The 71087-nt window shown below is 48.8% G+C and overlaps 3 protein-coding genes across 4 annotated transcripts; 2 read left to right on the top strand and 1 right to left on the bottom strand.

The window, feature by feature from the left end:
• Window positions 1–277: 277 nt before the first annotated feature.
• Window positions 278–3641, top strand: LOC133362694 (lysophosphatidic acid receptor 1-A-like). The gene is made up of 3 exons (XM_061581615.1): window positions 278–473; window positions 2050–2830; window positions 3262–3641. The coding sequence occupies exons 2-3, from the start codon at window positions 2087–2089 to the stop codon at window positions 3574–3576; spliced, it is 1059 nt and encodes a 352-aa protein (XP_061437599.1). The 5' UTR covers window positions 278–473; window positions 2050–2086; the 3' UTR covers window positions 3577–3641.
• Window positions 3642–24859: 21218 nt separating this feature from the next.
• Window positions 24860–29240, bottom strand: LOC133362696 (proline-rich protein 36-like). Of its 2 annotated transcripts, XR_009757524.1 has the most exons (4): window positions 27347–29240; window positions 27006–27124; window positions 25543–25803; window positions 24860–25451 (listed from the first exon to the last, which is right to left on the bottom strand). XR_009757524.1 is itself a non-coding variant. In XM_061581617.1 (3 exons), exons 1-3 carry the CDS (start codon window positions 28836–28838, stop codon window positions 25657–25659), a joined length of 1758 nt encoding a protein of 585 aa, XP_061437601.1. In that variant the 5' UTR covers window positions 28839–29240; the 3' UTR covers window positions 24860–25656. The 2 variants fall into 2 exon arrangements, 1 of the variants encoding a protein (XP_061437601.1); XM_061581617.1 differs by having other exon boundaries at window positions 24860–25803.
• A 13115-nt stretch (window positions 29241–42355) lies between these two features.
• On the top strand, window positions 42356–61014 carry LOC133362695 (uncharacterized). Its single transcript, XM_061581616.1, has 9 exons — window positions 42356–42433; window positions 45952–46250; window positions 47014–47105; window positions 47559–47671; window positions 56741–56859; window positions 57323–57455; window positions 58877–58970; window positions 60598–60842; window positions 60921–61014. Exons 2-9 carry the CDS (start codon window positions 45983–45985, stop codon window positions 61012–61014), a joined length of 1158 nt encoding a protein of 385 aa, XP_061437600.1. The 5' UTR covers window positions 42356–42433; window positions 45952–45982.
• Window positions 61015–71087: the final 10073 nt, after the last annotated feature.

The raw sequence follows: 71087 nt of genomic DNA, 5'->3' as shown, positions 1-71087 counted from the left end.
GGTGCTACATTCGTGAACGAATGCAATGAAAACAGGTTGATTCACGAGAACAGCATGTTCTTTTTCTGCCATAACAGAGAAAGAATGTATATATAACGTGACTTTTGGCAGACTGGCCCAACTTTATTTATGCCCATAGGATAATGAAAGATAATGCATAAGAATAGGGTAAATCTATTCTTATATTTTCACACACACTCACACAGACCCACAGACTCACAGAGACCCACAGACTCACAGAGACCCAGGTCACGTGACTGACCCCTTCGCCCCGCCCCCTTTCATCTTCTCTCCCCCGAGCCCCGCCCCCTGGCCACGCCTCCTGCGTCACGTGTCCACGGGCCCTGACATCCGGGGCCCTGACATCCGGGGCCCTGACATCCACATCCGGGCCTCGCCTGAGCCAACACGTGCGCAGCCTGGGCCCTTCTTCCCGCCACTTCTCCGTCGACTGCCTGCAGAGGGGTCAAAGGGTAAAGGTGTCTGTGTGCCGAGGGGTGAGGTCAAAGGTCGGGTAAAGGTCAGCTTGTTTTGACCTTGCCTTGCCTACTGGCCATGTGCTAATCCTAAGAGACGCTGCTCAACAATGACAGGATTCTGTGAGGTTTGCGTTGCGTTTGTTATCGTGTAGAGGGTGAACGCCACAGGTAGCCAGGGCTCGCCTTGTTCAAACCCCCTTTTAGTCTGTCCCCAACTCTCACGTGAAGAGAATCTGTGCTAGAAACCATGACATTGTTACGTGTAATGCGGCATTTCTTCCTAAATTGCAAGCCGCGTTAATTACACTGGTCAACAACAACAAAAACATGTTTTCTGGCCTGGACTGTTGCAGCTGTTCTAGGCTAATTTCAGGGTGCCGATTCTAAATCTGATCTCAGATTTGCTCTATCACGTCTATTTTTTATGCTATCGGCATACCCCATTTTCATTGATTTTACCCGATTAACTCTGTCACTTATGATTGCAAGTTGTTGCGAGTCAGTGACTGCTTTAGTGTTAAAATACGGTGCTGTATTTTTAGGAGAGTGTGCATATAATATCATTTTATGTAGATATCCACATTTATTTAATATTTTTATTCTGCCGTTTTTATTGAAAATGCAATATTTGATAATATCTCAAAAACTGATGTGATGGACAAAAACTGATGCCAGATTTGGAATCATCAGCACCCCAAAATGACCTTAACACCGTTGGAATACCTTATGCCACAAAAAGTGTGTTGACCAGTGTTATGTATGCAATGTTAGTGTGCTGATGTCACACGTAGCCTTTGACCAGATCACTCACAATGCACGCAGCCTTTTCCGATTTTGTAAGCTAAGCAGGGTTTGTGTCAGAAGTGCTTTGGATGGGTTGACCACCACCACCACGTGCAGTATAAAGGTGCTGTGGGCGTTGTAGACAGCAGTTGGCAGTGCAGAAACCCCTATTGGTGTACTGCACTCCCCACCACCACTCCACCACAAACCCCACTGACCAGCGTGGTGAAGTATAGTCAAATATCGCTCTTGACCCGACCCACAAGACGTGTGCGGAGGTCATCATCCAGCAGTGGAATTATTCAAGCGGACTGTACATGTATGATGCGAGAGTTCCTATACATGTACACGCGTGTGCGTACACATGTATCGGCAGTGTGACAAGATGACATCACCTCTTTTCACGACCCTGAGTCACATTCCCCTGGGGGTCATTAAATAGGGCAATCAGTCACGGACGCCAGTGCAGATAATAAGATGGTGCCATTGTCTATGATCATGACGCTCAGAGGAGGAACGCTATCGAGATGTAATTGTATAACAACAGCTCTTTAGTAGTAGGTTTTTACCCTTTAAACTGGTACAAAAACTTGACACCTTTATACAAGGCATCATGTTTGCAATAACCACAACACAAGCAGTCAAAATGCAAACAAAAAGAAACAACTCTGATGATGATAATGATATGCACTGTCCTTGATGTTGATTGGTCCACACCCCAGACAGCTTTTCTTAGAGCCTAGTCTCGATTGGTGTTGGTTTCCTTTAAATAATCTTTGCTTTGCAGGTGTGCTTGGACGTGGGAAACACAACGCGAGAACGAGATGGACGTCAGCTGCCACCACAACGAGACGATCGCATTCTTCTACCGCAACAGCAACAAGCCGCTCTACGACGAGTGGTCCTTCACCAGCACGCTGGTCATGGTGCTCGGCCTGACCTTGTGCCTCGGCATCATTCTGGCCAACGCCCTCGTCATGTTCGCCGTGTACATCAACAAGACACTCCACCACCCCGTCTACTTTCTCATGGCCAACCTGGCCGCGGCGGATTTATTTGCCGGAGTGGCGTACATCTACCTGGTTGTCAACACGGGGCCCAACACTCGCAAGCTGTCGCTGGAGACCTGGATGCTGCGCCAGGGGCTGATCAACACGAGCCTCACCGCCTCCGTCGCCAGCCTCCTGGTCATCGCCATCGAGCGCCACGTCGCGCTGTTCCGGATGCAGCGGATGAGCGAGCGGCGCGTCGTGACGGTCGTCGCGATCATCTGGCTCGTGGCCATCATCGCCGGCGCCATGCCCACCATGGGCTGGAACTGCGTCTGCGACGTCGGCACGTGCTCCACCATGGCGCCGCTGTACAGCGCCAGCTACGTCGCCTTCTGGGCCGGCTACAACCTCTCCATGTTCCTCATCATGGCGGGGCTCTACGGCCACATCTTCGTGAACATGTGGAGGGACAGGATACCCGTGCTGCAGAATAGCTCCAGGTGCTCCCGGAGGCAAGACGCCCCCGTGAGCTTGCTCGTAACGGTCACCATCATGTTGGGTAAGCGTTGTGGGTCTGTCTGGGCAGAACATTCGACAACACGATTCACGATAATTGTTTTTTTACCCTTCTATCTGGCAACAAAACTGACACCTTTTTTACAAGGAGTCACGTTTGCATAGACCACAATACCTGCAGTCATAATGCAAACAAAAAACATAACTCTGATAATGTACGCACTGTCCTTGAAGTTGATTGGTCCACACCCGAGACACCTTTCCTTAGAGCCTAGTCTCACATGGTGTTGGACCAGAGCGCCAAAAGGCGCACAACTGTTTTTTTGTTTGCATTACGACTGCAGGTATTGTGGTCTATGCAAACATGACTCCTCGTAAAAAAAGGTGTCAGTTTTGTTGCCAGATAAAAGGGTAAAAAAAAAGCAATTATCAAGGCTGGTCTTGTTCCACGCGTCGCTGCCAAAAATGGCTCGTGCCGTCTCTCCCAGGAGCCTTTATTGTGCTGGACGCCGGGCCTGGTGATTCTGCTGCTGGATTCCTTCTGCTCGGACTGCAACGTCCTGGCCTTCGAGAAGTACTTCTTGCTCATAGCGGAGCTCAACTCCGCCATGAACCCCATCATCTACTCGTTTCGGGACACGGAGATGATCGCCACTTTCAAGCGCATCCTGAGCTGCCGAAAGGCGGGATGCGTCGCAGCGAGCGGCTCCGAAAAATCAATTTCCACGTCGAATCCCAACCTGGTTACGGAGATCGGTCACGTGACCACCGCGAGTGCGATGAAGATGAATCAGATTGTCATCTAATATCTAATTGGGCTAACCATGCATGTTTTGATAATTGTTCTTTTACCCTTCTATCTGGCAACAAAACTGACACCTTTTTTTTACAAGGAGTCATGTTTGCATAGACCACAATACCTGCAGTCATAATACAAACAAAAGAGTACACGAGCTTGGAGCATGTATATAAGCTGGGTGCCTTGACAAAGGAATTTGCATATCAAGAGGAATTTAGCATATTTATGGGAAATGCAGGAATGTGATTAGTACTACTTATGCCTGTGCATTATGCAGGATTAGCAGCATCAAAGGGAGAGAATATGGGAAATGCAGGTATGTGATTAGTACTACTTATGCCTGTGCATTATGCAGGATTAGCAGCATCAAAGGGAGAGGATATGGGAAATGCAGGTATGTGAATAGTACTAATTCAGCATCAAAGGGACAGACCTGGTTTTCACCTGAGGACGGCTGCTTGCGTTGTGGCCGAAACGTCGTGAGAATTATTTTATTATGTTTTATTTTTATTATTTTATTATTTCCCTTCTACGTGATTTTACCGAAAGAACCAAGAAGATGAATCCCTGCAGTCACGAAAGCTTTAAATCGAAAAATAAAACAAACAAAAACATAACTCTGATAATGTATGCACTGTCCTTGAAGTAGATTGGTCCACATCTGAGACAGCTTTCCTTAGAGCCTAGTCTCACATGGGTGTGGACCAATCAACTTCAAGGACTGCACACATTATCAGAGTTGTGTTTTTTGTTTGCATTATGACTGCAGGTATTGCGGTCTATGCAAACATGACTCCTTGTAAAAAAGGTGTCAGTTTTGTTGCCAGATAGAAGGGTAAAAAACCAATTATATTTTTTACTGGCAAATGAGGTTCCAGTGGTGATGCATGTTTTACTCGGAAGCTTGTTGTTTCAAAGATATGTTTTACACAAGTCACATTTAACTTGGTGTTTCTTCTTCTTGTTTCTTTCGGTAAAGTCACGTAGAAGGGAAGTAATAAAATAATAAAAAAAAACATAAAAACAATTCTCACGACGTTTCGGCTACAACGCAAGCGAAACGTCGTGAGAATTGTTTTATATGTTTTATTTTATTTTATTATTTTATTACTTCCCTTCTACGTGACTTTACCGAAAGAAACAAGAAGATGAATCCCTGCAGTCACGAAAGCTTTAAATCGAAATTGGTGTTTCTTGAATAGGGTTTTACTGGAGGATGCGTTGTTTTTCGTTGGTTCTCTTCCTGTTCAAATGACGGCTGCCCCCCAGCACACACGAACTCGTGTTCACGTGGCCCCCCTTGCGAGCGTCCGTGTTAACGTGGCTGTGTGTGTGTGTCCTTCAGGGACATTGTAAACAAAAATCTCGTATTTTGAAAAGCGTCGCTCAATATTTCTGTATTTATTTTTCTTTTTTATTTATTTTGGGGGCCTTTAAACGCTTGTTCAGAATTTTGTTCCGAGCCCATTTTGCGTTGCGTTTTCTTTTGAGCAAGGCAATCGTCTTGTGTGAGAATACTGCCTCCGTTGTGAGAGAAGTCGGTTGTTTTGTGGTGATTATTGTGTAATTATTGCGGCAGTTGCTTTTAGAAAACCGGTGGTTTATTTTTGTCTACAAACAAGATGCTGGACCAGCAGGCAGGGTTGATTGGAAATGACCGCTCGTTTTTCCATCTTTGTTCTCACTTCACATTGGCAGCAATCACAAAGGCTCCGTGAACGTTGTTAAGCTACGAGCATTGTGTAACCTTCACGTGGTTCTCGTGACGAAATGGCAAAATGTAACTTTCTTGCACTGTACAAATGTTGGGAGATGTGGGTTTCGTCGTAAAGAGAGTTACAGCACCGTTATTTTGCCGTTAACATTCACTTTTAAATCTTTAACGACGGCCACATTTCCACAGTGCAGTGATCGTACTGAGATGTGGGCGCGGTCCCGCCAGTCCATCGATGTATCCCACAGCGCAGATTCTACTGGCTGCAGGAAGGCCACAATGACATTACAATGTGATACTGGTAGGAACCACCTGGTTTCACCAGCCCACAGGGGATTATTGTGTCTGTCCGTCCGTCGTGCATCCAAAATGGGAGGGGTGGGGCTGGGTTGAGAGGGGAGGTGGGGGGAGGGGCTAGGTGGGGTGGGGCTGGTGGGAGGGGTGGGGCTGGGGTGGGGAGGGGCTGGGTGGTTAGGGGCTGGATGGGGGGGTGGGAGGGGTGGGGCTGGGTGGAGAGGGGAGGGTGGGTAGGGGCTGGGTGGGGAGGGGCTGGGTGGGTAGGGGCTTGATGGGGGGGTGGGTGGAGAGGGGTGGGAGGGGTGGGGGAGGGGCTGGTCACCCCGTGGTGCCCTTATAAAACTCAACGTTTAACCTACTCACGCCGGCTTGTGCCCGCCCTCACAGTCGGGCATATTTGCGGAATACACCACGCCGCCGTTGACCCTGCAGGCCATTGAGCGAGCAACCCAACGTTCCTACCAGCTCCCTCCGCAGCAGGATGTGTTTGAGAGCAAGTCATAGTACTCGCCCACATCGAATTGTTCATGCTGTTGAGAGCTGGGCTGCTGTGCGCTTTGGTATCGCAAGTTATAAGATTACAAGACCCCGCGATGAAAACTTTGCGGTTGGGAAATGGCAAAGGAGAGAACGGCACTCCCCACCATTACCTTGAGGGAAGTTTTAGCTGTGTTGAAATCTCGGCAAAAAAAAATGTTTTAACATTATCATCAGTCTGGTTCCCAGATAATTGAGTTGGTGTTTCTGTGCGGTATGAGCGCCAACTGTTTAAAGGACTGAGTTGCAAAAAAAGTCTTCATGAATTAGTTTTTGGCAGAGCGACGTTTCTCTCTGCGATGAGATATTAAACCTGGTTACAATGTGTATGTGTGTGTCTTCAAGAATTAGTTTTGGCAGAGCGACGTTTCTCTCTGCAATGAGATCTCATTAAACCTGGGTACAATGTGTGTGTGTGTGTGTCTTCAAGAATTCGTTTTTGGCAGAGCGGCGTTTCTCTCTGCGATAAGATATCATTAAACCTGGGTACAATGTGTGTGTGTGTCTTCAAGAATTAGTTTTTGGCAGAGCGGCGTTTCTCTCTGCGATGAGATATTATTAAACCTGGGTACAATGTGTGTGTGTGTGTCTTCAAGAATTAGTTTTTGGCAGAGCGACGTTTCTCTCTGCAATGGGATATCATTAAACCTGGTTACAATGTGTGTGTGTGTCTTCAAGAATTAGTTTTTGGCAGAGCGACGTTTCTCTCTGCGATGAAATATCATTAAACCTGGGTACAATGTGTGTGTGTGTCTTCAAGAATTCGTTTTTGGCAGAGCGGCGTTTCTCTCTGCGATGAGATCTCATTAAACCTGGGTACAATGTGTGTGTGTGTGTCTTCAAGAATGAGTTTTTGGGAGAGCGGCGTTTCTCTCTGCCATGAGATATCATTAAACCTGGGTACAATGTGTTTGTGTGTGTCTTCCAGAATTAGTTTTTGCAGAGCGACGTTTCTCTCTGCGATGAGATCTCATTAAACCTGGGTACAATGTGTGTGTGTGTGTGCACGCTTGTGGAGGTAATGCATACTAGAATAATAAAAAAACTAGTGGCATTCATGGATAAAGTTGGTGGCAAAAGCTTCCTACTGCTACCACGTGTTCAAGTGTTTATACATTTCGTATATTTTGATGGTAAAGTTTATTTGACGTCTGTTGCGGTTGTGCAGATGCCGAACATTAAAACATTAATAACGGATATGAATTACCGAGTCTGTGGTTTTTTCGAATGTGAGCACCTGCTGTCCAGTGTCCCGTGAATTGCACGCATGGTCATGAACCTTTGTCAGTGTAGAGATGTGTAGATAATTACCAAAATGTTGACCGATGAAGTGTTACTATAGAAATCTTGGTGAACCACAACTAAGAGTGGATGATGAAGTTCAGTAAAACCTTGGATTGCGAGTCACTTGGTCTGCGAGTGTTTTGCAAGACGAGCAATTTTTTAAAAACAAATATTAATTTGATAAACGAGTGAGGTCTTGCTATACGAGTAGTACGTTCTGTCTGCCGAGCGTCACGTGATCACAACTGATATACGAGTGCTTTGATATACGAGTGCTTTGGATTACAAACACGTTTCCGGAACGAATTATGCTCGCAATCCAAGGTTTTACTGTAACTCAATATGATTGACCGTGACGAAACCCACCAATGATCAAATGATGTCCACTTCGATGAGATTGTCTGATTAAAGGTAATACGATCATTGAGTAAGTTGCAATGCAGATAAATAAACATGATCAATGGTACTATTGTGGAGCTAGATTTGAAGCTTTCGTGACTGCAATGATTCATATTCTTAGGTTATTTCGGTAAAGTCACCGTGTAGGTAAAAACATTAAAAAATAAAATAAAAATCACGACGTTTCGGAGGCAACACAAGCTTCCGTCTTCAGGTGGAACCGTCACAGCCACGACAGCTGTATCAAGTAAATGAGAGATTGCAGGAGCTACCACTCCGTTTATATAATGGTGGTAGCTCCTGCAATCTCTCATGTACTTGATACAGCTGTCGTGGCTGTGACGGTACCACCTGAAGACGGAAGCTTGTGTTGCCTCCGAAACGTCGTGATTTTATTTTATTTTACTTTTTAATGTTTTTACCTACACAGTGACTTTACCGAAAAAACCTAAGAATATTGTGGAGCTATTTAAATATATATTTACTCTGCTTGACTGCCCTGATAATATTTGTGGGGGGAGGGGGGCTGGGGAGTTGCATTGCCCAACTTTTAAGTAGCCCAGTGCCAAAGAGTGTAGTGCTCGAATCGCCTCCACCCAGAGAATGACTCCAGAGAGAATCCAGGAAGAATAAGTATAACCCGTAAAAACAAAGTTTTTCACTATAAATCCTTTATATACGTGGCGGCTAGAGTCCTCTCGTCCTCTGGCTTGAGATGGCTGCCACCTATGGGTCAGATGATTGTCTGCCAGTATTAAGCAATTGGTAATTAAATATTTAATTTGTTTTCCCTAAACAGTGTAAAATTTTGGAAAAAAATGTTCACGAACATTAATTGTCTCGCACAACGAGTCTGTGTGCAAAATGTCAGCTCGATTGGATCACGGGAAATGGGTTAAAAAACGACCGAAAGATTTGCACGGTCGTAAGCACGCAAGCAAGCGAACTTAATATAAAGGATTTAAAAAGGAGCGGGGAAGTTGCCGAGGCACTTCTGAATCGGTCCTGGTTGTCCTCTTGCATCAACCCACACTGACCAGTCTGGTGAAGTATGGTGAAACAACCCCTATGATGACCAACGCAGTATGGGAATGTCTTCACCCAATGGTGGCTTGGCGAAGAGATATATCGTCATTATTATTGAGACATCTTAGTGTGGGTTCGATAACAAAAAATGTCATTATTTATCCGTAGAAGTCATTCTCAGTCCCAAGGACCTTTTTAAGACGACAGGTTTCATATTGGCTCACAGGGGGATGCCGTGCTCACCATCTAAGATTCTTCAAGTTCCACCCTGCCATCCTCCGTCCCTCAGTCTCTCAGGCGAGTCGTGACACAATGCACCCGGCCCTAACAACACACCTCGCCCATCTTACGCACGCCGGGTTACTTTTGCGGTTTTTTGTTGCTCGCAGAGCTGGACTACTGGTTTTTCTGCCTGTGCGAGTGTAGAATGAACGCGGCGTCCGTGCTCACGGGGTGCTGTGCCATTTTTAAATCCTTTATATTAAGTTCGCTTGCTTGCTTGCGTGCTTGCTTACGACCGTGAAAATCTTTCGGTCGTTTTTTAACCCACTTCCCGTGATCCAATCGAGCTGACATTTTCCACACAGACTCGTTGAAAAAAAAAATTCCAAAAATTTTACACTTTTTAGGCAAAAAAAAATTATTTTACATATATTCAAATAGAACTCATTCTTGGCTTTGGTTGAACGTCACAGTATAAGAGCCCAGAGCGTAACCCCTCCACAGGCCGTGGCGGAGTAGCGCAGTTGGTAGCGCCCTCGCTTCCCATGCCAAAGGTCGCGGGATCGATCCCCGCGTCCTCCACAGGCGAATGTTTTTAAATCCTTTATATTAAGTTCACTGCCACGCATATAAAGGATTTATAGTGAAAAACTTTGTTTTTACGGGTTATACTTATTGTGTGTGTGTGTAATAAACCTTCTCGAGACGACTTCTGGAATCAGTCCTTTATTTTCCACTTCCACAGTTTACACACACTCCCCGTTGCTGGCAGGCAACGGGAAGCGGGCAGACAGCCAGCAAAGTCGCACCGCTCACGTGGCACCCAGAGCCCCGTACGCGCGTGGCTCCTGCTCCCTTCGTTCCCAGGTCTGCTCCCGACTCCTCCGTCTCTCCCCCTCTTAACCCCTCGGTCACGTGGTACCCCTAAGCCAATCTCCAGTAGTCAGCGTCGAACACTCCAGATCACTCCCCGTCAACTCCCGGGACCACGCCTCTGATCCGGCTTCCCATTAGCTGAGGCCAAGATCGGCCAAGCCAATCACCTTAGCTAACATGCCGTGATCACGCCGAGATCATGCTCCCGGGCTCTCCCCTCATTGGCTACAAAGCGGGACCGGCAAGCCGATCGTCACGTGAGTCATACATGGCTCTCATTACGTGTACGGTTATGGCATCGGGATCGTTATCTTGAGGGGGCAGTTAATGATTAATTCGGTTGTGTCGAGTGTCCCGAGGCCCTTTAATGTCCCGTGGGTTGCCGTGTTATTAGCTCGCAGTGTGACGTCGGTTTATTTTGTTGATCAGATCTAGTTTTTGTTTTTGTTGTTGTTGTGATTGCGATGTGCCACATTTCGTAACGATGTGTTTATTGTATGGGGCTTTTCTCGCGATCGCGATGTGTGGACTGTACGTACTGCATAGACTGTCTCTCTGCACGGATACGGGTTGTGAGGTGCATTGTTGTCTTCCTTGGTACGGATCGTTAATATGTGAGCCACGAACCAGGGCAGGCACTCTGATTGGTCGGGAGCTTAGCGGCAGTCCCTTTGATGTGGAAGCCTGGGTGCGGACGTCGCTGAAAGCACCGATACGGCCCACCAATGGCCGTGAAGGATCGCGGGTTAACCAAGGGATTCTTTGATGTAGAGGGGGATAAAAGGGAGGGCACTCTTATCAGTTCGCGTTCTCAAGTCAGCGATCGGAGCAGTCAGCTTGCCAGGCACTGGATCGTACGTGTGACGAGTATCAGCGCAGCCAGGCCCCGCTCCCAGTGAGAGCTTCGTGCACATCCGAGCCGAACAACGAGTACGCGAGAGAGAGAGAGCTGCGAGTTAGCATAAAAGCCTAGGGAGATTAATTCGAAATAGACGCGGTAGGTCGGGTTTAGACCGTCGGGAGATAGGCTAGCCTTACCCTGCTGATTCAGACTCTGATTCAGGTAATAGTGACTCGCAGATGCGCCGGTCTCTGTGGTATTGAGGAGCAGAACCGGCCCTAGACCTTAGGGGGCCCTAAGCAAAATTTGGTTGGAGGCTCCTTTGATGTATGATTTTTTTCACCCACTAGCTAGCAGTGACTCTAGGGGGCCCTCTGCTGGCCACGGGGCCCTTTGCAATTGCAAGGGTCGCTTAGTGGCTGGGCCGGCTCTGTTGAGGAGTGCTGGGAGTGGTGTGGGCATAGGTGTGAACGACGGGTTAACGCATGAATCTTACCCTCGATTCGGTTATCGTTACGCTTGCGCTGTGCTGTTAGTGGGTGCACATGGTGAGCGACGGTAGGATTGCACGAGTACACGTGGGATTCTAGATTTGAAGCTTTCGTGACTGCAATGATTCATATTCTTAGGTTTTTTCGGTAAAGTCACGTAGGTAAAAACATTAAAAAGTAAAATAAAATAAAAATCACGTTTCAGAGGAAGACGGAAGCTTGTGTTGCCTCCGAAACGTCGTGATTTTTTATTTTATTTTACTTTTTAATGTTTTTACCTACGTGACTTTACCGAAAAAACCTAAGAATACACGTGGGATTATTCATACGACCATTGTTTAGATTGTGCCCGAGCATGATGCGTGAATCCTGTCGCCAGTTACTCATCACTGCGCAGAGGGGCCGGAGGACGATTAAAGCATTTCTTTAATTCCCCAGTACACAGCAACACTTGTTCTAAAACCAATCCCGAACACCCGCCCCACAGCCCTTTAAATCATCTCAAATACAACCCCCCAATCGGCAACACGTGTGTGCGAGTGACGTCATTGCCCCTTTGACCCCTGACCCCCATTCCGCACGTGATTGGTGCGTGTGGTTGTGAGTTTGAGTGGCTGCGCGTATACGAGTGTGGGCCGTGGCGTGCAGAGAGTCTTCTACCAACGTTGGGAGGAGTGCGAGTGAGGAGCAAAGAATTAATTGCAGGCAGCCGAGCGCCAGCCCCGAATCGTGCCCCACAGACAGGACTCGCGGACTCGAGGAGCCGGAGAGTGGCAGCAGCGGCTCTCACACGAGTGAGCGAGGAGTCAGGAGGCAGCAGCCCCCCCCCCTTCCCCCGAGATCAACCCTCCGCCGGGGGAGGACCCGGGGGCCAGCAGCCTCAACAAGACGCATATATTAAACACAAACTCCACTTTATTTATTGTACCAGGTAAAGCGTAATAAGCTATTAGCTTCTTTTTCGATTTAAAGCTTTCGTGACTGCAGGGATTCATCTTCTTGGTTCTTTCGGTAAAGTCACGTAGAATTGAAATAATAAAATTATATAAATAAAACATAATAACCTTCTTGGTTCTTTCAGTAAAGTCACGTAGAAGGGAAATAATAAAATAATAAAAATAAAACATAATAAAATACGACGTTTCGGCCACAACGCAAGCAGCCGTCCTCAGGTGAAGAATGAAACACCACCAAGCTTGGAGCGTCGTGATAATTATTTTATTATGTTTTATTTTTATTATTTTATTACTTCCCTTCTACGTGACTTTACCGAAAGAACCAAGAAGATGAATCCCTGCAGTCACGAAAGCTTTAAATCGAAAAATAAAACACGATAAAACGACGTTTCGGCCACAACGCAAGTAGCCGTCCTCAGGCGGAGAACAGGTCTGTCGAGGAGAAAATTCTACGTGACTTTACAGAAAGAACCAAGAAGACTATTAGCTTCTTTTCATAAGCAACCTGGCTATCTCAAATGACACCAGCTTAACAAAGTGGCTGATATCATCATCATCATCGCTGATTCACGTGGAAATTTCTAGCGGCAAAATAACGTAAACAAACTAAAACACACGATCGGTGAGGTTTGCACTCACTTTGTGAGGCAAAAGGGGGGCTAATTTCCCTCAAGAAATGCAATAAAATGTACTTTAAACCTTTTTCTTAATATCTAAAAATTATCGTGCTGTACAAACCGCCGGCGGGAAAAGGCCGGCGTTGGCGAAATCAAGCGGGCTTTGGTCGCCAAGGGCATCCTGTGCGTAGTGTGGTTGAGTGGTCTAAGTTGTTAGATTCAGCCTCCAGTCTCTTTGCAGGCGTATATATTTTATTTTAAATTATTTTACATTTTATTCCTAAATCACATACTCTTTGGTTCTTTCGGTAATGTCACGTAGGTAGAAAAAAAATAATAGATCACAAAGTTTCGATCGTAAGACAAGCGGTCGTTCTCGCTTCTGATCAGGGATCTACCCAGCCAACAGGTCCACAAAGACTGGCCCGTCGCTCTTACTCTGCAGGTTGAACCTAGGAACTGAGTTTTCAACTCTTCACTTCTTCGCTCTTCACCATCACCTCTTCACATTTCACCTCGATTCCTTTAAGTGTCAAATCTGGGATTTTCCTTCAGTTCTTGTTTCACGAGGGATGGGCTCACAAGCCAATTTCAGACTCCACTCCTTGCAGATCTTCTGATGCTTATGCGTTTTCTGGTGTAGATGAAGATTTTATGAATGTGCAAACGCCTTCCCGCAAAGTGCACCTGAAGGGTTTCTCTCCCGTGTGTGTTCTCTGGTGTCTTTCAAGAGCAGATGACTGTGAAAATGCCTTCCCACACCCACTGCACTTGAAGGGTTTCTCTCCCGTGTGTGTTCTCTGGTGTCTTACAAGAGAAGATGAATGTGCAAACGCTTTACCACACACACTGCACTTGAAGGGTTTCTCTCCTGTGTGTGTTCTCTCGTGTCTTTGAAGATGTTGTGACCGTGCAAATGCCTTCCCGCACAGAATGCACTTGAAGGGTTTCTCTCCTGTGTGTGTTCTCTGGTGTCTTACAAGAGTAGATGAATGTGCAAACGCTTTACCACACACACTGCACTTGAAGGGTTTCTCTCCTGTGTGTGTTCTCTCGTGTCTTTGAAGATGTTGTGACCGTGCAAACGCCTTCCCGCACAGAATGCACCTGCAGGGTTTCTCTCCCGTGTGTGTTCTCTGGTGTTTTATAAGAGAAGATGACTGTGAAAATGCCTTCCCACACACAGTGCTCTTGAAGGGTTTCTCTCCTGTGTGTGTTCTCTGGTGTTTTTTAAGAACATGTGACTGTGAAAATGCCTTCCCACACACAGTGCACCTGCAGGGTTTCTCTCCTGTGTGTGTTCTCTGATGTTCTTTAAGATAAGATGACTGTGAAAATGCCTTCCCACACGCAGTGCACTTGAAGGGTTTCTCTCCTGTGTGTGTTCTCTTGTGTTTTTTAAGAACAGATGACAGTGAAAATGCCTTCCCACACACAGTGCACTTGAAGGGTTTCTCCCCTGTGTGTGTTCTCTGGTGGGTCTGAACAACGGATGAATGTGCAAATGCCTTCCCGCAAATTGTGCACCTGAAGGGTTTCACTCCCGTGTGCGTTCTCTGGTGTGTTACAAGAATATATGACTGTGAAAATCCCTTCCCACACACACTGCACTTGAAGGGTTTCTCTCCCGTGTGTGTTCTCTGGTGTCTTTGAAGATGTTGTGACTTTGCAAATGCCTTCCCGCACAGAATGCACCTGCAGGGTTTCTCTCCTGTGTGTGTTCTCTGATGTTCTTTAAGATAAGATGACCGTGAAAATGCCTTCCCACACGCAGTGCACTTGAAGAGTTTCTCTCCCGTGTGTGTTCTCTGATGTCTTACTAGAGCAGATGGATGTGCAAACGCTTTCCCACACACACTGCACTTGAAGGGTTTCTCTCCTGTGCGAGTTCTCTGGTGCTGTGTCAAATTTCCAGTGCAATCCGTGCTGTATGCACTCTGGTCGCATTGTTGTCTTGCCGTACCGAGCTGTGCTGACTGCCTTTGCTCCATTAGACCAATTCTGCAGAGGAAGCGTCAGAGGAAGCGGCAGCTGCAGACAGATAATAGGAACATCCACACCATCATCAAGTCAGTATCGTGGCACGGAGGAATGCATATATACAGTCACATGTGACTTACACGTCTATACTTATTCATATATTCATTATGTAGTGAAACAGTTTCCCAATATTCATCACACGGGCTGTTATTGCACACAAAGAGAGATCAAATGGTCATACATATGCCTAGAAGCCTTCGTATCTTAAAAATGAATGTGAACCCAAAACTCTGAGCACACAATTTCGGCTGTCTGGCTACAAAAGGAATATTTATAAAGCTAAATTCAGCTGACATAGCAAAAGGTGTTAAAACAATTCTATTTGTGTTATGCAGAAATGCATAAATTCATGTTCAATCGCAACTCAGGTGTGAATCCAGGCTCAGATGTCCTTGAAGGCTGGGATGAACAGATCCGACTTTGTGCTGTGGTAACTTCCTGTTTCCATTCTTACAAAGAGTTCCAGAGGAAAACAAAAATAAACTATTGTTTTGATATAACCTCCGTGTTCAACAGAGTTAATAGACTTTACTGCAAACACAAACTTTACACTGTCACACACTGCCATGGTAAACAGGTGGTGTTTTGACCAGAACCATGCCTGGCCACCTTCATCTGCTCAGCATTAATGATTCCTCACTCCACCAAGTAATTAATTGAGGATCAATCAACATAGCCGAGGCTAACTGGAGTTTGTGTGTCTCTCTCCGTGGTGAGATGTTAACTACCTCACCTGGTATGCAGGAAGTCGTGGGTTCAAACCCGGCCCTGACGCCAGCTGCTGTATATTTGGAGTTTGCGTGTCTCTCTCTCCGTGGTCGCGTGGATTTTCCTCCGGATTCCCCGGGTTTGCCCTCCACATTTAGAGTGAACATCAGCACGAGTTTAGCGTCTTTGACCGATACACATTTCCACACGTATTCTTGGTTCTTTCGGTAAAGTTACGTAGATAGAAAATATCAATAGATAATATAATAAAATAAAGACCACTTGTGTTGCGATCGAAATGTCGTGGGTTTTTTTTCTTTATTTACAATTTTCTAATTTTTATTTTATTATCTGTTATTTTTATTTAATTTTCTATCTAAGTGACTTCACTGAAAGAACCAAGAATATGAATTCCTGCAGTCACGAAAGTTTTAAGTCAAAACATTCACACACAAGTTCACAAAGCCTCACCTTGCGTTGTGGGCAGGTCGCTTCTGAAAACAAGAGCGGTATAGCAGCTCAAGCGGGCTTGGCCTGGTAAAAAAAATGAAAAACTGCATAAATATTTACAGTGAGGGAAAGAAAGAAAGACAAAGAAATGATCAGTCTATAATTTTAATGGTAAGTTTATTTGAACAGTGAGAGACAGAATAACAACAAAAAATCCAGAAAAACGCGTCAAAAATGTTATAAATTGATTTGCATTTTAATGACGGAAATAAGTATTTGACCCCCTCTCAATCAGAAAGATTTCTGGCTCCCAGGTGTCTTTTATACAGGTAACGAGTTAAGATTAGGAGCACACTCTTAAAGGGAGTGCTCCTAATCTTAGCTTGTTACCTGTATAAAAGACACCTGTTCACAGAAGCAATCAATCAGATTCCAAACTCTCCACCATGGCCAAGACCAAAGAGCTCTCCAAGGATGTCAGGGACAAGATTGTAGACCCACACAAGGCTGGAATGGGCTACAAGACCATCGCCAAGCAGCTCGGTGAGAAGGTGACAACAGTTGGTGAGATTATTCGTAAATGGAAGAAACACACAAGAACTGCCAATGTCCCTCGGCCTAGGGCTCCATGCAAGATCTCACCACAGGGAGTTGCAATGATCATGAGAACGGTGAGGAATCAGCCCAGAACTACACAAGGTAGCAGGGACCATAGTCACCAAGAAAACAGTTGGTAACACACTACGCCGTGAAGGACTGAAATCCTGTAGCGCCCGCAAGGGGCCCCTGCTCAAGAAAGCACATATACATGCCCGTCTGAAGTTTGCCAATGAACATCTGAATGATTCAAAGGACAACTGGGTGAAAGTGTTGTGGTCAGATGAGACCAAAATGGAGCTCTTTGGCATCAACTCAACTCGCCGTGTTTGGAGGAGGAGGAATGCTGCCTATGACCCCTAGAACACCATCCCCACCATCAAATATGGAGGTGGAAACATTATATTTTTGGGGTGTTTTTCTGCTAAGGGGACAGGACAACTTCACCGCATCAAAGGGACGATGGACGGGGCCATGTACCGTCAAATCTTGGGTGAGAACCTCCTTCCCTTAGCCAGGGCATTGAAAATGGGTCGTGGATGGGTATTCCAGCATGAAAATGACCCAAAACACACGGCCAAGGCAACAAAGGAGTGGCTCAAGAAGAAGCACATTAAGGTCCTGGAGTGGCCTAGCCAGTCTCCAGACCTTAATCCCATAGAAAATCTGTGGAGGGAGCTGAAGGTTCGAGTTTCCAAACGTCAGCCTCGAAACCTTAATGACTTGGAGAAGATCTGCAAAGAGGAGTGGTGGGACAAAATCCCTCCTGAGATGTGTGCAAACCTGGTGGTGGGCAACTACAAGAAACGTCTGACCTCTGTGATTGCCAACAAGGGTTTTGCCACCAAGTACTAAGTCATGTTTTGCAGAGGGGGTCAAATACTTATTTCCCTCATTAAAATGCAAATCAATTTATAACATTTTTGACGCGTTTTTCTGGATTTTGTTGTTGTTATTCTGTCTCTCACTGTTCAAATAAACCTACCATTACAATTACAGACTGATCATTTCTTCGTCAGTGGGCAAACGTACAAAATCATCAGGGGATCAAATACTTTATCCCCTCACTGTACAATAAAACAGAGTTACAAAGTGAAGACAAATAAAACTTCATCAGGCGAGGGCAGGAGGCAAGGCCCGCGTTGTAAAGTTCCAACCTGGACATCGATTCCAAAGCTCGCAGCTGCTCTATTGACATCCCTACGAGATTTGAAGCTTTCGTGACTGCAAGGATTCATATTCTTAGGTTTTTTCGGTAAAGTCACGTAGGTAAAACATGAAAATTAATAAAAAATAAAATAAAGATTTTATTTTTTATTAAATTTTATTTTTTATTAATTTTGATGTTTTACCTACGTGACTTTACAAAAAAAACCTAAGAATATGAATCCCTACGAGAGAGAGGCTCTACCTTGGTAAACAACCACAACAACAACAATCACAACAACAACAATCACAACAACAACAACCACGAGAATGCATCACCTCAGATTTCAGAAAAAGCGTGGAGCGGGCAGCTTCCTGTTACCTCGTGACGTCACGCGGCAGTAGAAAGTGACATGACGTCACTTCCGGGATACAAGCCACTCCCACAGATTCAGCAGTGACCATCGCGGATGTGACGTCACGCACAAGAGCGCGGTGGAGGGTGACGTCATGCAAGCCACGCCCACAGATTCAGCAGTGACCATCGCGGAGGTGACGTCACGCACAAGAGCGCGGTGGAGGGGAAAACATTGGTGACATGACGTCACTAGCGAGGTTCACCTCCCCTTGGCGTTTCACGTCGATGAGGTCATGCTGATTGGAGTTTTAAGTTAATTTAGATTAAATTTCCATTGCTCCATCTCTTGAACAGAGACCCCTTGGGTGCGTGAGCTCAGCAACTACAACGTGGACATTATTGTGTGTGTACACAGTGAGTGTGTGTGTACATTGTGTGTGTGTACATTGTGTGTGTACACTGTGTGTGTGTACACTGTGTGTGTGTACACAGTGAGTGTGTGTGTACATTGAGTGTGTACACTGTTTGTAGACACTGTGTGTAGACTGTTTGTAGACACTGTGTATACATTGTGTGTACACAGTGAGTGTGTGTGTACACTGTGTGTGTGTGTACATTGTGTGTGTATACTGTGTGTACACTGTGTGTGTGTGTACACTGTGTGTGTGTACACTGTGTGTGTGTGTACATTGTGTGTGTACACTGTGTGTGTATACTGTGTGTGTACACAGTGAGTGTGTACACTGTGTGTGTGTGCACACAATATGGTAGCGCATTCTCTATTCATTGTAGAGGTTCAAGGTTCAAATGGGACAGGCACAGCTGGCTACCCCAGTGACATTCACCAAAATATGCGCAGTCTGCTTCACGGCGGATGTAAGACAAGCCACGTGTCACTCACAACGCACAGGTCCTTGCATGTTGGTGTCACGGTCAAAATCGTGCTAAGTCCAGACATTGTCCAGACATTATCTAGGTTATTTAATTTAGTGTGTTCTTTCTCCCTCTCTCCTAATGTTCAAACTTGCTTACTTCACTACGCGTTTTCCGCACTCATTGACATGTTAATGTTTTACGTGTTTTCCGCACTCATTGACATGTTAATTTTTGTCTCTAACCCCTCCCTATCTCTGCCTCCCCTCTGCCTATTTAAGGCCTCACCACAGAGACGATCTCCCTCTCTGTACCTGTGTTACTCTCTCTCTATGTATCTTGGTGATATCTGTCTGCTCATATGTCTGTCTATAGTTTTTGTGGTTAGAATTTTTTGTTTGCTATTTCATTTATACCTGATGACGATTGCTTGTGTTGCAATCGAAACGTCGTGATTTTTATTTTATTTTACTTTAATTAATTTAAATTTTTTTACCTACGTGACTTTACCGAAAAAACCTAAGAATATTATCCAGAAAACCCACAAGGGAGATGACGCGTCAATCATCGCCCCCGAACGACAGACTCTTACGTGCAGGCCGGTGCAGGGCCACCACCTTGTGCCACACAGGGGCAGCTGCCACTTGGGGGCGCCCTTCGATTGTTTGAGACGAGATTCGATACGAAACACCGAGTTGCTGAGGCAATTAAGCAAGCAACTTATGAATGCAAATGTGATGTTCATAACGTGGTGAATCCATGAGAGGTGTTTTGGGTTTGATCGCAAAAATATATAAATGTGTCGTTAAAATCTGCCACCACCAACTAGTGAGGGTTGTCACGTAAACAGAACGTGACAATTCGTCACTAGCACAGCACTAGTGTATAGTGTAGTGTATAGTGTAGTGTAGTGTGTAGTGTGTAGTGTATAGTGTAGTGTAGTGTGTAGTGTATAGTGTAGTGTATAGTGTAGTGTGTAGTGTATAGTGTAGTGTATAGTGTAGTGTACAGTGTAGTGTAGTGTAGTGTAGTGTGTAGTGTATAGTGTAGTGTATAGTGTAGTGTAGTGTATAGTGTAGTGTATAGTGTAGTGTATAGTGTAGTGTATAGTGTAGTGTACAGTGTAGTGTGTAGTGTAGTGTATAGTAGTGTATAATGTAGTGTAGTGTATAGTGTAGTGTATAGTGTAGTGTGTAGTGTAGTGTATAGTGTAGTGTATAGTGTATAGTGTGTATAGTGTAGTGTATAGTGTAGTGTATAGTGTAGTGTATAGTGTAGTGTATAGTGTATAGTAGTGTAGTGTATAGTGTAGTGTATAGTGTAGTGTAGTGTATAGTGTAGTGTGTAGTGTATAGTGTAGTGTATAGTATAGTGTAGTGTATAGTGTAGTGTATAGTGTAGTGTAGTGTGTAGTGTATAGTGTAGTGTATAGTGTAGTGTATAGTAGTGTATAATGTAGTGTAGTGTGTAGTATATAAATAAGTCTTGCCGTTACAGAAGATGCCTTCCCGTTACAGAAGATGTCTTCCCGTTACAGAAGATGTCTTCCCGTTACAGATGTACAGAGGCACAGACACGGAGACAGTTTCAGTTTAAAGTTTAATTTATTTTGAGGTATAACCACGTGACCCATGGGGCAACAAACAAAAAACACGAAAAAATAAAATCTTAAAATGACGACGCGCAACAGAAACATCCAGGAGAAAAAACCTTCCCCAAAAAATCAGCGCATATCAAACAATGACAACCATAATACAATTTACATTAAAGTTATGAGACACAAAGACAGACAGACACGCGCAGAGAGAGAGATGGCTTAGCGAAGTGGCTTATCATCTCAGGGACAGACCCAGCAGGCGCCGTGGGTTGACTGCTGTGCCAGGCTAGGTGCAGGAGGAGGTCACGGGACAGACCCAGCAGATGCCGTGCTGTGCCAGGCTAGGTGCAGGAGGAGGTCACGGGACAGACCCAGCAGGTGACACGGGTTGACTGCTGTGCCAGGCTAGGTGCAGGAGGAGGGGGTCATGGGACAGATCCTGTGGGTGCCATGGGTTGACTGCTGTGCCAGGCTAGGTGCAGGAGGAGGGGGTCATGGGACAGATCCTGCAGGTGCCATGGGTTGACTGCTGTGCCAGGCTAGGTGCAGGAAGTCACGGGACAGACCCTGCAGGTGCCGTGGGTTGACTGCTGTGCCAGGCTAGGTGCATGAGGAGGTCACGGAGCAGACCCAGCAGGTGCCATGGGTTGACTGCTGTGCTAAGCTAGGTGCATGGGTCTGTGTGGTGAGTCTATGGATCTCTGTGTAGTGAGTCTATGGGTCTCTGTGTAGTGAGGCTATGGATCTCTGTGTGGTGAGTCTATGGGTCTGTGTGAAGTCTTGGGTCTCTGTGAGTATATGGGATTCTGTATGAGTCTATGGGTCTCTGTGTGAGTATATGTGACTCTGTATGATGAGTCTATGAGTCTCTGTGTGGTGATCCTATGAATCTCTGTGACGAGTCTATGGGTCTGTGTAGTGAGTCTATGGGTCTGTGTGGTGAGTCGATGGATCTCTGTATGATGAGTCTATGGGTCTCTGTGTGGTCAGTCTATGGGTCTCTGTGTGAATATATGGGATTGTGTGGTGAGTCTATGGGTCTGTGTGGTGAGTCTATGAGTCTCTGTGTGGTGAGTCTATGGATCTCTGTGTGATGAGTCTGTGGGTCTCTGTGTGGTGAGTCTGTGGGTTTGTGTGGTGAGTCTATGGGTCTCTGTGTAGTGAGTCTATGGGTCTCTGTGTGATGAGTCTATGGGTCTCTGTATGAGTCTGTGGGTCTCTGTGTGATGAGTCTGTGGGTCTCTGTGTGGTGAGTCTGTGGGTCTCTGTGTGATGAGTCTATGGGTCTCTGTGTGGTGAGTCTATGGGTCTCTGTGTAGTGATTCTATGGATCTGTGTGATGAGTCTATGGATCTGTGTGTGATGAGTCTGTGGGTCTCTGTGTGATGAGTCTGTCGGTCTCTATGTGATGAGTCTGTGGGTCTCTGTGTGATGAGTCTGTTGGGTCTGTGTGATGAGTCTATGGGTCTGTGTGATGAGTCTATGGGTCTCTGTGTGGTGAGTCTATGAATCTGTGTGTGATGAGTCTATGGGTCTCTGTGTGATGAGTCTGTGGGTCTCCGTGTGATGAGTCTGTGGGTCTGTGTGGTGAGTCTGTGGGTCTCTGTGTGGTGAGTCTATGGGTCTCTGTGTGATGAGTCTATGGGTCTCTGTATGATGAGTCTGTGGGTCTCTGTGTGGTGAATCTGTGGGTCTCTGTGTGATGAGTCTGTGGGTCTCTGTGTGGTGAGTCTGTGGGTCTCTGTGTAGTGAGTCTATGGGTCTCTGTGTGATGAATCTATGGGTCTCTTGTGTGGTGAGTCTATGGGTCTCTGTGTAGTGATTCTATGGATCTGTGTGATGAGTCTATGGATCTGTGTGTGATGAGTCTGTGGGTCTCTGTGTGATGAGTCTGTCGGTCTCTATGTGATGAGTCTGTGGGTCTCTGTGTGATGAGTCTGTGGGTCTCTATGTGATGAGTCTGTGGGTCTCTGTGTGATGAGTCTATGGGTCTGTGTGATGAGTCTATGGGTCTCTGTGTGGTGAGTCTATGAATCTGTGTGTGATGAGTCTATGGGTCTCTGTGTGATGAGTCTGTGGGTCTCCGTGTGATGAGTCTGTGGGTCTGTGTGGTGAGTCTGTGGGTCTCTGTGTGGTGAGTCTGTGGGTCTCTGTGTGGCGAGTCTGTGGGTCTCTGTGTGGCGAGTATGTGGGTCTCTGTGTAGTGAGTCTATGGGTCTCTGTGTGATGAGTCTATGGGTCTCTGTATGAGTCTGTGGGTCTCTGTGTGATGAGTCTGTGGGTCTCTGTGTGGTGAGTCTGTGGGTCTCTGTGTAGTGAGTCTGTGGGTCTCTGTGTGATGAATCTATGGGTCTCTTGTGTGGTGAGTCTATGGGTCTGTGTAGTGATTCTATGGATCTGTGTGATGAGTCTATGGATCTGTGTGTGATGAGTCTGTGGGTCTCTGTGTGGTGAGTCTGTGGGTCTCTGTGTGGTGAGTCTATGGGTCTCTGTGTGGTGAGTCTGTGGGTCTCTGTGTGATGAGTCTGTGGGTCTCTATGTGATGAGTCTGTGGGTCTCTGTGTGATGAGTCTGTGGGTCTCTGTGTGATGAGTCTATGGGTCTCTGTGTGATGAGTCTATGGGTCTCTGTGTGGTGAGACTATGAATCTGTGTGTGATGAGTCTATGGGTCTCTGTGTGATGAGTCTGTGGGTCTCTGTGATGAGTCTGTGGGTCTGTGGTGAGTCTGTGGGTCTCTGTGTGGCGAGTCTGTGGGTCTCTGTGTGATGCGTCTGTGGGTCTCTGGGTGGTGAGTCTGTGGGTCTCTGTGTGATGAGTCTGTGGGTCTTGAACGGATTGTTTTCTCGCTTACCCCTTATGACGTTTCAAAGGTTGCGATTCGCCCAAGATGGCGCTTCACTTCTGCCGGATTTTGAGAGCGGACGGGGCTTGGTCCGAGTCCTTGTTTGTGTAAAGTAGTAACTCGGCAGGAGACGACTTCACGGGTAGCACACTCTTTATTTTCACCAACTTGTAGTTACACGGATGACTAACACCCACTTAGCTACACGGGTGACCAACACCCACTCAGCTACACGGGTGACTAACACCCACTCAGCTACACGGGTGACCAACACCCACTCAGCTACACGGGTGACTAACACCCACTCAGCTACACGGGTGACCAACACCCACTCAGCTGTACTGACACGGGCTCTTACGCCCCGTAGCCTTCCGGGACACACCCAGCCGGGGTGCCCGTCTCGGCTCTGGGTACCACCGTCCCGACCCACACGGGCGTCGGACTACGGTCCCCCCAGTCTCGGCTCCGAGCCACACAGGGCCCCGGTCCCCACAAGGACGGCGGGACTAGGGGTCTCGGGCCCCTACCTCCTCCACCCCGTCTTCAACTGGTTAACACTGACCACGAGTGCTCTCGCGCGTCCCCCTTTATACCCCTCCTGCGGACGTCGCTGAGAGTACCCACTTATCTGACCAATCACTGCGCACTCGCTACGATCCTCTTTTCCCAGCTTGTGTGAGCGCGCCTCACCACCGGCGCGCGCGTCCATGCCACGCCCACACCGCGTGCCCAACCCCGCGCCCCGTGATCCATCACTGCCGGCGCACGTCAATACCACCACTACATTTGCATTCAATAAAAGTCCACAAAGTGGTCGGGAAAACTACGGCGGAGTATCTCTTCGTGTTCGGCGTTGCGTGGCGTTTTTTTTACGTTTGAAATGAAGGTTTAGTGCGTGGTGTCCCGTCATGGCACCTTCTTGTCGGTGTCAAAGTGTACATCAGCCGCACCCAGTTTACACAACAAAGGCTCATTCCTAACAGCGTGCTTCAGCCGCACCGAACCTCACAACAATAATATTCAGGGCCTACCTTGGCTCCTCCCACCCTCAACCAGTATATATACAAGTACTGTGTTCTTGGAATTTCTCTCACTTGATACAGCTGTCGTGCTGTGACGGTTCCACCTGAAGACGGAAGCGATTTTAATTTTATTTTACCAATTAAAATTTTTTACCTACCTGGTGACTTTACCGAAAAAACCTAAGAATCTGTAACGACGGCTTGGCGCACTTCTCTTGAGACGGCACTTCACTGCAGACGCGGCGACTTGGCATCGGCCGGAGATCCCCGCCGCGGGAGACTCGCGGCTCCCGTGGCGGGGATCTCCCCCTCGTACGGCAGCACGTGGCCCCCCTCGCCCCCCTTCGCAATCGCGCGACAAATCAAATCCGCCATTTTTTTTGTCGCAAAATATAATTGACGTTTATTGGCGCCCATTTTATTCCCTCACAAAATGTGTGCGCAGTGACGGGGTTTGCCACCTGTCACTGCGCACACTGCTCACCACGCCCCCCGACAGACCTGTTCCTCTTCACCTGAGGACGGCTGCTTGCGTTGTGGCCGAAATTCGTGAGAATTAATTAATGTTTTATTTTTATTATTTTATTACTTCCATTCTACGTGACGACTTTACTGAAAGAACCAAGAAAAACCTGTTGACTGTGGGGGTTAACTAGAGGTGCGGGTGCGTCATACAACGGCCGAACCCACAAGGGGCACGTTAACTGGGGCAAGGCTCAAGGTGGGGATTCACTGGGAAGCTCCTGGAACCAGCGAGAGAGTTCCAGAGGTGGGCGTGGCCACGCTGGGCAAATATAAGGGAGAGGCAAGTGGGGGTTTGGGGCTGTCGTGGTGGTCTCGGGTCAAGGCTGTCGTCGCTGTCATCACTGCCGTCTCTTCGTCGTCGTCGTCGTCGCACAGCCAGCCAGCTATAGAGTTGTACGTCGCCGGTGTGGCTGTACGGGTGGCAAAGCTCTACGTGGCCCGGCGTGTATGTTACTCCGTGAGCCTGTCCGGAGCGTGTCGAGAAATCAAGTTAGCCGAGACAACCACGACACCACACGCCGTACAATAACAGCCACGTAGGGCGATACACCCACCTGCACGACAGGCTTTCGTCTGAATTCACATAGCCAGGCCTTGCCAGCACGCCGGCTCTGGCTAAATGTCCTCACGGAATGCTTTTCCCCGGTCGCCCGAGGGGCCGGTTGATTTCAATTTTCGGTTGACTTGGACCCAGCGGCTTGACATTCAACGTCTCCTGCGTCGTCCTCCTTCCCCAGCTCGTGGCTGGGCAGCCTCAGCCGGGCGCGCAGAACCGCGCCGTGCAGCGCCGCCGCCGCCGCCGCACCCTCCTCCAGCTGCGGCTCGCGGTGGGGAGGGAGGGAGGGGAATCCGGTGAGCTGCAAAGCTCTTTGCGGCAGGGCGGCGGTGCGGGTCGTCACAAAGTCACGGCGACAAAACAAAGCGGAGCGATCCGTCCTCCGTGAGGTGTCACGTGCGACCGGGCTGCGGTGCGTGTGTGTGTGTGCATGTGTGTGTGTGGTGCGTGTGTGCGTGTGTGTGTACGTGTGTGTGCGTGTGTGTGTCTATGTGTGCACGTGTGTGCGTGTGTGTCTATGTGTGTGTGTGCGTGTGTGTGTGCGCGTGTGTGTGTCTATATGTGTGTCTATGTGTGTGTGCGTGTGTGCGCGTGTGTGCGTGTGTGTGCGTGTGCGTGTACGTGTGTGCGTGTGTGTGTCCGCGTGTGCGCGTGTGTGCGTGCGTGTGTGCGTGCGTGTGTGTCTATGTGCGTGCGTGTGCGTGTGTGTGTCTATGTGTGTGCGTGTGTGTGTGCGTGTGTGTCTATGTGTGTGCGTGCGTGTGGGGAGCGGTAGTGTAGCGGTTAGCGCTACGCTGCGCTATGAACCTGGAGACCCGGGTTCGATTCCCGCTCACGGCCAACACCAGTGATGATTATCTGAACCGGTCCTGGGCCTCCCCTAGGTCGACTCAGCTTCAAATGAGTACCTGGTGCGGTGTGTAGTAAACATCGCCACTGGGAAAGTGTGTGTGCGCGTGTAGTAGGAGGCACATGTGGTGCATCAGTCAGTCATCTCGGTCAGTCGACCCGTGGCACCTGCTGGGTCTGCCCCGTGACCTCCTGCCAGCGGGCGTTCGATACTTCACGTGGCCTCAAGGTGCACATGGCCTGGCACAAGCGCCGTGGTGACGTCACCGCCACTTAGTGGCGAATGGCGAGGATTGGTATTGGCACCGGGTGAAAGTGTGTGTTTGCGTGTGTGAACATGAGTGTGCAGTCCTGGGCCTCCCCTAGGTCGACTCAGCCTCAAATGAGTACCTGGTGCGGTGTGTCAACATCGCCACTGGGGAGACAAAGGCGGCCGGGCATGGTGCTGGCCACCCACCCCCTCGTTCGTGTGCCGTTCCGGCCTTCATAGGTGCTCGCTAACAGCACTTGCCCCTACAGTCTGTTAAGGCTACACGGGGGTTCTATGTCAACGCCGGCCTCGGGAACGAATTGTGTCCGTGGTGCAACAGAAACATCGAGACGAGGTCGTACCTTCATCCGGATCCGTCCAACTCCAAGCTCCGAGTGCGTGTCCCACGTGACGGAGAAGCAATGGCGGACGTGTCCGTAGCACTTGATGTCCGCCAGCTTGAGGGTCACCGCCGTGGCGTCTGCTGCCACACAAGGAAGCGGCACTCTGCACATCGCCCACAGACCCCCCCACAACCTGCAGCCTGCACCCCCCTCTGTGGGTCTCTGTGGGTCTCTGCGGGTCTCTGTGGGTCTCTGCGGGTCGATGGGACTCTGCGAGTCACCGTTTGTCACTCATTTAGCGTAGGCTACGGGTAGGGAATCAAAACCCGCTTGCGACCTCTGCCGCCGCCGCCACCTGCCTGCGAGTGGCCCCGTCGCGGGGCTCGCGAAGCGCAGGCTCCCGGCGTGGACGTAGACGCGGCAGGGCCCCGCACGCACCTCCGCCGCCCCGCGGCGGCTCCACAGCCGCCCTTCCCACGCGGCCAGCGGCGGCCCGGCCCCGCCGCCCGCCGCCGGCAGGAGGTGAGCCCGCAGGGCCCCCAGCCAGGCCCGTCTCTGGGCCTCGTCGTCGGCGGCCAGGGCGAGGTACCCCGCGTCGGCGAAGACCGCCAGGCCGTACGGGGCCCGCGCGTCCGAGCGCTCCACCGCCGCCCCTAGCCCGCCGAGGGGCAGGACGCGGGGCGGCGGGCGGAGGAGCAGGCGGGCGAGGCGGGCGAGGCGGGCGAGGCGGGCCGGGCAGGTCGGGGTGGGGGAGCGGGAGGAGGCGGGGGGTGGGGGCGCCCCGCCCCCCCAGGCCAGGCAGCTCTCCCGGGGGCTGCGGTAGCACTGGAGGAGGGGGGCTACGGTCCCGTCGCCCCCACGCAGCACGAAGAAGCGGCGGTGGCCACTTGGCCGCTCGGTGAGGAAGCCGCTGAACAGCACGGAGCTCCAGCGGAGCCACGGAGCTCCAGCCGGCGGTGGCGGTGGTGATAGTGGTGGTGATGGTGGTGGTGGTGATGGTGGTGATAGTGGTGATAGTGGTGGTGGTGTTAGTGGTGGTGGTGATAGTGGTGGTGGTGATGGTGGTGATGGTGGCGGTGGTGATAGTGGCGGTGGTGGTGATAGTGGTGATAGTGGTGATAGTGGTGATGGTGTTAGTGGTGGTGGTGACAGTGGTGGTGGTCGTGGTGTTAATGGTGGTAATGGTGACAGTGGTGGTGGTAGTGGTGGTGTGGGCGATGGCGGTGGTGATGGTGGTAGTGGTGGTGATGGCGATAGTGGTCGTGGTCGTGGTGGTGGTAGTGTGGGTGATGGCGGTGGTGATTGTGGTAATGGTGGTGATAGTGTGGTTGATGACAGTGTTGATGGTGATAGTGGTGGTAAAGGTGGTGGTGATGGTGGTGATAGTGTGGGTGATGGCGGTGTTGATGATGGTGATAATGGTGGTGGTGATGGTAGTGTGGGTGATGGTGATTGCAGTGATGGATGTATGTTGCAACCACGTTCGCATTCTATAGTGCCCACCATGACAAGCGGAGGTGCATGGGGTGGTGATGTAGTGACGCTGGTTATTTTGCTCAAGTGGTGATGGTGGTAATGATGATGGTGATGGTGGTGACGGTGGTGTGGTGACGACGGTGTGGTGATGGTGGCCGTTTTGGTATCGGTGTGGTAATGGCGTAGAGAGATCGCGACGGTGCGATGATTGTGAGTGTGCTGATGGTGGTATGGAGATGGTGGCGTGGTGATGGTGACGGTGGCGTGGTGATGGTGATGCGGTAATGGTGATGACGGTGTAATGATGGTGTGGTGATGGTGGTGATGGTGGTGGTGATAGTGGTGATGGTGGTGGAGTGCTGGTAGTAGCGACATTGCGTGAGTGTGTGTGAGTTTACGTGTGTGGGTGGGTATGTGTAAGTGTGTGAGTGTGAGTGCGAGTGTGGGTGGGTGTGAGTGCGTGTGAGTGTGTGCGTGGGTGTGTGTGAGTGTGTGTGAGTTTGCGTGTGTGGGTGGGTATGTGTGAGTGCGTGTGTGTGAGTGTGGGTGGGTGTGTGAGTGCGTGTGAGTGTGTATGCGTGAGTGTGCGTGTGTGAGTGCGTGTGTGAGTGTGTGTGTGGGTGTGTGTGAGTGTGTGTGCGTGTGTGGGTGTGTGTGGGTGCGTGCGTGTGAGTATGTGTGTGTGTGTGTCAGTGTGTGTGTGTCAATGTGTGTGTGTCAACGTGTGTGTGTCAATGTGTTTGTGTCAATGTGTGTGTGTCAGTGTGTGTGTGTCAATGTGTGTGTGTCAATGTGTGTGTGTCAGTGTGCGTGTGTCAATGTGCGTGTGTCAGTGTGTGTGTGTCAGTGTGTGTGTGTCAGTGTGTGTGTGTGTCAGTGTGTGTGTGTCAATGTGTGTGTGTCAGTGTGTGTGTGTCAGTGTGTGTGTGTCAATGTGTGTGTGTCAGTGTGTGTGTGTCAGTGTGTGTGTGTCAGTGTGTGTGTGTCAATGTGTGTGTGTCAGTGTGTGTGTCAATGTGTGTGTGTCAGTGTGTGTGTGTCAATGTGTGTGAGTCAATGTGTGTGTGTCAATGTGTGTGTGTCAGTGTGTGTGTTGTTGCCTCTTCCACTACTGAATTGTCCTGCACACCAGACGATGTAGTTAACATCCTGGGGAGAGAGACTCCAAACTCCAAACACAGCAGCAGCAGCAGCGTCGTCAGGGTCGGGATCGAACCACCACCACAACAACAACCACCACCACAACAACCACCACTACCACCACCACAACAAACACCACCACCACTACAACCACCACCACAACCACCACTACAACCACCACCACCACAACAACCACCACCACTACAACAACCACCACCACTACAACCACCACTACCACCACAACAACCACCACCACTACAACCACCACAACAACCACCACAACAACCACCACTACAACCACCACTACCACAACCACCACAACAACCACCACCACCGCAACCACTACAACAACCACCACTACCACCACCACAACAACCACCACTACCACCACTACTACTACAACCACCACTACAACCACCACTACAACCACCACCACCACCACAACAACCATCACTACCACCACCACAACCACCACTACAACCACCACTGCAACCACCACCACAACAACCACCACAACCACAACAACCACCACAACCACTACAACCACCACTACAACCACTACAACCACCACTACAACCACTACAACAACAACAACTACAACAACAACTACAACCACCACAACCACCACTACAACCACAACAACCACCACTACAACCACCACTACAACCACTACTACAACAACCACCACTACAACCACCACAACAACCACCACTACCACCACCACTACAACCACCACTACCACCACAACTACAACAACCACCACAACAACAACCACAACAACAACCACCACAAGAACCACTACAACCACCACCACAACCACCACCACTACAACCACCACTACAACCACCACCACTACAACCACCACTACAACCACCACCACTACAACCACCACAACAACAACCTCCAACCTGGGTGCCGCCATCTTGAACTTGGCGATGGTCTCCGGGTTATGACGTCACCGGGAATCGTTTGTTCGATTCTCATCGATTATAATCGAATCTCATCGATTATAATCGTTGGTTTGCGCGTCTCTCTCTGCTAATCGATTCCCATCGATTATAATCATCGTTTTGCGTGTCTCCCTCTCTCTGATGATCGATTATCATCGATTACATTATCCGTTCCGATGGCTCCATGTGGCTATGAGATGTTGACCACCTCGCCTGGTCTACAGGAGGCCGTGGGTTCGATCTCTCTCTCATCATCACGGTGGCTATGAGATGTTGACCACCTCGCCTGGTCTACAGGAGGTCGTGGGTTCGATCTCCCATCATCATCACGGTGGCTATGAGATGTTGACCTACCTCGCCTGGTCTACAGGAGGTCGTGGGTTCGATCTCTCTCTCATCATCACGGTGGCTATGAGATGTTGACCACCTCGCCTGGTCTACAGGAGGTCGTGGGTTCGATCTCTCTCTCATCATCACGGTGGCTATGAGATGTTGACCACCTCGCCTGGTCTACAGGAGGTCGTGGGTTCGATCTCCCATCATCATCACGGTGGCTATGAGATGTTGACTACCTCGCCTGGTCTACAGGAGGTCGTGGGTTCGATCTCTCTCTCATCATCATCACGGTGGCTATGAGATGTTGACCACCTCGCCTGGTCTACAGGAGGTCGTGGGTTCGATCTCTCTCATCATCATCACGGTGGCTATGAGATGTTGACCACCTCGCCTGGTCTACAGGAGGTCGTGGGTTCGATCTCCCATCATCATCACGGTGGCTATGAGATGTTGACCACCTCGCCTGGTCTACAGGAGGTCGTGGGTTCGATCTCTCATCATCATCACGGTGGCTATGAGATGTTGACCACCTCGCCTGGTCTACAGGAGGTCGTGGGTTCGATCTCTCATCATCATCACGGTGGCTATGAGATGTTGACCACCTCGCCTGGTCTACAGGAGGTCGTGGGTTCGATCTCTCATCATCATCACGGTGGCTATGAGATGTTGACCACCTCGCCTGGTCTACAGGAGGTCGTGGGTTCGATCTCTCTCATCATCACGGTGGCTATGAGATGTTGACTACCTCGCCTGGTCTACAGGAGGTCGTGGGTTCGATCTCTCTCATCATCATCATCACGGTGGTGAGTGATGGTGGTGAGTGATGGTGGTGAGGGTGGTGGTGGTGAGTGATGGTGGTGAGGGTGGTGGTGGTGAGTGATGGTGGTGAGTGATGGTGGTGGTGGTGAGGCCACCTCCATCACTACCATCACCACCACCTCCACTATTACCACCACCACTGTAACGTCCACCAACACCACGACCTCTACTTCCAACATCACCACCTCCATCATCACCACCATCAACACCACCATCACCACCACCATCACCACCTCCATCATCACCACCATCACCACCACCATCACCACCACCATCATCACCACCATCACCACCACCATCACCACCACCATCACCACCACCATCATCACCATCATCACCACCATCACCACCATCATCACCATGATCACCACCACCATCACCACCACCATCACCACCACCATCATCACCACCATCACCACCACCATCACCACCACCATCACCACCACCATCATCACCATGATCACCACCACCATCACCACTGCAACTCAGTTTGTACAAACTGAAATGTCGTGATTTTTATTTTATTTTACTTTTATTAATTTAAAATTTTTACCTACGTGGCTTTACCGAAAGAAAAACAACCTAAGAGTATGTGTGTGTGTGTGATATCAGCAAATTCCATTGGCCAACATCTAATTTGTTTTATTTGAAGGCCACAACATTGTTGACGAACGTGCTGAGTGTTTTGTCTTCATGAGACGCGTTGTTGTGTGTGACCACCGCGTGTGCGCACAATGCACGAGCTGGCAGCATGAGCGCTCGGCGTGGAGCGGTGGCGCAGTTGTTAGCGCACACCATCAGAGTGTTTATACTGGAGGAATCCGATGAGCGATAAAGCTCTTTTAGACAGATGTCAAGTCGGGGCAGGTCAGAACGTGCCAACAACAAACGACACAGAGACACAATAGGAGTCCTAAGTAGAGGAAAGGTAATCGAATCACTTACAAAATGTACACAAACTAAACTTAACTATTTTCTAGTTTAGTTTACAGCACTCCGCTGCAAATCCAGCAACTTGAGTTTCAATTCCCGGCCACTGCTGACATCAGCGGTGAGTCACATCTGAACCACATCGTGGTTGCCTTTCACCACATCCCCGCGGTGACCAGCGTGGTGAAGTATGGTCAAACAATGCCCACGGCGAGGGGGAGGCATTCATCCAGCAGCAGGGCATGAACACAGCGCTCCTCCGTACGTTGTGTGTCTATAGTTATACGAATCAGAATATTTATTTTAAATTTGAGAAATCCGATGAGCTTCGAAGCTCTATTTTTTTCAGAAGTTCAGAAGTTTCACTGGACGAAGAAAGCCCGGACCAGCTGACAAGCCCTCCTTTTCAAGGGCGACACGGCCGGCAGACAACATCAAAGCACTCCACAATTACAGATTATTAAAAAAAAAATTTTTATTAGAAAAGTGCTCCTGTTATACACTTTGACACGGGGGGGGCGGGGGCGGTGGGGGGAAATATCGTCGCTTATCCTTTATCCGCTGGGAAATAAAAAAAAATAAGCCACGGAAATTCACGGCAACACAAAAAAATAAAAGGCAGAATCGGAGCGGCTGCGGTTGGGAGATGTTGGTGTGGACCCAGCGCCCTCGGAGGATCATAGGGATGTGCGAGTAACGAAGCAAAAAACAAGTCTCCGCGGGAGAGAGGCAGTTCTGTTGCCTAACTCCGTCGCGTACTTGCGGATTCTGTGGCGTACAAACGCGCTCGATCTGGGGATTTACCCCCCTCCCCCACCCCTTGCAGATGACAATAGGATCTCGGCTGGTTAACAAAACTAACAAAAAAACGCCAATACACGTGGCCGTGGACTCAATTCAATTAGTTTGTACCGAATTACTTCAAACTGCGCTTCCTGTAACATTGTGCACGAGCGGAATTGTCTTTAGTGAACACAACACGCCGTGTTCATTACCACGACGACGGGCACGCACCACGAACGAAGCCATTACAAAACTACGACAATAAAACACAAACCCTGTGCTCTATGGCTCCGATGCGGCATCTCAGAAATCAAATAATTACACTGGTCAACAAAAAACAACATGTTTTTCTGGCCTGGACTTTTGCAGCTGTTCTAGACTAATTTCAGGGTGCTGATTCCAAATCTGATCTCAGATTTGCTCCATCACATCTCATTTTTATGCTATCGGCATACCCCATTTTCATTGATTTTACCCGAAATTAACTCTGTCACTTATGATTGCAAGTGGTTGCGAGTCAGTGACTGCTTTAGTGTTAAAATATGGTGCTGTATGTTTAGGATAGTGTGTTTAGAATATCATTTTATGTAGATATCCACATTTATTTAATATTTTTCTTCCGCAGTTTTTATTGAAAATGCAATATTTGATATTTCAAAAACCTGACGTGATAGACAAAAACTGATGCCAGATTTGGAATCAGCACCCTGAAATTAGTATAGAACAGCTGCAAAAGTCCAAATTACATTAAAACCCTTGGAATACCTCGTGCCAGACAAAGTGTGTTGACCAGCGTGATCGCAGTTGGTATTTGTCGCCACCGCTCTCATTGCGCGAGTCTGACACGCGCACGCGGGTTTAGTCAGCGGTGGTTCCGCTGTTTGGGGCGATGCTGCGGCTGTGTGGTTTTTACTTATCGTGTGATTGTTAACGTTGCCAGTACAGCACGATGTTGTTTAAACGGAGGACCCGGGAGAAACATCCACGCGACCACGGGGAGAAGTAGAGGCACGCGAACTGCAAATACGCAGCAGCAGGCGTCAGGGTCGGGATCGAACCCACGGCCTCCTGCACACGTGGCGAGGGAGTTAACATCTCATAGCCACTGCTGGATCAGTGGCGAGGAAACCTCCCACAACCCCCTCCCACTACACGCCACCCCCACCGCGGCCCTTCTAATCAACTGAAATTGTGCCGCTTGTTTGGCGCTGAGGATTTGCTGCAACCTTTCGATGGCTGGAAGGTCAATGATCAACCAAACCGATTTCCCTGTCCTATAAACTTGCAACGGCGTTCTGGCCGAGTGCCCCGGTGGGAGGGGAGGGGAGGAGAGGGGGGTTAATGACTCAAGCCCCCGGGACCGATGGGAGCCTGGGTTCGAATCTGAGTATGAGCCACCCGTGAGTAAAGCAAGTTCTCAGGTGTAAGAAGGTTTATAACCTCAACCCGGTCACCAATGATTGTCTAACATGAATACATAAATACAGGGTGAACGTTTTAGCACCCGCGGTAAACAGTGCCTGGACCAAAATCGATAGATACTCAGGGAGAACACTCAAATTCCACATCACAGCTGTATCTGCAATCCACTTGTTGCACTGCCTCAGGTAGCCGGTGTGTCGTACACGTGCAATAACAACGCTGAGTCCAACTGCTCTTTCTCACGAGGGTTCTCGCCGCTTGATCGTCTTCTTTTTTTAAATCCTTTATATTAAGTTCGCTTGCGTGCTTGCTTGCTTACGACCATGCAAATCTGTCGGTCGTTTTTTACCCCACTTCCCGTGATCCAATCGAGCTGACATTTTGCACACAGACTCGTTGTGTGTGACAATTAATTTTCGTGAACTTTTTTTTCCAAAATTTTACACTGTTTAGGGAAAACAAATTAAATATTTAATTACCAATTGCTTAATACTGGCAGACAATCATCTGACCCATAGGTGGCAGCCATCTCAAGCCAGAGGACGAGAGGACTCTAGCTGCCACGCATATAAAGGATTTATAGTGAAAAACTTTGTTTTTACGGGTTATACTTATTTCATCTTAAGATTTGTTTAAGCCAATTAAATGTGGGCGTCCGTCATACAAGCGGGAGAAAAGTGGAGCACCCGAAGTAAAACCCACGCTCCTTAATGGTAGCGACACCCCCTGCCCCCCCGTCCGTTACAGACGGTAACAGACGGAGGAGGTCAGTCCATTGGCTGTACCGCCTTTCTCACGACGAGCCAAGGAAGCGCGACTTCCTCCTCCTCGACGCCCGCGTTGAAGGGAGATTCGCAGCGTTTGTTCAGTGACCCACCAACCCTCGCTGCTTGCCTGCCGCAGCGCTCGCTAAACAGGCAGCAGCAGCGTGGCCACCAACGCCACTTGCCGGGCTTTGATCACAGCATGGGACACCGGCCACAAACGCGAATTTTCGCTCGACCTTTTTAGATATGTCGATGGAAGTGTGTGTTATTATTATTTTTGTGTTGTTGTTGTCGCCCATTTGTTCGCGGACTTTGATGGCTGACGGTCAAGAATCGTGACAGAAGGGAGCAAGCGGCACGTGGCCACGGCAATCTGGTGAGTGAGTAGGTGAGTGAGTAGGTGAGCGAGTGAGTAGATGAGTAGGTGAGCGAGTAGATGAGTGAATAGGTGAGTGAGTAGGTGAGTGAATAGGTGAGTGGGTTGGTGAGTGAATAGGTTAGTGAGTAGGTGAGTGATTGAGTAGGTGAGTGGGCTAGTAGGATAGTGAGTGGGTGAGTGAGTAGGTGAGCGAGTAGGTGAGTGGGTGAGTAGTTGAGTGATAGGTGAGTGAGTAGGTGAGTGAGTGGGTAAGTAGGTGAGTGGGTGAGTAGGTAGGTGAGTAGGTGAGTGAGCGAGTGGGTGAGTATGTGAGTGACTGAGTGGGTGAGTAGGTAGGTGAGTAGGTGACTGAGTGGGTGAGTGAGTGAGCAAGTGGGTGAGTGAGCGAGTGGGTATGTGAGTGACTGAGTGGGTGAGTAGGTGAGTGAGCGAGTGGGTGAGTATGTGAGTGAGTGACTGAGTAGGTGAGTATGTGAGTGAGTGACTGAGTGGGTGAGTAGGTGAGTGAGTGGGTGAGTAGGTGAGTGAGTGGGTGAGTAGGTTAGCGAGTGGGTGAGTATGTGAGTGAGTGACTGAGTGGGTGCTGCTGCCGCTTTCACTGCCTCTCCCCCCTCCTGTCCTCTCTCCCTGCCTCTGCCACTCTCCTCCTCGTCTTCTTGGTGTCTTTACGATCACAACGTAACAAAATGCTCGGTGTGTTCGGCAAATTGATTTCGTTCATCGTGTCGTTTTTTTTTGTCTTTTTTCAATGCTTCGTCTTACCTAATTCCTCCTCACTCTATACAACTCCACGTGTCACTATTGTTTTTCTTTTTTTCCTCGCCCCCCTCTCTTTTTTAGGGCTTCCGCTCATTATATTAATGAACTTTTTAGTGTTTCACAGAAGGAATAAACATTTTCATTTACTTCAACGTCTTGTTCTTGTTGTTGTGTTCACGGCGTGCTGCCCAGTCGCGTGGGCTGTTGCTGCTTCTTGTGCAGCTGCTGCTTCTGCTGCTGCTGCTTCTTGTGGAGCTGCTGCAGCTGCTTGTGCAGCTGCTGCAGCTGCTTCTGCTGCTGCTGCTTCTTGTGCAGCTGCTGCTTCTTGTGCAGCAGCTGCGGCTGTGCGCAGTAGCGCTCCAGCAGCAGCAGCGAGCAGGCGCGCAGGCAGCACGCTTCTGTGATGCCGCCTAGCCGCTGCCGCTGCACGCCAGCTGGTGGCGCCGCGTAGAAGCCTCGCCCGTTGCATACAAACGCCAAGGCGTCGACCAGCTGGCTCCCGCACAGAGTCAAGGCCGCGCTTTGGTGGTGGAGTAGTACGCACAGCGCCAGCGGCGCCAGCAGCCACAGCCGCTGGGGACGCGGGTGGCGGGAGGCCATGACTCTGTGCGGCAGGAGGCCCATGCTGCTGCTGCTGCTGCTGCCGCCCCCGTGGGTTGTTGTTGTCGCGGTGACGGTGGGAACTGCGAAGCGGCGCGGTCGCTCTCTCGGGGGGGGAGATTGGGGGGGAGTGGTGGGGGGAGAGGGGGATAGGTGGGGGGAGTGTGGGGGGGGAGAGTGGGGGAAGTGGTGGGGGGAGAGTGGAGGGGGGGGGGAGAGGTGGGGGGGGGAGAGGGGGGGAAGTGGTGGGGGGAGAGTGGGGGAGTGGTGGGGGAGAGTGGGGGTGGGGGAGAGTGGGGGAAGTGGTGGGGGAGGTAGTGGGGGGTACCGTGGTGGGGGGAGATGTGGGGGGGGGGGAGAGGTGGGAGGGAAGTGGTGGGGGGAGAGGTGGGGGGAGTGGTGTGGGGGAGAGTGGGGGGGGGGAGAGTGGGGGAAGTGGTGGGGGGAGGAGTGGGGGGAGTGGTGGGGGGAGAGTGGGGGGGGGGAGGAGAGTGGGGGGAAGTGGTGGGGGAGAGTGGGGGGAGTGGTGGGGGGAGAGTGGGGGGGGGAGAGTGGGGGGAAGTGGTGGGGGGAGAGTGGGGGGAGTGGTGGGGGGAGAGTGGGGGGGGGGGGAGAGTGGGGGGAAGTGGTGGGGGGAGAGTGGGGGGAGTGGTGGGGGGAGAGTGGGGGGGGGGAGAGTGGGGGAAGTGGTGGGGGAGAGTGGGGGAAGTGGTGGGGGGAGAGTGGGGGGGGGAGAGTGGGGGGAAGTGGTGGGGGGAGAGTGGGGGAGGGTGGGGGGAGAGTGGGGGGGGGAGAGTGGGGGGAAGTGGTGGGGGGAGAGTGGGGGGAGTGGTGGGGGGAGAGTGGGGGGGGGAGAGTGGGGGAAGTGGTGGGGGGAGAGTGGGGGGAGTGGTGGGGGAGAGTGGGGGGGGGGAGAGTGGGGGAAGTGGTGGGGGGAGAGTGGGGGGAGTGGTGGGGGGAGAGTGGGGGGGGGGGAGTGGGGGAAGTGGTGGGGGGAGGGGGGAGTGGTGGGGGGGGAGAGTGGGGGGAGTGGTGGGGGAGAGGGGGGGAGTGGTGGGGGGAGAGTGGGGGGGGGGAGAGGTGGGGGGGGGAAGTGGTGGGGGGAGAGTGGGGGGAGAGTGGGGGGAGAGTGGGGGGAGAGTGGGGGGAGAGGGGGGGAGTGGTGGGGGGAGGGGGAGAGTGGGGGGAGTGGGGGGGGGGAGTGGGGAGAGTGGTGGGGGGAGAGTGGGGTGAGTGGGGGGGGGAGAGTGGGGGGAGTGGGTGAGTGGAGATTGTATGATCCCCTGTCTACAGAGTGAGTGGAGATTGTATGATCTCCCCTGTCCTACAGAGTGAGTGAGTGGAGTTTGTATGATCTCCCCTGTCTGCAGAGTGAGTGAGTGGAGTTTGATGATCCCTGTTCTGCAGAGTGAGTGAGTGGAGTTTGTATGATCTCCCCCTGTTCTGCAGAGTGAGTGAGTGGAGTTGTATGATCTCCCCCTGTTCTGCAGAGTGAGTGAGTGGGAGTTTGTATGATCTCCCCTTGTTCTGCAGAGTGAGTGAGTGGAGTTTGTATGATCTCCCCCTGTTCTGCAGAGTGAGTGAGTGGAGTTTGTATGATCTCCCCCTGTTCTGCAGAGTGAGTGAGTGAGTGGAGTTTGTATGATCTCCCCCTGTTCTACAGAGTGAGTGAGTGGAGTTGGTATGATCTCCCCCTGTTCTGCAGAGTGAGTGAGTGGAGTTTGTGTGATCTCCCCCTGTCCTACAGAGTGAGTGAGTGTAGTTTGTATGATCTCCCCCTGTTCTGCAGAGTGAGTGAGTGTAGTTTGTATGATCTCCCCCTGTTCTGCAGAGTGAGTGAGTGGAGTTTGTGTGATCTCCCCCTGTCCTACAGAGTGAGTGAGTGTAGTTTGTATGATCTCCCCTGTTCTGCAGAGTGGAGTGAGTGTAGTTTGTATGATCTCCCCCTGTTCTGCAGAGTGAGTGAGTGGAGTTTGTATGATCTCCCCCTGTTCTGCAGAGTGAGTGAGTGGAGTTGTATGATCTCCCCCTGTTCTGCAGAGTGAGTGAGTGGAGTTTGTATGATCTCCCCCTGTCCTACAGAGTGAGTGAGTGGAGTTTGTATGATCTCCCCCTGTTCTACAGAGTGAGTGAGTGGAGTTTGTGTGATCTCCCCCTGTTCTGCAGAGTGAGTGAGTGGAGTTTGTATGATCTCCCCCTGTTCTGCAGAGTGAGTGAGTGAGTGGAGTTTGTATGATCTCCCCCTGTTCTGCAGAGTGAGTGAGTGAGTGGAGTTTGTATGATCTCCCCCTGTTCTACAGAGTGAGTGAGTGGAGTTGGTATGATCTCCCCCTGTTCTGCAGAGTGAGTGAGTGAGTGGAGTTTGTATGATCTCCCCCTGTCCTACAGAGTGAGTGGAGTTTGTGTGATCTACCCCTGTTCTACAGAGTGAGTGAGTGTAGTTTGTATGATCTACCCCTGTTCTACAGAGTGAGTGAGTGGAGTTTGTATGATCTCCCCCTGTGAGCCGAAACACACTCACAGGCAAAAAGAGTCACAGACATATACAGAAACCCACAGACACCCACACACACAGAGAGACACACACACAGAGACACAGAGAGAGAGAGAGAGACAGACACAGAGAGACACACACACATACAGACACACACAGAGAGACACACACAGAGACACACACACACAGAGACATGGTCTCCGGAGGAGCTCACCGATGGGACTTTGCCCAGATATTTCAAGGATTTGTGAGCTCCTCACACAATCCAACCTGGTTAAACCCAGGATGGATCGTAGGCAGGCCAGCCTAAATGTTTCCAACCGGAGAGACACACACACACAGACACAAACACAAAGACACACACACAGAGAGAGGCACACACAGAGACACACACAGATACACACAGAGACACACACACAGAGAGACACACATACACAGAGACACACACAGACACACACAGAGACACACACACACAGAGACACAGAGACACACACAGAGACACACACACACAGAAACACACACACACAGAGACACACACAGATACACACAGAGACACACAGAGAGAGACACACACACAGAGACACAGAGACACACACACACATATACAGAGAAACACACACACATACACAGAGAAACACACACACAGAGACACACACACCACACACACAGAGAAACACACACAGAGACGTAGGCATATGCACAATCTCGTGACACTCACTCTCCCTCAAGGGCACGACCTCAAGCGCGACCCAGGCTGAGGACAGCGGTGGTGAGGACGAGACGGAGAATCTCACGCGGAGGAGATAGCGGCCACCGGCATCGTCCAGCGCTGAAGAGACGTCGCAGCACGTGTCTTTGGTGGCAGCACAGACGGTCTGCCAGAGGGCGCGTCTGAAGCTGCGCAGACAGAGACACAGGGAGCAGTGGTGAGGGTGGTGAGGAGAGAGTGGGTGAGTGGGTTGGTGGGTGGGTGGGTTGGTGAGTGAGTGAGTGGGTTGGTGGGTGAGTGGGTTGGTGGGTGAGTGAGTGGGTTGGTGAGTGAGTGAATTAATGAGTGAGTGGCTGAGTGAGTGGCTGAGTGAGTGAGTGGCTGAGTGAGTGAGTGGGTTGGTAGGTGAGTGGGTTGGTGGGTGAGTGAGTGGCTGAGTGAGTGAGTGGGTTGGTGAGTGAGTGGGTTGGTGAGTGTGGTGAGTGGGTTAGTGGGTGGGTGAGTGGGTTGGTGAGTAAGTGGGTCGGTGAGTGAGTGGGTGAGTGAGTGGGTGAGTGGGTGAGTGGGTTGGTGGGTGAGTGGGTTCGTGAGTGGGTTGACGAGTGAGTGAATTAATGGGTGAGTGCCTGAGTGAGTGGCTGAGTGAGTGAGTGGCTGAGTGAGTGGGTTGGCGGTGTGAGTGAGTGGGTTGGTTGGTGAGTGGGTTGGTGAGTGAGTGGGTTGGTTGGTGAGCGAGTGGGTTGGTGAGTGAGTGACTTAATGGGTGAGTGGCTGAGTGAGTGAGTGAGCATCTCACAGTTTGCTCTGAACTCTGTAGGTGACATTCAGGAACGTTGAGTTGGTGGTGGTGGTGGAGTTGATGCTTGAAGGGTCAACAGGTGGGGGTCTCTCTCCTCCACCCCCCACAGGAGCCACTTCAACGGGGGTCCCAGCAAAGCGTCGCCAGGAGGTCTTGAGACTCCAAACGCACATTCAGTAGATACGGCGCAACTGGGCAGATGGGAAAACAACACTCACACACAGTGCGCTAACCACTGCACCACCACTCACACAGTGCGCTAACCACTGCACCACCACTCCCCCCCCACACACACAGTGCGCTAACCACTGCACCACCACTCACTCACACACAGTGCGCTAACCAGTGCACCACCACTCCCCACACACACAGTGCGCTAACCACTGCACCACCACTCACACACAGTGCGCTAACCACTGCACCACCACTCCCCACACACACACAGTGCGCTAACCACTGCACCACCACTCCCCACACACACACAGTGCGCTAACCACTGCACCACCACTCCCCACACACACACACAGTGCGCTAACCACTGCACCACCACTCACCGTGGCTGCACGTGGCGAGGTGGAGGAGGTCACGTGTGGAGAGTTTCGACGTCGCCATTCACACCACGTGACCTCTGACCCGAAGTCACGTGCAGAGAAAATCGATACGCGCGTCTCATTGGTCCTCCTCCGTGGACGCCCCCTCGAGAATTTTCCGCTCTCCCGATTGGTCCGCCGTGGGGGTGACGTCACGACACAACAAACCCCCCGCACCCCTCCATTGCCACGTAAGCCAATCGGCGAACTCCCCACTGGGTGATGACGTCACGCACGCGCATCCTGTAGCCAATGAGCGCGTGCGCGTAGGGACGGATGACGTCATGTGACTCGAGAGCGAGAGGGGGAGGGGCTACACAAGTCGAGGCCGAGACGCTGTAGCAGCTGCTGCTGTAGCTACAGCTGTTACTGCTGCTGCTGTTGCTGCTGCTGCTGCTACTACAGCTGCTGCTGCGTTGCCTGCCGACAGCAGCGACCTGTTGTGAGCATTGCGAGCCCCGCTGCCGTGAAGTTGCGGGGAAAGTATCTGAAGGTGAGTGGGTGGTCCTCCCCTACCTCCCTCCACCACCAGCACCACTCCTCTTTTAAAGGAATAATTGCATCTGCGACGATTGGAGTGGTGAGGGTGAGTGGTGAGGGTGAGTGGTGAGGGTGAGTGGTGAGGGTTAGTGGTGAGAGAGTGGTTAGTGGTGAGAGTGAGTGGTGAGGGGTGAGTGGTGAGGGTGAGTGGTGAGGGTGAGTGGTGAGGGTGAGTGGTGAGCGTGAGTGGTGAGGGTGAGTGGTGAGGGTTAGTGGTGAGGGTTAGTGGTGAGGGTGGGTGGTGAGGGTGAGTGGTGAGAGAGTGGTGAGGGGTGAGGGTGAGTGGTGAGGGTGGGTGGTGAGAGTGAGTGGTGAGGGTGAGTTGTGAGTGAGCTCCAAGATTAGTAAACAAAAAATCTCGACAAATAAAATAGAATAATAATAATGATGATGATGATCAACCCGTGCTTGTTAAAGTTCAACGCGTTCACTACGATATTTAATTATCGCTGTTGAAATAATCCCGCCAAATTGAGTCGTTAATTAGGTCAGCTGTTAATTAGTAGCGGGCCAATTAAGACGTCGTTAATTAGGTCAGCTGTTAATTAGCCTGAGGTGTTGACCTGAGGCCAATTAATTAAGCAACGTGCTCATTCAATTACAAATTGCGTGTGTGACGTGAGTTGACTTCGGGCTTTATTTGAATTTTTTAAAATGCAATTGTGTTTAATTTAAGGACAGTGCACATACATTATCAGAGTTGTGTTTTTTGTTTGTATTACGACCGCAGGTATTGTGGTCTATGCAAACATGACTCCTTGTAAAAAGGTGTCAGTTTTGTTGCCAGATAGAAGGGTAAAATCAACAATTATCAAGACAATCCGAGATTGAATAGGAATGTTAAAGACCTCTTAATATCTCGATTTAAAGCTTTCGTGACTGCAGGGATTCATCTTCTTGGTTCTTTCGGTAAAGTCACGTAGAAGGGAAGTAATAAAATAATAAAAATAAAACATAATAAAATATTATTTTATTATGTTTTATTTTTATTATTATTTATTATGTTTTATTATTTTATTATGTTTTATTTTTATTATTTTATTACTTCCCTTCTACGTGACTTTACCGAAAGAACCAAGAAGATGAACCTCTTAATATCGTTGGAGATTGTCATTTATTTAGCTAAGAGTGAGTGGCAAGCTCGACTGGCCACGATGATTCATAGATGTTTGCCTTTTGCTCATTTAACTCTGAGTAACGTTACCTGTGATTGCTTTTTAAATCCTTTATATTAAGTTCACTTGCTTGCTTACGACCGTGCAAATCTTTCGGTCGTTTTTTAACCCACTTCCCGTGATCTAATCGAGCTGACATTTTGCACACAGACTCGTTGTGCGTGACAATTTATTTTCGTGAAATTTTTTTCCCAAAATTTTACACTTTTTAGGGATTTTTTTTATTTAATTTAAAATACCAATGTGATAAAAATGAAACTCTTACTCAAGAAAAACAGAAATGAATACTAAAATAAAACCGATGCCACGCATATAAAGGATTTATAGTGAAAAACTTTGTTTTTACGGGTTAAATTTTTTAACATAAAATTTGCACCCTCGTTATAACTGGTGTCACGTGAGCAGATTGGAGATACAGAAACTAAATACACGTGCGGTTTTATAAATTAATTAACAAGACAAGTATTCACTGGGTAGCCGAGGAAATCACGAGCGCTTGATTGATTAATTAATTGGATGTTTGTGATTAATTAGGCTCGCCACACGGAAGCTAATTAACTTTGGAATTTCCATTTAATCCCAAAGCTAATGTTCCAGCTGGGCTGTGCGAACGGCCTTGAACCTGCTCTGAAAGTTCCAGGTTCTTGTGCACTAATTTGTGTGGGAAAAAATGTAACATTAAATGTTATCACAGTATTTGGTTTCTCTTACGGGGTCGTTTATTTATCCGTTTACAACTCTGTCGGCCAACTGTTGGGCAAAGTCTTGGGATCCACACACAGTTTCCCCCAAGGGAGTGTTTTTAATATATATTGTTTTAGAATAACGTTATTCTGTAATCTTTATATTTTGCGAAAGTATCGTACAGGTTATCAAATCGCTGTTTCGCCCGAATAACTACCCTTGTAATCAACGACTTGTTTTGGAAAATTTAATCGGATCGCTAATGGCTCTGATGATGATGACACTTGCTGTGAGAGTTTCATTTTAAAATCCTTTATATTAAGTTCACTTGCTTGCTTGCGCGCTTAGGACCGTGCAAATCTTTCGGTCGTTTTTTAACCCACTTCCCGTGATCCAATCGAGCTGACATTTTGCACACAGACTCGTTGTGCGTGACAATTTATTTTCGTGAAAAAAATGTTTCCAAAATTTTCAACTTTTTAGGAATTTTTTTTTTCATATTTCATTTAAAATACCAATGTGATAAAAATGAAACTCTTACTCAAGAAAAACAGAAATGAATAATAAAATAAAACCGATGCCACGCATATAAAGGATTTAGAGTGAAAAACTTTGTTTTTACGGGTTAATTTTTTTCAAATTTTCTTGCTGTGGATTTCACACCTGATGATGATTGCTTGTGTTGCAGTCGAAACGCCGTGAGAATTTTAATCGGATCGCCAATGGCTCTGATGATGACAGTTGCTGTGAGAGTTGTATTTTACCTCGCTACAATGCCATTGGTCAGTCTAGTGCAGGGGTCGGCAACCAAAATAACAAGAAGAGCCATTTCTTTCCAATTCGGTACAAAATTCAGTATTTCAAGAGCCGCAATGCATCTGAGTACATACTGTACATACGTACTCATCGTCAAGAAGCAGCCCGTAAAGAGCCGCATGCGGCTCCGGAGCCGTAGGTTGCCGACCCCTGGTCTAGTGAATGGGTGGCACAGATGCTAATGCAACAGCAATGCCATTTCGAGGGTGTGGAATTCATCCTGTTATGTACGAAACTTGAGAACCCTAGCTACATACAATGTCTGCTGCCAGTTTTATAGGGCTGAACATTGAAACTGTCTAAGTGTACAATTATTGCGATTACCATGTCTCTATAGTCGTGGTTGAAGAGACATTGTAATGTTTTTAAACTATTTTATCTTTTCCTGTAATTTCTTGAAATTCTCTTTTGGCTGGTTAAGTAAAGACATGCCTTATAATGGCTGCACATAAAAAAATTTGTTTTAATGCATTTGTTTTCTGGCCATTTGTTTTAGTGGCCAGGTACTGGGCCGATTCTGCTGCGAAACCCGAGTGTGTGCTTCGCCGGGGAGAGATGTAAAAATGTAGGTGAAGAATGAAATAAAAAATAATAAAAATAAAATAATAAAAATCACGACGTTTCGGAAGCAACACAAGCTTCCATCTTCTGGTGAAACTGTCACAGCAAAATATCTGTATCACCTGAAGACGGAAGCTTGTGTTGCTTCTGAAACGTCGTGATTTTTATTTTATTTAAATTTCATTTTTTACCTACGTGACTTTACCGAAAAAACTAAGAGTATGATTCCTTGCAGTCGTGAAAGCTTCAAATCTCGAAGATACCAAATGGACGAGCGGTGCATGCATCAGGACGATGAGGAGCTGCAACAGCAGCAGCAGCAGTCTCCAAACAATCGGAAGGCTCCTTCACGCACCAGGCAGAATGCAGCTCAGTCTGTGCGACAGTATCCTCCTGCCTTGGCAGAGGCAGCAACCCAGACTTGTCAGTCTCCACAGGCTCAGCCAGTTGAGCACACCCCACAAGTGCCTAAGGTGTCTTCTGGCAGCAGTCAGCGAGCGAGTGGAGAGGCGGCTTCTGATACGAACTCCCAAGGTGATCACTTTGACTGCCCCTTGTTCACACACGCATGCTGCTGTCTAGCTATTAAGACACATTTGAGGTTTTTGTAAATTATATAATTTCACTAATAGGGGTTTTCCCCTTTTTTCTGGCAACAAAACTGACACCTTTTGCAAGGAATCATACTTACATTAACCACAATACTTGCAGTCAAATGCAAACAATAAACACAACTCTGATAATGTATGCATTGTCTTTGAAACTGATTGGTCCACACCAGAGACATCTTTCTTTAGAGCCTCGTCTCATATGGTGTTCGACCATTTGACTGCAAGTATTGTGGTTAATGTAAGTATGATTCCTTGCAAAAGGTGTCAGTTTTGTTGCCAGAAAAAAGGTGAAAACCCCTATGAGTATATTTTGGTACTGGCAAAGGAGGTCCCATGATGACGCCTTTTGGCGTCATCTGGTCGAACACCATATGAGACTAGGCTCTAAAGAAAGCTGTCTCTGGTGTGGACCAATCAGTTTCAAAGACAATGCATAAATTATCAGAGTTGTGTTTTTTGTTTGCATTTGACTGCAAGTATTGTGGTTAATGTAAGCATGATTCCTTGCAAAAGGTGTCAGTTTTGTTGCCAGAAAAAAAAAGGGGAACAACCCTATTAGTCTATATTTTGCTACTGGCAAAGGAGGTCCCATGATGACATCATTTCAATGTATTATTCTGAAAGAAATTGTCCCTGCGTGTACTCGCCTTACCTGTCCGCTTTTTGCCACTTAACCAAATCCTCAGGCTGCGTGAAAGTGGTGCACGACATGCTGATGACTTCAAGCAACTGTGGCAGCAATTGGCCATCCGACCAAGAAGACATATTTCACCTCCTGGTAGTTACCTGCTTTCGTTTAAATTCCTCGTTTTCCGCACTCATTGACATGTTAATTTTGTCTCTAACCCCTCCCTCTCTCTGCCACCGCCCCCTCTGTCTATTTAAGGCCACTCCACAGAGACGATCTCCCTCTCTGTACCTGTGTCACTCTCTCTCTATGTATCTTGGTGATATCTGTCTGCTCATATGTCTGTCTATAGTTTTTCTGGTTAGAATTTTTTGTTGCTATTTCATTTATACCTGATGATGATTGCTTGTGTTGCAATCGAAACGTCGTGATTTTTATTTTTATTTTATTTTACTTTTATTAATTTTAATTTTTTACCTACGTGACTTTACCGAAAAAACCATAAGAATATGAAACCTTGCAGTCACGAAAGCTTCAAATCTAGAATTCACAATAAGCATTTGATGTTTTAAAGAATTTGCTCTGCGGTCTGTATGTATGTAGGTGCACGGGAGAGAACATTTTGAAATATTAAAAAAAATCAAGGAAAGCCTGGAGCTGGTCCGAATGCTGCCCAAGGATGTTGTCAGTGTGTTGCGCAACCTGCAGCAACAACGGTACGTGAACACGAAATAGACACATCGCTGCTCGTGCGAGACAAGTTCCCGATTGCTGCTGTAATTAAATGGTAGCAACAGAAGGGAAGTAATAAAATGATAAAAAGAAAAATAATAAAATAATTCTCACGAGGTTTCGGCCACAACGCAAGCAGCCGTCCTCAGGTGAAAACCAGGTCTGTCGGAAAGACAGCGTCTGAATGAAACAGCACACGTGCTTGGAGCATGTATATAAGCTGGGTTGGAAGGGGGGGGAAAGGGGGAGCCTTGACAAAATAATTTGCATATCAAGAGGAATTTAGCATATTTCCATATCCCCTCCCTTTGATGCTGCTAATCCTGCATAATGCACGGGCATGAGTAGTACTAATCACATACCTGCATTTGCCATAAATATGCTAAATTCCTCTTGATATGCAAATTATTAGTGAATAATGTTTTCTCCTGGAAGAATCGTTTTAATTTTAAATCATTCACAGAGAATGTTTTGTATTATTGCAACGAAATACATTTGACAACGCTTTATTAAATTTGACATCCTGCACCGAAATTTTAATTTGAAGCTGTTATTTGTTTGCCTGTTGACTGTTCGACTTTCAAACAGCCATTATTCAATTCATGTTCATGCTGATGCAAATCTGTCTTGATTTTCCAGCTGCTACTCCATTATACACTGCACAACTACATAATGTTACATACAAATCTGACATGTTACATACAAATCTGAATTTGAAGGTACTATTGGTTTCACAGTGACACTTGCTCACCTACTTTCAAGCAGTCATTGCCATCCGGTTAGAGCAATGCAGTTGCGAAGTTTGTTCCAATTGACGTGATTGACAAACGGCTTCCTGTTGGATGCACCAAAGTGTTGCTTTTTAAATCCTTTATATTAAGTTCGCTTGCTTGCGCGCTTACGACCGTGCAAATCTTTCGGTCGTTTTTTAACCCACTTCCCGTGATCCAATCGAGCTGACATTTTGCACGCAGACTCGTTGTGCGTGACAATTTATTTTCGTGAAAAAAAATTTCCTAAATTTTCCACTTTTTAGGAAAACATTTTTGTCATATTTAATTTAAAATACCAATGTGTTAAAAATAAAACTCTTACTCAAGAAAAACAGAAATGAATAATAAAATAAAACCGATGCCACGCATATAAAGGATTTATAGTGAAAAACTTTGTTTTTACGGGTTAATTTTTTTATTTTGGATTCGAAATGTTGGAAAGGCAATGCTTTGCAAGATCACATTTTTGTATTTTATTAATATTTTCCTCTGACATACTATATGGGAGATGCTGAGCATGACAGATGCATGGACACTGAACTTTCTGTATAATTCCCGACTGGTATGTGTGAGTTGGTAAAGGTGTGAAGCATCAACATACGTGGAGATTTGTGCATGGCTCGCTGTGGGCAATGTGTAATGCGGTTGTAAACGGCCCTTCTGAGGCGCCGTCAGGGGGGGAGGAGTTAGGTCACGTGGGGGGCAGAGGGGTTGAGTATAGAAGGAGGGGAACCGGAAGAGCAAGGGGAGTGACGGGGAACCAGGAACAGAGGAAGGCCACGAAGGGCGAAGCGGGGTGTGGCGAGATCGCCACGAACACGGGGGGAGCGAGGATCGGCACCGTTGGCCAGCGGTGACCGACCCGAAGCAGCGAGGAGGCTGCAGTCAGCAGCGGGGCTGCACAGAGAGGGTGGGCAGCGGGTCTGCATACAGTGACAGCCAGAGGGTCTGCACATAGGGGTAGCAGCGGGAGTCTGCATAGGGGTAGCAGCGAGTCTGCAGGGAGGAGGTTACAGTAGATGAAGCAGAGAGTCAGAGGGGAGAGGAAGCTATAATAGCAGTGAATAGCCGGGGGCTACAAATACAGGAGTTATAACAGAGTGCCGTGTGGGTAAAGACGTGAACCTGAATAAAGACACGAAGACAGAGAGAAGTGTTCGAGTCCTTTTATTACACTGGAGTCAGAAGTGAAACGGCATGGCGAAACAACTGAGGAAGAAGAATATCCCATCTCCGGCGTCGGCTTCATCATCGGACGACGACGATCTTCCTCCTGAGGTCGGCTTCACTTCGGCGGAGGGAGAGATCCGTGAGGGCCCGGGTGTGGAGGAGGTTGCCGCTGCGTCCGACCCATCTGCGTTGAAGGACGAAGATTTAAGATGGACCCGGATGGCGGAGCAACTGGCGACCCTAAAAACCGTCATCACGGAGTTGTGTGACCTTGTCACGCCAAGGGCGGCGTTGGAAGGTGATGGTGGTGATCGGCAGGAGCCCGGGTCGTCTTCGATGGCGCCGCCATCGGCCACGCGGCGTGAAGACGCCATCTTGGGCGTGGCGCACCACGGAAGGCGGGAAGCCGCCATTTTGGGGCCGCCACGAGGATCGTCCGCCATCTTGGCGACACCGCGTTGCGACGCCTTGCTGAACTTGCCGCCGGAAGAGTCGGTGACGGACGGAAGCAGGCCAAGGAGCCGCAGTCGTCACCTTACAACTGTTAAGGAGTTCTCCATCGGGGGCGATTGGAGTGCGTTCGCTTGTCGATTTTTGGCGGCGGTACGAACGGCAAGGTGGACGGACGCCGAGGCGCTGGAGGTGCTTCCGACTCTCCTTGACGATGAGTCTGTTCGTTTTTTTCGCTCTATAAAAGGTGCGAAGAAGAAAACATTGCGTGGAGTGTTCGACGAAATGGCGGACGCGTACGAGCCACCGGATGACGCCCATCGCCGCTTCGTGCAGCGGCAACGCGCACCGGAGGAGTCGCCTGTAGCGTACAGGGGCGCCGTGCTGGAACTCGCGATGGCCGCTTACCCGGAGACGGAGCCTGACCTGCTGGAACCTCTCATCTTGGGGAAGATGTTGGAGTTATCCCGGGATCTGGGCATTCCTATGCCGGCGTGCGGTCACGAGAAACTCACGTCCCGGACCGCGGCCAAGTGTTTGGACGCCCAGTTCAATCTCCGCCGCTGGAAACAAGTCACGGCGTGGACGGGCGGTCCTGTCGTCGATGGGGGGGCCGTAGGGTGGGACCCTACAAAGGCCGTGTACGTGCCGGATGCGACCGGCCCAAAGGAGCTGTCGGCCGCCTCCACTCCGTGGCCGGCTCGAAGCGGGCCGGGGCTGCGGGCTCCGCCGCCGGCGCGGCCACGTCGGGACGGGGTGCCTGCTGCGCGCCGACCCGACGTCGACTGTTTCCGCTGCGGCCGTCGGGGCCACTATGCCAGGGACTGCTGGGCCCGGGTTCCGGGGCCGCCCCAGCAGGAGGCCTCGATCGCGGACGTCCCAAAGAAAGACCCTCCGGCACAGGCAAGTCGGTGCGCACCAGACACCCGGCAAGGCCTGACACCTCACTCATCGCCGTTGTTGTGCGACGCGGATGTTCTAAAATATGGGAGGCCAGTATCTGCGCCTTGTCGCTCGATAACGCAGTGGCGTAAGTTGGCTCGTCGGGTTGTCGCGGCCGCTACAGGTTCGTCCACTGTACCGGGGTCGATCCAAGGGGTGGACGTGCGTATTTTGGTGGATTCCGGGGCGTCCGCGACCATTATTTCGGATGTCATATTCCATCTTTTGAACATCCCACCGGGGGCCGTGAGGCCGGCTTACGCTTCCTGCATCGCTGCGAACGGGGGTAGTATGGGCATCGTGGGACAGGTGGACGCTAATATTTCTATCGGGGGGGTCTCGGCCTCGGGCGTTGTGTTAATTTCGAGGTCCCTGGCGGTCCCTTGCTTGTTGGGCACGGATTTTTTGGCTAAGATGCCCATTCTAATTAGAATCAATGAAAATTGCATTGAACTACCAGGGGGCCGCAAATTGGCGTTTTTACAGTCCACCTGGGGGCGACCGGCTCCGGTTGCCCAGGTGCAGGCGTTATCGGAAGTTTCAGTTGATATTCCACCTGGCTCGCAGATGCTCATTCCCCTACGATACCGGAAGCCGGTTCCGGGTCGGCAGGGTGCTTGTGGAATTTTGCTGTCGCCGTCCGCCGCTGTTACGGGCGGATTGGCACTAGTGGGGGCGCAAACCATTGTCCGTCCGGATCAACGCCCGTTTTTGCAGGTGTTAAATGCGAGTTCTGAAAGCGTGTGTGTGCCGGCTGGTACCGTTGTGGCACACGCCACTACGGCGTTTACGGCTCAGAGTGACATTCCGGACGGGGGGCTGGTGGGTGGTGTTTCACACGACGGAGGGGTGGACGATCGTTGGATCGCCGAACTATGTGCGGAAAATTCGGCCCTTTCCGCTGAGCAGCGTTGTGCGATTCATAAATTATTAGCGAGCTATTCCGATGTGTTTAGCTCGGACGATTTGGACTTGGGACGCACCTCGCTGCTCTCTCATCACATCGAAACGGGGGACGCGGCCCCTATCCGCTTGAACTCGCGTCGGATGAGTCCGGCTGAGCGTGAGCACGTGCGAGGGGCAGTGGAAGACATGTTGAAAGCGGATATTATATCTCCGTCTAATAGCCCGTGGGGCGCGCCTGTCGTGTTGGTTAAAAAGAAAGATGGTAAATTACGATTTTGTGTGGATTTTCGGAAGTTGAATAAAGTGTCGGTGGCAGATGCGTATCCCCTGCCGCGTATGGACGATTCTCTCGACGCCTTGTCAGGGGCTAAGTTTTTTTCAACGCTAGATCTCTCTTCGGGCTTCTGGCAGCTTCCCCTTGACGAGCCCTCGCGGGAAAAGACAGCGTTCCGTACGCCGCAGGGGTTGTTCCAATTTAACTGTCTGCCGATGGGGTTGAATGCAGCCCCTGCCACCTTTCAGAGATTGATGGAGTTGGTATTGACGGGGTTGCAGTGGGAGACATGTCTCATTTATTTAGATGATATTATTGTCTTCAGCCGCACATTTGATGAGCATTTATTGCGGTTGGAGGCCGTTTTTGCCAGAATGCGTTCTGCTAATTTGAAATTCAAGCCTAAGAAATGTCATCTACTGCAACGTTCCGTTCGATACTTGGGACATATTGTTAGTGCGGACGGGGTGGCCACGGATCCAGAGAAAACTGCGTGTGTCCGGGATTGGGCAACCCCCGCCACGGTGGGTGATGTGCGTCGGTTTTTGGGGTTCGCCTCATATTACCGGAGGTTTGTTCCGAATTTCGCTACTATCGCCAGGCCTTTGCATCTCCTTACTGGGAAGGGGCACAAATTTGTGTGGGGACCGCCGGAGGAGGCGGCGTTTCGGAGCCTGCGCGATCTACTGGCTACTGCGCCGACGTTGGATTATCCGGACTTTGAACATCCCTTCATTCTGGATACTGATGCGAGTGACACCGGGATTGGGGCGGTGTTGTCCCAGTCAAAAGGTGGTGTTGAGCGTGTGGTGGCGTACGGGAGTCGGGTTTTGTCTCCCGCGGAAACTCGTTACTGCGTCACTCGCAGGGAACTTTTGGCTATTGTGTATTTTCTCCGCCAATTTCGACCGTATCTGTACGGTCGGTCGTTTATTGTCCGAACGGACCATGCGGCCTTGCAGTACGCTCTTAAGATGGACCAGCCATCCGGACAATTGGCGAGATGGCTGGACACGTTGCAAGAATTCTCCTTCCAAATTCACCATCGGAAGGGTGTGCGTCACGCTAACGCGGACGCACTGTCCAGGTTGCCGCAACAATCCCCTTGTGCGTGTGCGTCGGGGACGCATAGGTGTGGACCGGCTCAGCCCTCCCCTCAGCCTGTCGCGCGGGCAGTGGATGTTCTCGAACCTCCGCTTACACCGGGACCGGTTGAAGGGGGACCGGCTGACGGGATTTTGCGTCTTCCAAGGTCTGTGTGGATTCGGGAGCAAATGTTGGACGATTCTTTGGTGTCGTTACGGAAACGAACGGAGAGGGCGGGTAAGGAAGTCGGTGCGGGTGGTAATTCGGAAACTGCTCTCCGAGATGGGTTACTGATGTGGAGGGAAGGGATACAGGAACACTGGCGTCTCGTTGTGCCCGCGTCATTGCGCTATGAGCTGATTAGATCTTTGCACTGTGACACACTTTTACACCTGGGGGTGCAGAAAACCCTATTGACGCTGCAACGAGACTATTATTGGCACGGCATGACGACGGATGTCGTCGGTCACGTTCGCGCGTGTCCCGATTGTGCCCGCCGTAAGCCGCCTAAACATCCATATGTTCCGCCGATACAATCGATTAAAGTATCTCGGGTTAATGAGCTGGTGGCGTTAGATATTTTGGGACCCTTTCCGCCATCAGCTAAAGGGAATAAGTATTTACTGGTGGGGGTGGAGTACCTCTCTCGCTGGCCGATGGCCTGGCCCTTGCCTGACCAGTCAGCGGCGTCTATCACTGACGCCTTTCTATTTGGGTATGTAATGGACAAAGGGGCTCCGGAGAGGCTCCTTACGGATCAGGGACGTAACTTTTCGTCTAAATTGTTGGGGGAGGTGTGTGCGGCTCTTGGAACTAAAAAGATACGGACGTCCCCCTACCACCCGCAAACGGATGGTATGGTGGAACGGTTGAATCGGACTCTGTCCGCCATGCTGTGCCATACAGTCGGGGAAAACCAATCTGATTGGGATTTGCATATCCCTGGGGTGCTTTCGGCGTATCGCATGACGCCGCACGCGGCTACTGGATACTCGCCGTTTTTCCTTATGTACGGCCGTGAGAACGTGCCGCCGATTCATGACCAGTTGGGAACCGGTGCGAGGGGGCCTGTTAAGCCTCTTCCTGAGTATATTAAGGACAACGTTCGGCGTGTCGCTGAGGCGAGGGAAAATGCCCGCATGGCTACTGCCAAGGCTCAGGCCAGGAATGAGCGGTGTGCCCGACGTTCAAAGGGGGAGTGTCCCTGGAAAAAGGGGGACCTGGCCTGGCTTCATTGCCCACAGGTGCGGCCAGGTACATCTCCTAAATTACATCGACCTTGGCAGGGTCCGGTCCGCCTCATTGAGGTTCCCAACCCACAGTCGGCGCGTGTTCAGGTTGGTGCACGGCGTTGGTTCGTGCACACGTCCCGGTTGAAGCCATACATTGCCCCACGGCCGGATGCGTCATCTCCCGAAGTTGCCTTGCCGGGGTCTGTTGCTGCCGACTCGCCCTTGCCTGTGTCTGCTGACCTTGCGAGAGCGCCTGTCGTACCCTTCACAGACAATCCGGCCGTGACAGCGCAGGGAGGAGGACCTTCCGCTTGTGGGACGCCGACCGGAGCCGCAGAACCCACGGGACCTGCAGCTCTTCCTATCCCTCCGCGGACGCGAGTACGGGATGTTTCTGGACGCGAGCGGGACAGTGGCGGGCCTCCAATGGCGACGGAAGAACTTGCGCCCGTCGCCCCTAAAACCCTTCCACGTTCCCGCTCGGCGGGTGGGCCGCCGACCGTCCGGGACGGCCCGGCTACCCGTACTCGCTCGAAATCCCTCACGTTTCGTTAGATTGTGTTGTGTTGTGTTATTGTTATAATGTTCTTCAATGCTTCGTGTCTTTTTGCGTGTTGGCCCTTTACACCCGCATTGCTTTTCAGGTTGCAATTCAGCCGAGGTCGGCTGGATTTTCTTTAGGGGGGAGGGTGATGTAATGCGGTTGTAAACGGCCCTTCTGAGGCGCCGTCAGGGGGGGAGGAGTTAGGTCACGTGGGGGGCAGAGGGGTTGAGTATAGAAGGAGGGGAACCGGAAGAGCAAGGGGAGTGACGGGGAACCAGGAACAGAGGAAGGCCACGAAGGGCGAAGCGGGGTGTGGCGAGATCGCCACGAACACGGGGGGAGCGAGGATCGGCACCGTTGGCCAGCGGTGACCGACCCGAAGCAGCGAGGAGGCTGCAGTCAGCAGCGGGGCTGCACAGAGAGGGTGGGCAGCGGGTCTGCATACAGTGACAGCCAGAGGGTCTGCACATAGGGGTAGCAGCGGGAGTCTGCATAGGGGTAGCAGCGAGTCTGCAGGGAGGAGGTTACAGTAGATGAAGCAGAGAGTCAGAGGGGAGAGGAAGCTATAATAGCAGTGAATAGCCGGGGGCTACAAATACAGGAGTTATAACAGAGTGCCGTGTGGGTAAAGACGTGAACCTGAATAAAGACACGAAGACAGAGAGAAGTGTTCGAGTCCTTTTATTACAAATGTATATAGGATGGTCACCCACGCTGAACCCAACCTAGCTTATGAGATCAGATGCATTGCAGTTGATGTTGTGATAAGCATGTGGGGCATTATCAGAGTTTAACTCATTGGAATGTGGATTATATCTTCATATTTTAACTTTAAGCACATGTCCATCTTATGATCCAAATGGAAAATATCTAAAAAAAGATTTCCATATTCAAAAATTATGCAATATATCAATATTCAGTGTCTATGTAATGTAAATAACTCCCATGTTGGTTATGAATACTAAGCAGTAGTTCATTGACATCAGGTTGTGCAATGAGAAAAGATGCAGTTGTCATGTGCATCAACCACTATTTTTTTGGGTTTTTAAAATCCTTTATATTAAGTTCACTTGCTTGCGCGCTTAGGACCGTGGAAATCTTTTGGTCGTTTTTTAACCCACTTCTCGTGATCCAATCGAGCTGACATTTTGCACACAGACTCGTTGTGCGTGACAATTAATTTTTGTGGAAAAATTTTTCCTAAATTTTCCACTTTTTAGGAAAAAAAAATGTTTCACTAACACAATCATATATTTTTCCTAAACACAGAAAATTATTCAAGAAAACAACAAAAATGTACAATATAAACAATCATACAAAAACTGAAAACTTTATAATCCTTATATACGACTTTCCTTATATTTAATTTAAAATACCAATGTGATAAAAATGAAACTCTTACTCAAGAAAAACAGAAATGAATAAGAAAAAAAAACCGATGCCACGCATATAAAGGATTTATAGTGAAAACTTCGTTTTTATTTTACTTTTATTAATTTTAATTTTTTACCTACGTGACTTTACCGAAAAAACCTAAGAATATGAATCCTTGCAGTTACGAAAGCTTCAAATCTAGAATGAATAATAAAATAAAACCGATGCAACGCATATAAAGGATTTATAGTGAAAAACTTAGTTTTTACGGGTTAATTTTTTGGGTTTTTTCTCCCTCCCAGATACGTGACGGAATTGCGTGGCAGGCCGTTCAACCTCAGCCGACACGGAAGCGAGTGTTCACAGGAAGTCTTGGCCGGCAGCCAGGGATCCTCCAGTGCCGGCGAAGGTTCCTCATCAGGTGACGCAAGCTCTCCCTTCTCGGCGCAGCACATTTCTCTGCAGGGAACGTGGCATGCGGTAGAATTGAAAGACGTGACACAATTTGCCACAAAGTGATACGCAGTCTTCTTGGTTCTTTCGGTAAAGTCGTCACGTAGAAGGGAAGTAGTAAAATAATAAAAATAAAACACGATAAAATACAATTCTCACGACGTTTCGGCCACAACGCAAGCAGCCGTCCTCAGGTGAAGAACAGGTCTGTCAGACGCTGTCTTTCCGACACACCTGTTCTCCACCTGAAGACGGCTGCTTGCGTTGTGGCCGAAACGTCGTGAGAATTATTTTATGAAGTTTTATTATTTTATTACTTCCCTTCTACGTGATGACTTTACCGAAAGAGCCAAGAGGATGAATTCAATATTACTCGTATATGTGTTGAGGTGTAAATGGTTTTATTGCGAATGCTCATCCACTGGTTGCAGGCGTTGCACAGAATGTTGTGACGGGTGAAGCGAGTGGATCCAATGGTCCCCCACGGCCACCGGACGGAGACAACCCACCGGCCCGGCTTGGAACCCTGCCGGACAGCGGCAAGCCTGGCAACGCTCTTTACAAGTAAGTGCCCTTTAGGTGCATCATCGTCGCCACCTTTAAACATCGTCATCATTTTTCGATTTAAAGCTTTTGTGACTGCAGGGATTCATCTTCTTGGTTCTTTCGGTAAAGTCACCACGTAGAAGGGAAGTAATAGAATAATAAAAATAAAACATAATAAAATAATAAAAATAAAACATAATAAAATAATATAATAATGTTGCTTTCCTTCTACGTGACTTTACCGAAAGAACCAAGAAGATCGTCATCATTCACGCTCTGAAAAAAATTACAAATAAATGAAAGGGATTCTTTGCTGAAATAACCTTTTCTACTCTATGAGACATCTCTTTTAGCAGTGGAAAAATATAGTAGTAGGTTTTTACCCTTTTAAACTGGTACAAAACTGACACCTTTACACAAGGCATCATACACCTTGAGACATCTCCTTTACCAGTGGCAAAATATAGTAGTAGGTTTTTACCCTTTTAAACTGGTACAAAACTGACACCTTTATACAAGGCATCATGTTTGCAATAACCACAACACAAGTAGTCAAAAATGCTAATAAAAAGAAGCAACTCTGATAATGATAATATGCACTGTACTACTAAACCTTTTCTACTGTTGCGTCTGCACACTCCATTCTATTTCATGATGTATAACTGCTTTATTAAAATGGCTTATCCTTGACGTATTCTATGCTGCAACATCTTCCCTAGTCACTGGGTAGGTGGGTTGGTATTGGCCTCGGATATTCTGATGAGCACTCTACACTGCATTAGATATTTTTAGTTGACTTGCGTTGTTTATAACACTCCTTTATTATATACGAGTCTGGGTTCTTCAAGTGTTTAGTTTTATCTGTGTATACTCGACTACAATACTTAAGTCGGTGGGTGAATTAAAACAAAGCAAAGTTCATCTTCTTGGTTCTTTCGGTAAAGTCACGTAGAAGGGAAGTAATAAAATAATAAAACATAATAAAATAAAATAATATAATATACATGATAAAATAATTCTCACGACGTTTCAGCCACAACGCAAGCAGCCGTAACGTCGTGAGAATTATTTAATTATGTTTTATTTTTATTATTTTATTTTTATTATTTTATTACTTCCCTTCTACGTGACTTTACCGATAGAACCAAGAAGATGAATCCCTGCAGTCACGAAAGCTTTAAATCGAAAAGCAAAGTTCGTAATGCAGTTTGGGCTGATTTTTGCACTTGGATTTCCAATAAAAAAGTCATTATTTTCCATAGGGATATACAGTACAAGCAATGTAAGTGTTGCTTCACATGTTATTTCTAATCGCAATGTTGACGGAGTAAAAATGTGCAACTTAATGTAATTCAGCCGTACAAAGTACTTTTCGTGCTTCTTGTATTTGGTATTAACATTTTGGAGCCTCGTGTGTTGTTGTTTTTTTGTGTATCAAGCTTCCTGAAACAAATAGACTGCTTGGAGTTTTTGGAGAATTTCACTTCGCGTGGATTGTCGAGTGTCCAACAGCTGATGGACGTTACTCTGCAGGCAAGTTCCTACGGACGCTTCCATGAAAACTACGTGTGTTTTTTTAACGAATACAGGATTGGGATTTATTTTTAAGTTTTTCTGCAACATAAAAAATGCACAAAGAAGCATGGAGAAGATGGAAGGTTGGAATTAAACTTGTAAAGAGTTAATGCGTTTGTAGTGCCTCAAGAGGGGGCTCTGGGACCCTAGGCAGAGAAGCCCTCGGCGGCAGGCGCTAGGATCCCAGGCACCCCAGACACTTAAGCCCCTTGGCGGCAGGCGCTAGGATCCCAGGCACCCCAGACACTTAAGCCCCTTGGCGGCAGGCGCTAGGATCCCAGGCACCCCAGACACTTAAGCCCCTTGGCGGCAGGCGCTCGGATCCCAGGCACCCCAGACACTTAAGCCCCTTGGCGCCACCAACGGGGGGGCTGTGTGTGCTCTGTGGGATACCTGGGGGCACACACAACCCCACCCCTCGTTGGGCACGAGGCATAAAAGGGCAGCTCCCTGGATGATCGGGGCCAGTCGCAGGTCAAGACCCGCCAGCCAGCCAGCGTAGGACCCTGTACCCCCTCGTCCCGCTGTAACAGAGTATCAGGACTGTTGGAGTGTTGTATTGTAATAAAGAAGTTACCTCTACAAGTGTCTCCGGAACCCATTACACGTGGATACCGAAACATGCAAATAAGAAACATTGACAACTGCAAAAAAGTAGATGGGCTTGGGCAAGGGAACATCACTGGACTGCATTGTGGCTGGGAAACAAGACCGGTGTTGGAGTGGCATCCAAAGTAGAGCACACATCACCAAGAGGATGACCACCACAGAGATTCGAGTTGTGAGAAGATTAGTTCGTGTGTCGTTGATAGATGGATCGTCACATAGCGAGAGTGAGGAGGCTGAGGAGTCCTGATCCAGTAGTGGGTACAAAACAAACACATTCCTCCTGCGGAGGGAGCGGGTAGGAACGTTGGGTTGCTCGGTCAATGGCCAACTGTGAGGGCGGGCACAAGCCGGCGTGAGTAGGTGAAACGTTGAGTTTTATAAGGGCACCACGGGGTGACCAGCCCCTCCCCACCCAGCCCCACCCCACCCTCCCCACCCAGCCCCTCCCCACCCAGCCCCTCCCCACCCAGTCCCACCCCTCCCATTTTTGGATGCACGACGGACAGACACAATAATCCCCTGTGGGCTGGTGGAACCAGGTGGTTCCTACCGGTAATACCGACTGATTTTGTACATTAATTACTCTGAGGAATACACGTCGTCAGAAATTTGAAGAATGTTGTATCGTACACTATGGGAACCTCATTTGCCAGTAAAAATATCATAATTGTTTTTTTACCCTTCTATCTGGCAACAAAACTGACACCTTTTTACAAGGAGTCATGTTTGTATAGACCGCAATACTTGTCTCGGGTGTGGACCAATCAACTTCAAGGACAGTGCATACATTATCAGAGTTATGTCTTTTGTTTGTATTTATGACTGCAGGTATTGCGGTTTATACAAACATGACTGCTTGTAAAAAGGTGTCAGTTTTGTTGCCAGACAGAAGGGTAAAAAACCAATTATCAATGTTGGATCGCTGAACAAAATTTGGTGTGTGTGTGCATATTTTCTGTGTTTCGCTGGATTTTAGGACTTGGATGAACTGGGAGTCCCAGAAGCCAAAAAGCGACTGCTATTGAGTGGAATCGAAGAGCATGGCGTGTCCACCACGATCTCCAGCGAGACGACACTGCAGCGCTCGTCCAGTGAAGAGACAGTCCACCTCAGCTCCGAGGACGACGACGATGACGGCATCGACACCAAGGACGGCATCCTTGCCAAAGTGTTCCCAGCGCTGCGGCCCTTTGGCAGGAATCTGTCCTCTGTCGGCAATCGGTATCGCAAAAGCAGCATTGCCAAATACAATTTGCGAGCGTACGCTCGCCAAGCCGTTGGCCTTCCTCGTGCTGGCAGCTGGGGAGGCAGTAGCAGCCTGGAGGTGCCCAGGAGCAAGATGCCAAAATTGTCTTCATGCTCTGACATCGAAGAAGAAGAGGGGCTGGAGTGAGGAGAGGAGGGGGGTAGCGATAGATGGATGATGGTGGGAGGTTGTGTGGGCCGTGGGATGCACTTTGTATGAAAAGCCCTTGGGGTAAATAAGCTGGTGTCTTTTGATTGAAAGCTTTCGTGACTGCAGGGATTCATCTTCTTGGTTCTTTCAGTAAAGTCACGGTCGACAGACCTGTTCTCCACCTGAGGACGGCTGCTTGCGTTGTGGCCGAAACGTCGTGAGAATTATTTTATGATGTTTTATTGTTATTATTTTATTATTTTCCTTCTACGTGACTTTACCGAAAGAACGACGTTTCGGCCAGAACGCAAGCAGCCGTCCTCAGGTGAAGAACAGGTCTGTCGAGAAGACAGTCTGTTTTTATTTATTATTATTTTATTTCCATTCTACGTGACTTTACCGAAAGAACCAAGAAGATGAATCCCTGCAGTCACGAAAGCTTTAAATCGAATTTCCTTTGAGCTTGCTTGCATAGTTTTTTTTTTTTACAGAATGCAGTCAATAAAATATAAAGCTGCATCTTGGCTTTACTACCCAAGGCAGGAACTTGTCTCTTCCAAGAAAGAAGTGAATGACTTATCAGTTTTGTTCCTTCTTAATTTTGGAGCTTTCGTGACTGCAGGAATTATTCTTTGGTTTTTTCGGTAAAGTCAAGTATAAAGATAAAACGTGCCGTTTAAGTCATCTGGAGTTGAAATATACAACACGTTTTGTTTCCATGCAGAGGAGATAGCCATGTTCAGAGCAATGTGCTTTTTTGTTGTGTTGCATTTGCTCGACTGTTCAAAGATCGTTTCAAATCTGCATCTATTGGAAGGATGAACACGAAGTGGGAAGGTTTTTGCAAAATCAGATGTTCTTGTACTCCAGAAGATTGTTGTACGGGGCCTGTCTGCTATAACCTACTTGATAACAACCCCAAAAATGCCTAAGTAAAGTTGATTTGTGACATGTTCCATTCTGCAAAGTTTTATAGACTTTGCTGCTGGTAGCAGATGTAGAGAGAACAACACCTGTCTACACTTAGTGTTCATGGAACTGTCTTAAGCGTATATATGCAGTGGGTTTTTTTTAAAATCCATTATATTAAGTTCATTTGCTTGCTTAGGACCATGCAAATGTTTCGGTCGTTTTTTAACCCACTTCCCGTCATCCAATCGAGCTGACATTTTGCACACAGACTCGTTGTGCGTGACAATTAATGTTCGTGAAACATTTTTTCCCAAATTTTACACTTTTTAGGGAATTTTTTAAATAAATATTTAATTACCAATTGCTTAATGGTGGCAGGCAATCATCTGACCCATAGGTGGCAGCCATCTCAAGCCAGAGGACAAGAGGACTCTAGCCGCCACGCATATAAAGGATTTATAGTGAAAAACTTTGTTTTTACGGGTAAATTTTTTGTTACAGGTAGGAACAACAGTTCCCCACTGCCCACCAGGGATTATGTGTCTGTCGTGCATAGCCCCTCCCACCGTGTAACACGCTCGCGGATTGGTTGAAGTGCGTCACGTGACCGCGAGCTTTCTGCCCAACCAAGTTCCTAGCTGGCCACTGTGAAGGAACGTGATTGTGCTGTGGATTCAGAAACCCGAGTTTGAGGGTGACGTCCGAACTGCTGATTGTTTGGGCGCTGACCACTGGTGAAGTACCCGTCTGGTCACTGCCTGCATCTTGGAGTGGATTGAACAAGGGCTCTTGATATTATTGAGCTTTGATTAAAAGCCAAAAACCTTTAAAGTACAATTTCAGGAATTGTTTTTCTGGATAAACCACTTGCAAAAAATATATCCAATGTTTGAGTTTGCATACGGAGCCCAAAACCACCTGTACGTTTTGCAATGTGCTTTATATTTTGTAGCAATCACTGCCTTTCATGTAAACTGGTACCAGGTGCATACAGCGCATGGGAACGTTCAATTCGAATGTGCAATTCCCTGGAATAGCCACAGTAGTGATTTGTTTAAACAAGTTTTGACAATAAAAACAACTCTCTTTGAACCGTTAACACGATCTTTTCTGACGGTGTTTTTTAATCCAATGTGGCGCGATAGAAATATTTTATTTACCGTCGTACACGGGTTGATATTGACGGAGCACAGGCGAGTATCACTTTGACGCTGTGGTGGATTGAGCGCAGATGTTTGCGTCGGGGGTAGCTGAGCGAATCGCCGTGTGGTAATGATGCCTCCAGGTGTGTCAACCGGGATGTTCTGTTCTGGATCGCAAACAACAAAGCACCTAACACACACACACAGACTCCTACACACACCTAACACTCACACACACCTAACACTCACACACACCTAACACTCACACACACACAGACTCCTACACACACCTAACACTCACACACACCTAACACTCACACACACCTAACACTCACACACACCTAACACTCACACACACCTAACACTCACACACACACACCTAACACTCACACACACAGACTCCTACACACACCTAACACTCACACACCTAACACTCACACACACAGACTCCTACACACACACACACCTAACACTCACACACCTAACACTCACACACCTAACACTCACACACCTAACACTCACACACCTAACACACACACCTAACACTCACACACACCTAACACTTACACACACCTAACACTCACACACACCTAACACTTACACACACCTAACACTCACACACCTAACACACACACCTAACACTCACACACACCTAACACACACACACACCTAACACTCACACACACCTAACACTCACACACACCTAACACTTACACACACCTAACACTCACACACACCTAACACTCACACACACCTAACACACACACACACCTAACACTTACACACACCTAACACTCACACACCTAACACTTACACACACCTAACACTCACACACACCTAACACTCACACAGGTGACTGATGGATGAGCGCGAGCGGCGCTTTGTAAACTCACCTTCATCGTCTCCCTCGCCGACTCGCCGAGTGTTTGTGTTGTTGTTGTTGTTGGAAACGTCCCGACGTCAAATTGAAGCTTGGACGGGCGAGCCAAGGGAAGTTCCAGCAGCGGAAGAAGCTCGTCACGTTGCAGACACCGAGTGACGCGTACCACGTGACAGAGACGCCAACTCCCACGTGCCCTTGAATGCCCCTTCTCGGTTCAAGCGGCGCCCGTTCTACACGCACAAAAGTGTGATTTTGATGATGAACGAACGAAGGAGCAACGAATAAACAAAACCCGGACGACGCCGTGGCAAATCAGAGTTCTGTCTGCTGCCAATTCTCGTCGGCATCTCTCGCGCAACGCGGATCGCACTGCGCGCGTTCCTCGTCCGTGCCGGCCACATGGTTGATATCGGCAATAACGACGGAGCGAGACACGGAGCGAGATAAAATAGCCGCCTCCTATAATGTACGCTTCAACTAAAAAACAAGTATAACCCGTAAAAACAAAGTTTTTCACTATAAATCCTTTATATGCGTGGCCGCTAGAGTCCTCTCGTCCTCTGGCTTGAGATGACTGCCACCTATGGGTCAGATGATTGCATGCCACCATTAAGCAATTGGTAATTAAATGTATTTTTGTCCTAAAGTGTGTCAGTGTGTGTGTCAGGCTGTGTGTCAGTGTGTGTGTCAGTGTGGCGAGGAGTGGTGGTGCAGCGGTTAGCGCGCTGCACTACGAACCTGGATCCCCGAGTTATATTCCCGCTCACGGCCAAAACCAGTGACGATTACCTGAACCGGCACTGCGCCTCCCCCGGGTCGACTCAGCCTCAAATGAGTACCTGGTGCGGTGTGTAAACATCGCCACTGGGGAGATAAAGGCGGCCGGGCGTGGTGCTGGCCTCCCACCCCCTCCTCCACCGTTCCGGCCTTATAGGTGCTCGCTAACAGCACTTGCCCCAACAGCCTGTGCAGGCTACACGGGTGATCTTTGTCTTTGTGTCTTTGGCGCGCGCCCTAGTTGCCTGCGTCCCCAGAGACACTGCCCCCTCCTCCACGATCGGCGTCGTATTGCGCCTTTTGGCGTCATCTGGTCCAACCCATGTGAGACTAGGCTCTAAGGAAAGCTGTCTCGGGTGTGGACCAATCAACTTCAAGGACCATGTGAGACTAGGCTCTAAGGAAAGCTGTCTCGGGTGTGGACCAATCAACTTCAAGGACCATGTGAGACTCGGCTCTAAGGAAAGCTGTCTCGGGTGTGGACCAATCAACTTCAAGGACAGTGCGTACATTATCAGAGTTGTGTTTTTTGTTTGTATTATGACTGCAGGTATTGTGGTCTATGCAAACATGACTCCTCGTAAAAAGGTGTCAGTTTTGTTGCCAGAAGGGTAAAAAACCAATTATCATATTTTTACTGGCAAATGAGGTCCCCATAGTGTAGATGTTTGCCCCGAGCTCTCATACTCTGATGGTGGATTGTCTTTGAGTTGTGCGCCTTTTGGCGTCTTCTGGTCCAACCCATGTGAGACTGGGCTCTAAGGAAAGCTGGCGGGGGCAAGAGGTGGGCGTGGCTTGGCTTGGCTGGGGTAAGAGGTGGGCGTGGCTTGGCGGGGGAGATTGCAGTGACCCAAACCTTTGAGGGCTACGTCAACCTGGGCAATTATATCCACTGGGATGTGTTTGGGGCGACTGCAAAATTCAGCCCTCTAGCTAGTGTAGTGTAGTATGGAGGTATGACGTCATACGCGCTGAGGTGCGATGACGTCATGTCGTTGTGGGAGCCCAGGATGGTGAGCGGTTGAAGAGAGCCGAAGAGACAGCCAGGGGTAGTGCTCAAGAAGTCTGTAGAAGCCGGCTGTAGTTACGGGAGGTGCTGCTCTCCTTGGTCGGAAGGTGTTGGCTGAACCCCTGTCCTGACTCGAGTGTGAGAGCCCTTAGAGACAGCCCAGGCTAGCAGCAGATAGAGCCAAGGGTCCACGTGAAGGACCGGGTGTAGGGCACCTACCCCTGGTGTTACTTACCACCTTCATTGTTAATAAACCGGCGCAAGCCCTTACCTGAAGACCTGCCTCCACGTCGTCATTCACTACACAACACAATGTGGGACATCGATGTACACAGATATGAACAAGATCAGCAGACAAGACGTCTTTCATTTATTCGGTCTCTCCACGAAACAAAGGAACGTTTTACAAAAAATATAAATCCCACGGCCTTCTGCGAGTCCATGACTACTACAGCATTGGTTCAGTGCAAGGCAGCTGTGGACCGGTTCTTGTGCACGATGTCTCAACAGCAGTCAGGGCTTGCTTCAACCCACGGTTGTCAACATCCAGACGTTAATCAGAAGGACCATGTCTTGTCCTAGTTCACCAACATAAGACGTCATACAAAATCCTAATTAGCGTTGGGTAGAATGTATCTACTCAATGTGCTCTGCCTTGTAACTGAATACAAAATTGTAAAAAAAAATGCGTTTTCAATGTGCTCTTAAAATTACCTCCTTGCTATGAAAGAATTCAGACTTTACATATTTCATTTATCGATCTCTCCACGAAACAAAGGAATGTTTTAAACTATAACCATCACGGCCTTCTGGGAGTGCATCATTGATTCAGTGCAAGCCACCTATGGACCCTTATTGGTGCACAGCGTCTCAACAGCAGCCGGGCTTGCTTCAACCAATGGTTATGAACCTCCAGACAAGGAGCATTTCTCGTCCTAGATGACAAAGTCTCTGTCAACACGTAATACAAAATTATAATTCGTGTTGTAGAGAATGTATCTCCTCTACGTGTAACTTTTAAGCGTTATGCCTTGTAACTGACGGATAATCCGAGTGTGCTCGCTATTTCAAATACGATGAGTTGCTCCAGAGACAGATGCTTCCTGAAACACAAAAATACCCTTTGACCTGTATCACAAATCAACGGGTCTCACCTGAGTTATCTGTACAGGTTACTTGCAAAACACACTGTGTCCTAACATCACTTATTCAATGTTTGACCCTTGTAATTAAAATGTTGCATGTACACACAACATCAAACAAGTGTTCATTCTAAATTGACGGGCATTTTAACATAATTTCATTACTGCAGTGAAATACACTGCATCAGATAACATCTTATTAAGAAGTTATTTAAAAAAAAATGCACTGTCTGCCTAACAGTGGATGTAAAACATACTTTTGTGTCATTCAACACGAGGCCATTGCATGCTGGCGTCCAAGTCAAAATGTAGCAATATCTAAACATCGTGAATGCTTGAGGGCTTGTTGGCTCTCGCTCCTGGTCAGGGATCTACCCAACACACAGGTCCACAAAGATTGGCCGCGCTTACCCTGCAGGTTGAACCTAGGAACTGAGTGTTCAACTTCGCATTATTTTCATTAAAGGCCTGTGACAAAGGTGCATCTATTGGAGCGACATCGTCTCAAGCCGACACATCTACTGGGTAACCATTTCACTTTGTATTGTCTCGGAGGAAGTCCACCCACACCTCCACTTCCACAAACTGCTGGGAGTTGCCTCGCTCTGCCTCAGTCAGAATTCTCCTCCTGCTTCACGTTGCCACCATCGATGTGAAGGTCCCATTTTGGAGTTGAACCTTCATCTTCACATTTTACCTTCACTTCTTCGCACTTCACCATCACTTCTTCATATCCCACCTTCACCTCTTCATATTTCACCTTGATACCTTTAAAAGTGTCCAAGCTGGGATATTCTTCCGGTTCTTGTTTGATGAGGGATGGGCTCATTGCAGCACTTTGACTTTCACAAGCTGATTTCAGACTCCAGTCCTTGTGGATCTTCTGATGCGTGTGTCTTCTCTGGTGGACTTGAAGATTGGAAGAATCTGAAAACGCCTTTCCACACACACTGCACTTGAAGGGTTTCTCTCCCGTGTGTGTTCTCTGGTGTTTTACAAGAGTAAATGACTTTGCAAACGCCTTCCCACACACACTGCACTTAAAGGGTTTCTCTCCTGTGTGTGTTCTCTGGTGTTTTACAAGAGTAAATGACTTTGCAAACGCATTCCCACACACACTGCACTTAAAGGGTTTCTCTCCTGTGTGTGTTCTCTGGTGTGTTACAAGAGTAGATGAAAGTGCAAACGACTTCCCACACACACTGCACTTAAAGGGTTTCTCTCCTGTGTGTGTTCTCTGGTGTGTTATAAGAGTAGATGACTGTGCAAACGCCTTCCCACACACACTGCACTTGAAGGGTTTCTCTCCTGTGTGTGTTCTCTGGTGTATTACGAGATGATATAAAACAGAAAACGCCTTCCCACACAGAGTACACTTGAAGGGTTTCTCTCCCGTGTGTGTTCTCTGGTGTATTATAAGAGCAGATGACTTTGCAAACGCCTTCTCACACACACTGCACTTGAAGGGTTTCTCTCCCGTGTGTGTTCTCTGGTGTGTTACAAGAGTAGATGAAAGTGCAAACGCCTTCCCACACACACTGCACTTAAAGGGTTTCTCTCCCGTGTGAGTTCTCTGGTGTTTTACAAGAGTAAATGACTTTGCAAACGCCTTCCCACACACACTGCACTTAAAGGGTTTCTCTCCTGTGTGTGTTCTCTGGTGTTTTACAAGAGTAAATGACTTTGCAAACGCATTCCCACACACACTGCACTTAAAGGGTTTCTCTCCCGTGTGTGTTCTCTGGTGTGTTACAAGAGTAGATGAAAGTGCAAACGCCTTCCCACACACACTGCACTTGAAGGGTTTCTCTCCCGTGTGTGTTCTCTGGTGTGTTATGAGAGAAGATGACTGTGCAAATGCCTTTCCACACACACTGCACTTGAAGGGTTTCTCTCCCGTGTGTGTTCTCTGGTGTATTACGAGATGATATAAAACAGAAAATGCCTTCCCACACAGAGTACACTTGAAGGGTTTCTCTCCCGTGTGTGTTCTCTGGTGTATTATAAGAGCAGATGACTTTGCAAACGCCTTCTCACACACACTGCACTTGAAGGGTTTCTCTCCCGTGTGTGTTCTCTGGTGTGTTACAAGAGTAGATGAAAGTGCAAACGCCTTCCCACACACACTGCACTTGAAGGGTTTCTCTCCCGTGTGTGTTCTCTGGTGTGTTACAAGAGTAGATGACTGTGCAAACGCCTTCCCACACACACTGCACTTGAAGGGTTTCTCTCCCGTGTGTGTTCTCTGGTGTATTATAAGAGCAGATGACTTTGCAAACGCCTTCTCACACACACTGCACTTGAAGGGTTTCTCTCCCGTGTGTGTTCTCTGGTGTATTTTAAGATCAAATGACCGTGCAAATGCCTTCCCACACACACTGCACTTGAAGGGTTTCTCTCCCGTGTGTGTTCTCTGGTGTATTTTAAGATCAAATGACCGTGCAAATACCTTCCCACACACACTGCACTTGAAGGGTTTCTCTCCCGTGTGTGTTCTCTGGTGGATCTGAAGAACTGATGGCCATGCAAACGTCTTCCCACACACACTGCACTTGAAGGGTTTCTCTCCCGTGTGTGTTCTCTGGTGCTGTGTCAATTTTCCAGTCGGATCCGTGCTGTATCCACGCTGGTCGCATTGTTGACTTGTCGTCCCAAGCTGTGCTGAGCGCCTTTGCTCCATCAGACCAAGCGACAGCTGCAGACAGAAAAAAATTATATCCACACCACCAACACGTCAGTATCGAGACACAGAGAAATAAAAAAACACAGTCACACGTGACTTACACGTCTATACTTATTCATATATTCATGATGCAGCGAAAAAGTTTCCTAAATTCATCACACGGGCTGCTATTGCACACAATGAGAGGGTGAATGGTCGTAAATATGCCTGGAAGCCCTCGTATCTTCTTAATGAATGTTAACCCAAAACTCCGAGCACACAATTTTGGCTGTCTGGCTACAAAAGAAATATTTATTAGAGCTAAATTCGGCTAACATAGCAAAGGGTGTTGGAAACAATCCTATTTGTGTTATGCAGAAATGCGTAAATTAATACTGGTAGGAACCTCCTGGTTACACCAGCCCACAGGGGATTGTTGTGTCCGTCGTGAAGGGGGGGGGCTGGGTGGAGAGGGTGGAGAGGGTGGGGAGGGGCTGGGTGGGGCTGGGTGGTGGGTGGGAGGGGTGGGGCTGGGTGGGGAGGGGCTGGTCACCCCGTGGTGCCCTTATAAAACTCAATGTTTAACCTACTCACGCCGGCTTGTGCCCGCCCTCACAGTCGGCATATGTGCGGAATACACCACGCCGCCGTTGACCCTGCAGGCCATTGAGCGAGCAACCCGACGTTCCTACCAGCTCCCTCCGCAGCAGCAGGAATGTTGTTCAGTGGCAACTTAGCGGTGTGAAGCCAGGCTCAGATGTCCTTGAATGATGGGATGAACAGATCTGACGTCAGCTGCTGCACGTGTGTGTGCTGTGCTAACTTCCTGTTTCCACTCTTATAAAGAGTTCCAGAGGAAAACTAAAATAAACTATTGTTTTGATACAACCTCCGTGTTCATCAGAGTTAATATACTTTACACTGTCACACACTGCCCGGTTTCTCCCTCCACATTCAGCGTCTTTGACAGACAGACATTGACACACGTAGTCTTGGTTCTTTCGGTAAAGTCACGTAGATAGGAAATAAAAATAACAGATCATGAAATTAAATTAAATAAACACCACGTGTGTTGCGATCGAAACGTCGTGGGTTTATTCTTTATTTGCAATTTTTTATTATATTTAACATTATTATCTGTTATTTTTTTAAATCTCCGTGACTTCACCGAAAGAACCAAGAATATGAATTGCTGCAGTTACGAAAGTTTTAAGTCAAAACATTGACACACGCGTTCACAAAACCCCACCCACCCACCTTGTTGTTGTTGTGGGCAGGTAGCTTCTGTAAACAAGAGCGGTACAGCAGCTCAAGCGGGCTTGGCCTGGTAAAAAAACGAAAAGAAAAACTGCGTTAATATCTACAATAAACCAAAGTGACAAAGTAGCGAGCCGCGTGAAGACAAATTAAACTTAAGGGAGGGAATTAAAGCAAACGCGACCAGGCGAGGGCAGGAGGCAAGGCCCCGCGTGTCTAGGCCCCGCGTTGTAAAGTTCCAACTTGGACATCGATTCACAAGCTGCTGCTGCTCTAGTGACATCCC

This window comes from Lethenteron reissneri, unplaced genomic scaffold, assembly GCF_015708825.2.
Source record: "Lethenteron reissneri isolate LAM-NWPU_2019-01 unplaced genomic scaffold, ASM1570882v1 scaffold_1581, whole genome shotgun sequence".
Lineage (NCBI taxonomy): Eukaryota > Metazoa > Chordata > Hyperoartia > Petromyzontiformes > Petromyzontidae > Lethenteron > Lethenteron reissneri.
The sequence above is the reverse complement of the archived record's forward strand: the minus strand, read 5'-3'. Positions and strand labels throughout refer to the sequence as shown.

Excerpts from the sequence above, each read along its gene's own strand:
- LOC133362695 (XM_061581616.1), top strand. The coding sequence starts at position 45,983 with ATGGACGAGCGGTGCATGCATCAGGACGATGAGGAGCTGCAACAGCAG. Across the intron at positions 47,106-47,558 it reads AAGACATATTTCACCTCCTG|GTGCACGGGAGAGAACATTT; the intron begins GTAGTTACCTGC and ends GTATGTATGTAG. Across the intron at positions 58,971-60,597 it reads TGATGGACGTTACTCTGCAG|GACTTGGATGAACTGGGAGT; the intron begins GCAAGTTCCTAC and ends GCTGGATTTTAG.
- LOC133362696 (XM_061581617.1), bottom strand. The coding sequence starts at position 28,838 with ATGTCGCTACTACCAGCACTCCACCACCATCACCACTATCACCACCAC. Across the intron at positions 27,125-27,346 it reads CGCGACGGGGCCACTCGCAG|ACGCCACGGCGGTGACCCTC; the intron begins GCAGGTGGCGGC and ends GTGTGGCAGCAG. Across the intron at positions 25,804-27,005 it reads TTGGACGGATCCGGATGAAG|CTGGAGGAGGGTGCGGCGGC; the intron begins GTACGACCTCGT and ends CGCGAGCCGCAG.
- LOC133362694 (XM_061581615.1), top strand. The coding sequence starts at position 2,087 with ATGGACGTCAGCTGCCACCACAACGAGACGATCGCATTCTTCTACCGC. Across the intron at positions 2,831-3,261 it reads TGGGTAAGCGTTGTGGGTCT|CCTTTATTGTGCTGGACGCC; the intron begins GTCTGGGCAGAA and ends CTCTCCCAGGAG.